The sequence below is a fragment of the Papio anubis genome, chromosome 9, assembly GCF_008728515.1.
Source record: "Papio anubis isolate 15944 chromosome 9, Panubis1.0, whole genome shotgun sequence".
Lineage (NCBI taxonomy): Eukaryota > Metazoa > Chordata > Mammalia > Primates > Cercopithecidae > Papio > Papio anubis.
This window is the reverse complement of record NC_044984.1, coordinates 44743799-44800482: the sequence shown is the minus strand read 5'-3', so window position 1 is coordinate 44800482 and position 56684 is coordinate 44743799. Positions and strand designations below refer to the sequence as shown.

The following is a 56684-nucleotide window of genomic DNA, read 5'->3' as shown; positions in this document are numbered from 1 at the left end:
GGCTGGTGGAAGAGCCCAGCCTCCTGGTCATGGCTGTGTCTGTACCTTAGTCTCCTGAAGACTGAGCGGGGAAGGGCCCCCCTCTCTTCTGCGCCTCACCCGGATAGTGAGGCGGGGGTGCATTGGGATAGGCTGCCTCAAGGTGGCTCCAGGGGACTCAAGCATGAGGGACTCCCTGTGTCCTCCACCCCACCCCCATCTGGCTAGAACCCAGACCCAGGACTTGTGGACGAGGAAGCGCCACCCTGTGGATTCGGTGGACGACGTCTCCCCCTACTGGCCAGAGCTGGCTCTTGCAGCCCGGCTCCCCCAGCCTGGGGCAGGTTGGAAGAAGTGGGAAGGGACACGGTGGGTGGGGGGCTGCTCCTTCCCTGGGCTCTCGGGGTTCTCATGCACTACCACGTGGTGTTTACTGTAAGCCTATGGGGCGGGCATGAGTGGCTGACCTCTCACTTGTAGATGCTTAGACTTTAAGTGTGGAGGAGGTTGGGTGTCTGCCGCTCCTCACCCCAGCGCCTGGGACTGCCTCTCAATGGCCAAGATCTACGGTTTCCCCCATTCCTTCTCAGTCCATCTCCTGGCCCCGCTGGACAGGTGCTTAGGCCCAGACACCCCCAGGAGGGCAGAAGTATGTGGCTGGGGCCCCAGACTAGGCAGGTACGTGTGGGTGTCTATTCACACCACTTTACTGAGCACTCACTCCAAGGCGCCTGACCGTTTGTACAAGCGTTTTACCTCCAGGCATGGTCTCATTCTCATTTTCTCCTCACGACAGCACGTGAGGTCGGGAAAAGCACCCCTGTTTTGCAGAGAAGGTCCTTAAAGCTCAGAGAGCTTATTTTGCCCCAAGTTCCACGGCCAGATTGGAATTCGGGTAGTTACTGACTCCGGGCTGGGCTCTGTGCGGAGCTGTTCACTGCATGACCTCCGCCTTTTCCTCACAGAAAGCTGACCGGTCCCGGGCATCTCATGCCCTCATCCAGTCCCCACAACTATCTTGTGAGGAAAGTGATATTTTATCCCCATTTTACAGATGAAGAGATGGAGGCTCTGAGAGTTTAAGGAGATTACCCAAGGAGTGTCAGTGACAGTGGGACAACAGCAGGCTAAGGCAGAGCTCAGGCCCAGAGGAGAGGATGGTGGGGACACTGGTGGGCCGAGGCATGAGAGAGAAGCCCTGGAAAAGGGGGCTGGGCCACATGTGGCTTTTGGGGGGATCGGGGAGCTGCTCCCTCTGGGCACAGGCTCCCAGGAGGGCACCTTTTTGAAACGTCAAGGTGCAGAGAAAGGAGCCCAGGGCTGTGATGGAACCTGGCTGGTCACCCCCTTGCCATCTCGAGGGGCTGCGGTTGGCTCACTCCTCCTCCACCCTGCCTGTCACACCCTGGCACTCCCCTCAAGTGCCAGCCAAACCCTCCTCAAGTGGCAGGGACTTGACATGGCTGAGGGGGAGGGGTGGAGGGTGACTGCAGTGAGGACCCCTCCTTCCTGGCCTCTAGCTCTATTTTGATATTCGGTCTTCTCTCTCTCGGTCTCTCCCTGCTCTGTTCCCATCTCTCTGATTCTCTGGGCCTCCCATGGCCTCAGCCTCCCTTTCTTCCCACAGAGCACTTGTCCTGGGGTCCCCTGGTACCCCATGGAGATCGTGGTGGAGCATGTGGGATGACAAAGAGGAGAAGCAATGGGCCAGAGTGTCTCAAGGCACTCTGGGGACAGACAGAGGCGGAACGTGAGTTATCAGAGATTTATTGGGTAGCCCCCACTCCAAACACCAGCAGCCCCACGCATGCATCCTCACTAGAAATAAATAAGGCAGCATTCAATGAACCAGTCTGTCTTCTTCCTAAGGAGCTCTAGGGAGGGTCTGCCGCTGCCCACCTAGGGGCTGGGATCCCTTCGGCTCTTGAGCGGGGGTGGGGGATGCAGGCTGCAGGCTCACTCTTTTCTAGCTTGGCCCTTGCAGCCTGTGAGCTTGGCACTGTGTTCACAATCTCTGAGGTCTGTCCCAGAGAGACCCATCCCCAGCAGACCCTAGCCCCTGGCCCCTACCCCAGGAGTTCCTTCTCCCCTCTCTAACTGTGTAGCCAGGGGGACCGGCACCTCCTCCTCAGCCAAGAGGACCGGTTGTGCAAAAAGGAAGCTTGTGTTAGGTACTTTTTCTTTTTTCCCCCCTTGGCTCAGGGGCTGAGGAGCTGGCCCCTGCCTGACACTGGTCAGCGGGCAGTCAGCTCCATGGTCTTCTTCCGCTCCTCCCGCTGCTCCTCCCAGTCCTCGTCAGGCTCATACGTGCCTTTGATGATGTCCACACGCTCACTCAGGCTCAGGGAGTTGGGGAAGAGCAGGTAGAAGTAGAGGATGGCAGCGAGGACCGCCCCCACGATGGGCCCTACCCAGAAGACCTGGTGGAGACAGGGCAGGAGTCAGGGCGTTGAGCCCTAGACCTCGAAGACCAGATGCCCCCCACCCCACAGAGGACAGACCCATGGACCCTGAGAGGGGACAGACACACAGACTTTCAGACCTTCAGGAAGAAAGACTTCCTCCCACCACGGGGACGGATATATTGACACACCACTCCCAGGGAAAGAGGCATGGACCACAGACACCCAGACCCTCAAAGAAGGCAAACAGATTCCCAGAGGGACAGGCCCCCTCCAACCACACCCGAAAGAGAAACAAATAAACCTTCAGAGGGGACACGTGGGTCCTCAGAGAGAGAGATGAACAGAGCACCTCTCCCCTCCACACAGGGATAGAAACAGACCCTGGAGAGAGTGACCATGAGCTCTCAAAGGAGGGGGCAGACAGACTGTCCACAGGGACAGACCCACAGGAAGACTCTCCCAACCCCCTCAACAGGGACAGATAAATAAAACATCAGAGAGGACCAGCACACAGACACCCAGAGCGACAGACACCAAATCCTCAAGGGAATTGACACAGAGCCCCCCCCTGCACCTCCAGCCTCTTCCCTAAGGGGACAGATACTTATACTCCCTGTCCCCAGGGGTTCAGGCCATACAAAGCCATCTCTGCCCCTGTGGCTGAATCCCATCCCCTTTCTCTCTCAGCCACCGCTCCCTGGCCCACCCCCAAGCTCTGGACCCACAGAATCCAGAAGATTCTGTGGTGAGCTCTGAGCTGCCACTGCTGGGTCTCCAGGCCCTCATCTCCAGGGAGCCAGGGGAGGGGACAGACTCACCCAGTGAGCGGGGCTGAACCGATTCATGACCACTGCAGGGCCAAAAGAACGTGCTGGGTTCATGGAGCAGCCAGTGAAGTAGATCTGGATAGAGACAGGGCGGTGGAGAGAAAGGCAACATCCCAGTCCACTCCCACAGAACCTGGACTCTCCCAAGGTTACACTGCAGTCCAGGGGCTCAGCCAGGTCTCAAACTCAGGTCTCCTGATTGCTGGCCTGGCAACCCCTCCCTCCAAGGATCCCAGCTGCCTGGTTAACCATGGACCCTTAACTATGCCCTCTTCTCTTCTCTGCTCTGAGGTTGGGTTTGATTCCTGTCCCATCCCACCTCCTACTTACTCCCATCTTTCCTCAGCCCAGAGGTTCTCGGGGGATCAATTCTGGGGCCCAGTAGGGCCAGAGTCCAGCAGCCCTAAATCCAGGCCTTAAACTCTGCTAGACTCATCAATCTGAAGTGGGCTCCGCTCTGGGGCTCCATTATTTGCCTTGAGTGCCTGCCCCACCCTCACCACAGCCCAGTGTCAGTACTGCTCACCCCGACAAGGTGGCCCAGGGTGACAGACAGGCCAATGGACAGGGCTGGGGAGCCCACAGGGCTGGTGCGACGGGAGTCAGTGGAGGCGAAGATGCAGAGTGCCAGCTGGAAGGTCAGAATCAGCTCCACCACCATGGCCTGGCCCTGCGTTGTGTTGTTGTTGAGCTGCAAGGGGATGGCGGGTTAGGACCCTGGCCACCTTCTGGCAGTATAGCCAGGGGCTCTGGGAGCAGGGCTTTTTGGCATTCAGGGACACTTAGAGCAGCTTGACACCTGGAAGCCAAGCCCCGTGGACATCACCCCAGCGAAATCATTTGTTAAAGACACTACATTTCACAGTTTGCACAGGCTTGAAGCTCAGGCCTGTAGCCAAAGGGCAGAGTGTCAGGGGAGCTTTTCCTGGACATGGTCCTATCAATGGCTCTGCCCAACCCCCAGCCCCCATAAGCTGGCATTTACCCTCCATCCTGTGGGCAGCTGCCCAGTTTGCCTGCTTCACACCCCATTCCCACCTCCTGCCCGTGTCTGGCCCCATGCCAGTGCCAACCTTAAACCCGTCTCTCCAGTGCGGCTGACTCACGGCTTGACAATGGCCGAGCAAATCCTTCTCTGTGTTTGATTAATGAACCCAGTTTGCATGGGGTTGGGGGCTGACTCTGGGGCTGCAGGAGGTGGGAGGGAGGCAGGGATGTGGGGTTGCGGGGAGGAGCACAGGTTGGGGAAAGCGGAAACCAATACTCAACGGAGACTGCTCTGCACTGGCACCACGTTAGGGGGTTCCTATCTATGGTTTCTAAATGTGAGCCCCTTGACACCTGCTGTGGCAGGCACTACCATCCCCATGGAGGGGCTGAGAACAATGAAGCACAGACAGGCCAGGGTCACCCAAAGCCGGGATGACAGCCCGCTTCTCTCTGGTGGTTCTACTCAAACGCTCCCCTGAGGAGATGGGAGAGGTGAGGGGCCCAGGAGGAAGGTGGCGCTCAAAGGTGAGACAGGAGGCGGCAGAAGTTTCTGGCAGGAAAGGAGGGGCAGCAGGCATTGGAGAGAGACGAGGGTGGGCCAGCATGTGGTGAGGGGCAGAGGAGGTGGGCAGGAAGGGGGCGCACATCAGCCTGGAGAGTCGCCTTCCTGGCCTCTGGAGGCTCTTGCCTTCCTGGTGAAGGGTGTGGGCTGGACCACTCTATGACACCCCTTTTTCCAGGTGAGGTAAGAGGCCTGGTCCTGAGCCCACCCCAGGGTCGCGACTCCCACCCCCCCAGGGCACTCACCGCGTTGATGGCCAGATTGCCCCGGGCATTGAGCGGTGCCACACCGTAGAGGATGCCGGCCCCGGCAATGGCGCCCACCAGCTGGGCCGCCACGTAGAAGAAAGCCCGGAGCAGCGAGATCTGGTTGCCCACCAAGAGGGCCAGGGTGATGGCAGGGTTGATGTGGCCGCCGCTCACGGGTCCCAGGGCCTGGGCCAGCGTGCCTATGGCCAGGCCAAAGGCCAGCGCGATCTGCAGGATGGTGGGCAGCGCCGACGGCCACTTGAGGGCCGAGCCCAGGCCGAAGAAGACGAAGATGAGGGTGGCCAAGAACTCGGCGAACACAGCCTTGAGGAAGGCCACGGAGCACACCTCCTTCTTCATGGTGGCCGCGGGGGCCCGGCGGCGGCGGCCGCGGCGGGGGGCGCCCGTTGGGTCGCAGGCGGCTGACGAGGTGGAGGCGGCGGGGACGGGGGCCTGGCTGGGTGGCGCCGCGCTCTGTCCCGCGCCCACTGCGAGGCTGGCGGCCTGGCGCGGGCCCTGCTGGGGCGCGCTATATGGGGGGGGGGGGGGCGGGGGGGGGGGCGGGGGGGGGGGGGGAGGGGGCGGCTCCCACGCTCAGGGGCCAGCGCTGCGCACGGGTTGGGAGGCTCCTGGCCGCCGCGGGCCCGCCGCTCCCCGCCGCCCAGCGCAACCTCGGCGCGACCCCCGCCCCCCGGGCCGGGCAGCCGCCTGCCCGTCCGGGCCACGTGACCCAGGCGGCGGTGTAGACGGGCCCCGCGTCCCGGACCCCGCGCATGATGCGCCCAGGTTGGCTCCCGCGCTGTCCTCGGTGCAGTGCGCCCCGGACTCCCTGGGAGACGGGGCTCGGTCCCGGCGCTTAGCTCCTACCTCCGGGCGTCTAGCTCCTCCGGCCTTTACCGCGCTCCGCGCGCGGGCTTCCCCTTTTCTTCTCTTCGGGCTTTTGGTCCAGCTCCTCCTTTTCCTCCTGCGACCGGAGCATCCTGACCCGCCTCACCCCCGGCTGGGTCGGAGTGATGCTCGTCCCGCAGGTCGGCGCCGCTCACCTCCCTCACCGCCGGCGGCGGGGGCGGGCGGCCGGGCTGGGTCCTGCAAGGCGGTCCGGCCGGCCGTCGTGGGCCGCTCCCGGCCTGGGCCGGGCGAGCTTCTGGGCTTGGAAGGCTGGCGTTTTGGGAAAAGTGGGCACCGTGCCAGCCTGCCCCGATGCTTTGCAATCCTCGACGCCCTGTAGCTGGGCAGTACCTGCACTAGGCAATGGACCCCTGGAGGCGCCCTCTCCCAGGCCGGGTTCCCCTTGTCGACTTGACGGGAGGGGGGTGTGAGGCGAGGCCTTGAGACTATGGGAGTGGGAGAGCAGGGAGGGTAGAGGCACACCACTGACCTCCCAAGCGCGGTCTTGGCGTCTCCCCTCTTCCTGCTAGAAGCCCCTCACCCCGGATCTAAGACTCTCCTTCTCTTCCTCCACCTCCCCTCAGTCTCCTTCAAACCCTCACTTGGTCTTGGTCTCTCTCCCCTCGAAATCTGTTTCTGCCAGTCAGTCTTTGCAAAATCCTGTTTCTCTTTTTGTCTCTGTCTTTAGTCTCTGTCCCTCTACCTCTGCCAGCCTCTTCCTCTCGGTCTCTCTCCGTAGGTCTCTTTCTCATTTCAGTCTCTCTGTTTTCCACCTCTCCCTCTCTCTGTGTCTCTCACACCTTCTCATTTTCTGTTTTTCCTTCCTGCCTTTTGCTGTCTTAGTGTCTCTGTCTCTTTCTCTCTATTCATTTATCTCATCCTGCAGTTTCTGTCTCCTGGCTATTTTCACCTTTCCTCTGCCTCTTAGTTTCTATGCCTTTTTTTGTTTCTGTCTGTTTCTACCTCATTTTCCATGTCTCTGTCTTACATGTGGTCTTTTTCAGTTTCCCCAAAGTCAAGTTTTTCTACCCCTGGTCTGGGTGACACTTTCTTCCAGTTCCCATCTCCCTTCCCTCTGAGCTTATAGCCCCTCTGTGACCTGCTACCTCCTTCCATACCACCCCCTCCCTCTTCCCACCCACTCCAGGTCGGGCATGTGGGAATGAGGCTGGAGGGCTCTCCAGGGCTTAGAGGAGGGGGAAGACCCCTAGGATCCCGGGAGAGGAGCTGCATTAAAGACCTCCATCCCCATGTGTGTTAGAGAAGCCCTTAGCACAGTGCTTGGCACAGAATAGGCTTAGTAAAGTCTCCTTACATTGTGACTGTTAATTTTAAAAGCCCCTTGAGGGTTTAGTGTGGTGCTAAGCTTGGGGGAAGAGTCCAGTGGGAGGGTACAGAGGGAGTAGAGAACAGGTGCCTCCCCTGTCAGTCAGGCAGGGCTGAGGGGAGGAGCCTGCAGGAATGCTAAGGACTTGGAAGAGTGGGCTCTGGGCTCCGTGGCAGCTAAGATGCCAAAGAAAACAAGGGCCAAAGAAACCCCGCTATTGTTCCTGCCCAGTTCTGGCATTTCCTGCTGGAGCAGCTCCTCCCCCAAGTCTCTCCTCTTAAGGCCAGAGGTCCGTTCGTCCTTTCTTCCATGAGTCCCAGCGCTCTGTCCCCAGCCAATCATGCCAGCTGTATGCAGGATTTTCTTCTGGGTCTGAGGGTTGGGCTGGACAATGACCCTGATGACCCCAGAGATCACTGGGGGCCAGGCTCCTTCGCTGCTGAACTTGCCTCCAGTTTGCACCCTTCCACTTGCTTTCTCATCATCTCTCAAGTGCTCACAAGTGCTCACAAGAGGCTAGGTTACCAGGGGAAGCTCCAACCTGAAGATTTGAGCTAATGAGGGACTGTAAAGGCCAAGACCTTGTTATTGCCATTTTAGAGATTCAGCATATGATCTACAAAGTTAGAGATTATAATTGGCCTCCACTGTGTGATTTCATTCCAAGCTACCCACGAAGAAACCCAGACTCAGAGGTCACTTGCCTAGGGTCACACAGTGACCTGAGATAGGAACTACAGGTCACCACGCAGACTTGGTCACCAGAAGTGGGCCTGGTGAGGCCAAAGAAGGAGACTTCATCTGTCAAGGTTACTCACATTGGGCAGCTGATTCTGTTTCCCAGGCCTGCGTCTGAGGCCCCTCCATCTCTCTAACCACTAGAGTCCCTCTGTCCCCAAGTCATCACAATAAACTCCTATTATGGCTTGGAATTATCTTTGCTCAAGCACTCAGGCCCTGCCCTGTCACCTCCAGAGGAATGCCCGGGACCTTTCTTAGTTGAGAGATGGGTCTCCCCATTGGTGGCAGGGGGAATTTGAATGTCTCAGGGAGAGCCCTTCCCCTCCTCTCCTGATATGGGGACCTCTGAGCTCCCTGGGAGAACTTGAGGGCTGGGGTAGAAATGGTAGGGAGTTCTACCTGTCTTCTGGTACCTTGGACTGTATTTGTATTGACCACTGCCACGTTGTGGAAGAACACTACTTATTGGCAAATGAGCATTTATTGAGTGCTTATTATATGCAGAGCAGTTGAAGGAAGGTAGATAGGAGAATGCCATCTAAGAACTGAAAGCAGCCCTGTCCCCAAAGGGCTTACAGTCTAGCTAGGAGGCATCGTATATATACAACATCACAGCTTAAAGATACAAAACAACATTGAAGCACCATTTGCAGGTGCAACGTCATTTGGCACAAAGTGGGAGTATGGGACAGCTCACAACCTTCTCTGTGCCCAGCTTGGGGACCTGGAGGTCTGTCCACCTGTCTCCACACTGCCCTGCCTGTATGGTTTGGTGTGAGTGATCTCTGTTCTCTGACTAACCAGGTGCTCTTCAAGGGCAGAAACCAGCCCCACGTTCTTTGTCCTGTCTACCTTGCTGCCCTCGCCAAGGTTCTCTGTCCACTGCAAGACAGTGGGTTGGGCTGGAAAGGTCCAGCCATGTGTTCTGGCTTCTGCAAGGGCCTCCCAGGAGGAGCCTAGGATTTGCCTCAGTGGAAAAATCATGGGATTTTGCATAAAAAGCTCTGAGTTCAAGTCTTGGCTCCACTATACACTACCTGTGAGACTTTAGACCAGTGTCTTAGCCTTGGTTTCTGAACCTGTAAAATGGGAAGAACAATATTTGCTCTACCTTTGTCACAGGGTTGGGAGATAATCACAGGGGACGATAAGGGGAAGCTTTGGAAATAGCAAAACCCTTTATGGCTGGGGGCCTTTGTCCTTCCCTAACCTATCAGAAGTTTGAGGAAGATTAGATGAACCCTTCCATGCAAGGCACCCAGCACAGCAGCTGGTACACAAGAGATGCCAGGAACTGCCAATTTCCCTTCACTCCTGGAGTTCCATCACTTGGAATCCTTTTTTGACCTCTGACCCCAATGGGCAATAGAAGCTGGAAGTGGTAGGGATTTCATATTTAGTTTTGGGGGAGATGCAATCCAAGAAGTGAAACAGACATAGAGATAAATTCTTGGCTTCTTCTAGAGGAGTTTGTTGGGGTAGGTGGGGTGGGGACGAGGTGCCTGAGACACATCCATGATGGGCTCATAGCTCACTGCCTTGCTGCCTTTGAACCTCTAGAGCAAGGACACTCAGGTGCCAGGAGGACAGCTGTGGAGGTCACTTCGGTTTCTGACTCCCCCACTCTTCTGGTAGTGAGGCCAAGTGGCTGTCACTAGCTATTGGGGGTTTGGGAGAGTCCTCTCCATAGCACCTATGGCCTGGGGCAGCCTTTTTTGGACCTCAAAGAGAGCTTTGGTCAAGGAAGACAGTAAAGAGCATAGATCAGACACAATTACAGAGATGTTCCTTATACACTGTCTTTCTTGGATGGAAGCAGAAAGGAGAAAGAGGCTAGAGACTCAGTGCCTGGTGCACAGTGGGTGCTTGGTGCAGTGTGAGCTAGATATAGACAGAAGTCTTGAAGGCATGGAGGCCACAGAGAGCATGAGGGTGGGGGATTCAAGGTATGACCCACATATTACTTACACAGCAGGCTGGAGAGGGAAGGAGAGAATGGATGGGGCTGGGTGGTGGGAGGAAGGAGGTGGGAGAAAAGATAGGGCACACATGCAGGGTAAGGAGAGGTTAAGAGGCTGGACCAGGATGGGGCCAGCCCCAAACCCATCTCCTTCTGCCTGGATCTTGCAGGCTCCCAGGACTCTCCTTTGCTTTGGCCATCAGTGAAAGGAGGTAAGGGATGTTGAGCTTCCCCCAGGAAGCAGAAATAATGAAAATGATTCTAGTAATGCGTGTTAATGGTATTAAGAATTACAGTTTACACAGCATCTTTACATGCGTCATCTCACTTAATCCCGGTTAATCTCATTTGAGAACAGTCATACTGGCCTAGAAATTTAGAAGCCTGGGTTCTAGACTCAGATCTGCCTCTGCCTGGAGAAGTCATTTCCCTTCCCTGGTCCTGAGCGCAACAGGCTGCTCTATCCACAATGACTGTTCAGTGGTAGGAGCCAGAAGCAGAGAATCACAGGCTGTGGAGAGGCAGAGAGAGAAGGAACAGAGGTTCCTGGGGCAGAGGAGCTGCTGCCCGAGGACTGGGGAGAATGAGATGGGTGATGAAGGGGTGTTGCCTGGTGCCCATGGTTGCATGCCTGAGTGCCTTGCCCAGCCAGCCACAGGTGTGTGCTGGGCAAGAGGGCTGACTTGGGAAACTGAGTGTCTCCTTTCAAGAAGTGTCTAGTTGCAAATCTCCCCCTCTCCCAAGACAAAGGCCCGGGTCCCACAAAGGGCTTTTGTTTTCTCTGCCGAAGTGGGAGGCTAATCTCTGGATCTGGGGCACCCCTGGAGACGGGGGTCCTGGGCACACACAGCATACACACACGTGAAGGTGTGCACACTCATATGCCTGCTTCCTCTTTGGAGAGGTTCTCCCTCACCACAGAAAGGAAATCTTTGGTCACCAAAGCGCTGGGGCCCAGCGCTGCAGGTAGGGGACATTTTCCAGGAGGAGCCAGATTGCAGCTGGAAATCAAGGCCCTCCCTTCAGCCCTCTCAAAGTGGCCTCCTTCCCTTCCCCTGAGGATGACTGGCACCCACACTTATCCACTGCAGAAGTGGATTTATTGCAGGTTGGGGAGGAAGGGGTGCAAGGGGAAGTGAGAATTCCCCAGCCATGCACACTTGCACCAACGTAGGCAAACCTGTTCACACTCAGGGGCATGCACAACCCTGCATGTGAGGACAAAGGAGAACTCGGGGATGAACACACTTGCACACTAATAAAACCAGTTGCACTCTTTCCAGAACCCCCAAGGCAGGGGTCTGTACACTCCCCACCCGGTACCTGGGTGCAGGCTCTCAAGAGTTTCGCTCTTACCACCCACCTGCCTCCCTCCGCAGCTCAGTCCCCCAAGTTCCCAGTTCCCTGCAAAAGGCTGGAGGATCCACTACTGGCTGCTCACAACCTCGGGGCAGGGGGCCTGCCAGGCTCAGGGCTCCCTCCGGCAGCCTCCTCTACGCTTGCTCACAGCACTGGCCTCGGCGCGCACGTACAGGAAGCAGCTACTCTGCGCTGGGGGCCAACTTCAGACCTGGGGGAGAGGAGGGACGGGGTGGGCCCTTCTGCTTCGGGCCTCACACGCGTCCATCGGGGCCGTAGAGGCCGCTGACGGCCCTCAGGCCTTGGTGCCCCGTGGGAGGCTCTGCGGCGAGTGCAGCTCCACCGACTGCCGCCGCCGCACCTCGCGCTCCTCCCAGTCTGTGTCCGGCTCCAGGCCCTTCAGCACTGCCAGGCGCTCCGACAGGCTCTTGGCTGGCGGGAACAGCACGTAGTTGTAGAGGAGGGAGCCCAGGATGGCGCCCACCAGGGGTCCGATCCAGAAGACCTGGGGGCGAGCGGAGAGAGTGGCTTGGCACCCGAGCCTACACCGGCACGCGGAGCCCGCAGGCCCCGGTGGCACACTCTGCGGCCGCACCCCTCCTCCCCGCCATTAATCTAGTGAAATGCTTATTTATGTAATTAGCAACGACAACGCCAGCTGCTGGGGAAGCCTTATCAGTGCGAGGTTAAGGGTGCGAATTTTGAAGCCACTGCCTGTGTGTGAATCCTGATTCCACCACTTAGATGCTGTGTGTACTTCAACAAGTTACTTACCATCTCTGTGCCTTTCACTATAAGAATGCCTATCTCCTAGGGTGGTTGTGAAAATTGAATGAGTTAATGTTTGCAAGGCACTCAGAACAAGGCTCACCACATTCTAAGCACTAGATAAGTGCTAAATACTACCACCTGTAGAGTTCTAAGTGCCAGACACTGCATTATCTGGGTTACACCGGTAGCCTCACTTACTGTTCCCAAGAAGCCAGTGAGGTAAGCTGTTGTCATCCTCATTCACAGTTGTGGAAACTGAGTCTTTGGCATCAGATCTGAGGGGTGAAACCCAAGGCTCCCCAGGACCAGGAGGAGTGTGGTGGGTTTGAGGTACCGCTGCTGAGCCCCAATCCCATGCTATTCCAGCTCTTGTTCTCCCTCTAAAATGGGCTTTTAGGGAAGGGGAGGGCAGTGGGTTTCAGCCATTACCCAGTGGTCATCAAATTTGCCAGTGACGACAGCTGGAGCCAGGGAGCGGGCGGGATTCATAGAGCAGCCGGTGTAGTGGATCTGCAGTGGGAGGAGGGTATCACAGAGAGAAGGCAGGTGAGGACAGGGCAGAAAGTCCTTGTCCCGCACTGCAGTGCTTGACCTCAGCCTAAAGGGAACCCACGTGATGGACAATTAACTTCACGTTTTATTTAAAGAGCTCTGTATTCTTTGGGGGCTGGAGTGATATCTGTCCCTCTGGGGTATCTGGGAGTCAAACCTCTGGGGTGTCTGTTCCTCTTGAGAGTTCTGTGTATGTGTCCCTCTTGGGGTCTCTGTGTCTGTCTCTGGAGTGGTCTGTGTGTCTGTTCCTCCAGGGAGGCTGGAACCTATGGCCATGACCTACCCCCAGGAGGTGGCCCAGGGCCACGGAGAAGCCTATGGAGAGAGCAGGGGTGCCCGGGTTCTCTCCACGGCGCTCATCGGTGGAGGCAAAGATGCAGAGCACCAGCTGCAGCGTCAGGAAGAGCTCCACAGTCACCGCCTGGCCAGCTGTCGTGCTGTTGCTGAGCTGGGGACAAAGAGGCAGGTAGGGGAACACTGAGCACACTTTCCTCTCTGGCTCCATCTTCCTGTCCACCTGCAGTCAAGGCACCAGGGGGGCCTCTGGGCTGGGAACCAGAACACCTGGGCTTGCCAGACACCTTAGCTGGAACAACTGATCCCTTCTTGTTGGGCCCTGGCCCAAAGGCAGCCCATGATCCCCCAGGATGCCCGTGGTTTCCCTGCCAGAGGTAGGAAAACTGACTCTGTAGCCCATTAGATTGGGGGTGAGGTTGGGATCCTTCAGTGTGAGAGAAAAAGGATGCTGAGATCCAGAATTTCTGTTTCCTGAAGAACAAGAACGGAAGAGGTTTCAACGGCCTCAGGAAGCTTTGGACTGGTTAGCAGGAAGACCTTCCCCTCTCTCTAGACCATCAGGCCCTGGTGCAATGAGAGGCCCGTGGTCTGTCTTCCTGAGGTCAAATGGCTCCCAGGGACAGGACTTGGGTCTAGGGGATGGTCCTAGTGTGCCCCTTTCTGCTATGAGTCCACTATACACCTTTTTCCCTAACCCTTGTCTATTCTCCACTGCCTTTCAGGCCTCAGCTTTGCCCTGTTGGTTTGCTCCCTGCACATCCTATGGAGGTTGGGGTGAGGGCCCTGGAGCTGTGTCGGACAATGCCTCCACACCCATGTAGGTTGCCCATGGTCTCAGCAGACCCTGCCTTGGGTAAGGAGAGAACTCGGGGCTGAGTAAAGAGGTGATTTCATAACTGGGCCACACCCAGCACTGGATTTCTCCTTGGGTTTTGTCACCCTGTGCCCTACGCCCTGCCTTCTGGGACTGGGCACCGTGCTGGGTGGAACAGTGACAGCTCTCAGCTCCCACGCTCTTTCTCCAGGCCCTGAACCCCCACCCCTGGGTCCGAGACATCAGGTCAGAACCCTTGGGTCTCTCTAGGGTCTAACCTCAATCCCTCCTGTTGTTGTCCAATGCAGAGTCTCTAGAGGACAGTGAAAAGAGCTTTGGAAGCAGACACTTTAGAGGCCTCTGACTTGCCATGAGACTATTTAATTTGGCCTCAGTTTCTCCTTCTGCGAAATGGGATAACAAAATGGATTCTGGAGGATGGTGGGAGGACTGGAAATGACTTATTGGTTCTGTGACTTGGATCAATTCACTATTGAGCCTCAATTTGCCACTCACAATAGGGGGGAACCACAGAATTTCCCTTATAGCATTGTACCAATGATGAGATGATAGCTGGCCTGGCACAGGGCAGGTGCATGTCAATGATTAAATTCCTGGTGGCCAGGCTGGCTCTTAGTGTCCTCAAAGGACACATGGGATGGTCTTGAGGATCATCTGGCTCTCTTTAGCCTCAGGGCAAATTGGTCCCACCACTGCCCCATTACATCCAGGCAGGGTTCTCCCCAGGTCCTCAAGGTGGTAAATGCTGAGAAGTGGCATGGAGGAGTCCTCCCAGACCTTTCTCTTCTGAGGGCCCCAGTCAGTTGTGAAATGATGGAGGAGGAGGACTGCATGTTTCCCATGGCCTCTCACTCCCAGTGCCCTGCTATTACAGAAGAACTTCCTGGTCATGCTCTCAGGAAGTTCCTTTTTCAGTCTAACTAGACCTCTTCTTGCTGTAAACTGAACTAATTTTGTTCTCAGAGGAAAAGAGCCCGCTCCTCTGCTTGCCCACCTAGCCTGTCCTTGGCCCCTGGCCCCCAACCTTGTCACATTTTCCTCTTTAAAGAACAGAGCCTTGGTGTGGTGGCTCATACCTGTAATCCTAGCACTTTGGGAGGTGGAGACGGGTGGATCACTTGAGGTTAGGAGTTCGAAACCAGCCTTACCAACATGGTGAACCCTGTCTCTACTAAAAATACAAAAATTAGCTGGGTATGGTGGCACATGCCTGTAATCCCAGCTACTCGGGAGGCTGAGGCAAGCGAATGACTTGAGGTGGAGGTTGCAGTGAGCTGAGATTGTACCATTGCACTCCAGCCTGGGCAACAGAATGAGACTCCATCTCAAAAACAAAACAAAACAAAACAGAGAAGTTCCCTAACTGGGATACCCCTGTCCCACAAATGAGGAAGGGCTACCTGTGCAGAGACGCGGGTGGCCACAGAGATTGTGCAGGACTTGTCAGAGACATCAGGACTCTTGTCCAGTGGCCCAGGGATGGAACAGGCCAGGAAATACTGGAGACTGAGGCACAAAAGAGGCACTTGCTGTCCTGGCTTAGGATGGGGGTATAGAATGAGAGTTGGTCTGTTGGGAGCACAGGTCGTTCCTCCACACTCATGTCTCTTGGATTCACAGGGCCCACACAGACCTAAGAGGGGAAGGGGGTGGGACATGGGGGAAGGGACTGTGGCACCACCCTCAGCTCCCGAAGGGCCCACGGGGCCCAGTTAGCACCTGTATCGTGTAATCAGCAGCCAGCTTATGGGCTCCAGGGACCTTGTCAGGGTTTGGAGAAGGAAGTATGCCCATTGCTGCTTGTAGGGCTATGGTGTGTCTGAGCCTGACCTGTAAGGAGCACCTGCCATAGGGCCTGCAAACCCTCAAAGCAGAAGAAAGGCTGGGCCCCTCTTCTCTCTTGAGGACCCTGTCATGAGCACTCCAAGGCTCCCCGCAGCTTGGAAAGCATGTCTGCTTGGGACACTAACCCCTGCTGAGTTACAGCCTGGTCCTCACTATAACAGAGGCATTGAGTCCAACAGAAACCCAGATGAGGCTTTTCCTGCACGACGGTCAGGGTGGAAGAAGCCTGCAGTCTGTCTGCATCCTGCCTTTGCTCTGGTACCATTGCTCCTTTCATCCTGACCCTCCTATGGTGGCTATGTTCCTGACTCCAGGCTCTGCCTCTCTCTGTCTCTCTGCCTCTGTCTCCATCTCTCTCCCCACCTCACCCAGAGCCCATCCCTCCCATCTCATCCCTTACAAGGGATTCCCCAGGATCTGCCCCTTGTGGATGGCAAAGTAGTGGCTACTCACAGCATTGACAGCCAGGTCCCCGCGGATGTCTGCTGGCGTGATCTCATGGAGCAGAGCGGCTCCGGCCACAGCCCCCAGCAGCTGGGCAGCCACGTAGAAGGTGGCTCGGAGAAAGGAGACATGGCAGCCCACCAGGCAGGCCACAGTCACGGCTGGGTTGATGTGGGCCCCGCTTATGTGGCCCAGAGCCTGTACCAGGGTGCCAATACCCAAGCCGAATGCCATGGCGATCTGTAGCACAGAGGGCAGGGCCTGTGGCCAGTTGAGGGCCGAGCCGAGGCCAAAGAAGACGAAGAGGAGTGTGGCCAGGAACTCTGCGAACACGGCCCTGGAGAAGGCTATGGAGCGGAGCTCCCACATGCTGCGGAGTCCTGCGTGGCTGGCCGGGCTGTCTCAGGGCCAGGAGGCTCTGGGCACTCTCTTTCGCTCTCTACCGCTCTCTTTCTCAAGGCCTCTGGGGAGGCTGGGTTGTGGGCATTTATAGGGTACTTCCATCCCAGATCTGGGCACGTGGTGGGGAGGTGGAGTCGTTGAGGCCAATACCTCTTCTCCATGGCGGCCTCTGCCCCCATGCCCCATCCCAGCCCACCCACGTGCCTATCACCCTATCTTAGCCTTCACAGCTGACTGATGTTCCCCATTTAATGAGCTCCAGATAAGGACTGACGTCCCTGGTTTTCCGTGTTTGTTCCCTTGGTTACCCCAGGGCTGCTGCCCCAGGGCCTCTCCCAGCCTCCACGGGGTCTTGTGAATGGGAACTTCTGGTGGGGATTGTGCCCAGTGCCCCTCTCTCTGACTCGAACTGTTGACCAAGGCAGGGGCAATACCTCACACAAAACTAAGAGTGCGTGAGTGCTGCTCCTTCTGGTAACTGGGAAGTTCTTCTGTCAGACCTCCAATTACTCCTGCTTCACAGGGATGGAAAACAACTGGTTGGCTTGTGACAGATTTCCAGGGCATAAAGGTTTGTGTCTTCTGCGTTTGCATTCTTGCAGCTAATCACCCATAAATCATTAAGCTTCACCTTCTCCTGGGAGCCCCAGCCAAATAGCAGCTCCTAGAGCCTGGGGGCACTGGGACCCTGGCCCTCGGTGATGGAATCAACCTGGGGGCGGCTGAGGAAGCTGAGGGTGTCCATTCTGGCATCAGCCTGTTCCATCTATGTGACTTAACCTTTCTTGTCTTTCTCTGTAAAATGGGAAGAATAAAACTGACCTAGTGGATTGGGGTTTGGATTGAATGAAACAATGTATGTCAAGTGCTCAGAGCAGCGCCTGGTCCACAGTAGGTGGTCAATGAATATCAGCCCTTCCTTACAGTATTATTTACACTTTGAGGAGAACAGGTCTTTGTACACTCACGTGTTGGGGGTCCCAGAAGCTGTGACAGGTCCTAGGAACCCCGAGGAGCTTAGGGCCACTCTGGCCACAGGAGAAAGACATTTCTGTGGGGCAGTGAGCTGTGCAGGCTCGGGGCGGCTATGATGGCTGATAAGCAGCTCTCTGGCCTTGGTGCCCACTCAGCCCAGCATCTGGGCAGTGCTGCCTCCTGCTATCAGTGCCGCTGTGGCTACTGGGGTCCTGGAGGTGTTCAACTCTAGAAGTTTCCCCAGCCCCACACACTGGCCCTTCCCTAATCCCTCCAGCCTCGCTCCCCCTCCTGGGGATTCACAGCAGGGTTGGGCTCAGAGTGGGGACAGAAGGATGGGCTTCTGCACCCTGCCCTAGCTCCTGTCCAGCAGGTCCCCGGGCAAGTCACAGTCCCAGCAACAGAAATCTGGGAGAGATTGGAGACTGGAGTGGACCGCTTTATGTTGTATCATGGGGATGTGGGGTGAGTGTAGGCCCAGGGAGGGGAGTGACTCATCTAGGGTGCTCCAGCAGGTTAGTGGCTGAGCTGGGACTGAGCCTGGTCTGGAGCTTTCTGCCACACCCCACATTACCGAGCCACACTCTGTGCCTCAGTTTCCTTGTCTGGACAATGGGAGTGTAGATGCCTACCCCATAAAGTTGTTTTGAGAATGCAGTAAGATAATGAACGGGAAAGTATTTTGCAACTGAGAATGTATCATACACATATGTATGGGGACTCATGACTCCTGCTATTGTGAAGGAGGAGGAGGAGAAAGGCGAAGAGGAAGGGGAGGAAGAAAGAATAAAAATTACCCATACAGAAGGGATGCTCCAAAAGAGCAGGGATTCCTGTGGGGTTTGTTCTCCAGTGTATTTCCAGTGCCTAGCGCCTGGCCTGACACATAGACACCTGGCACCCTAGCACTCTTCCCTCAGCCATCCCTCCCAACTTCAGGCATTCTGGGTCCTCTGGGAGAAGATCGAGGGAGAGGGGGACCCCTATCCCTGTCATATAAAGGGCATCTGGGACCCACCTCCAGACTCTGCACATGGGAAGAGACAAGGACTCAGAGGGGTCTGGCTTGGGTGTGCCTCTGCCCCCACCCAGGGAATATTCCTTCCCCACTGCTGCTACAATCTCCACCTTCCAGTTTCAAGCAATTCTCTTGCCTCAGCCTCCTGAGTAGCTGGGATTACAGGCACACGCCACCATGCCCGGCTAATTTTTATATTTCTTTTGGTAGAGATGGGGTTTCACCATATCGGCCAGGCTGGTCTCCAACTCCTGACCTTGGGATCCACCCGCCTCGACCTCCCAAAGTGCTGGGATTACAGGCATGAGCCACCGCGCCCGGCCTACTCCTTTCTTTTGTGGCTTCATGTATCACTTCTCCTGACCTTCGGACATACTGTCCACCCCAACTGGCCAAGTTCAGGACTGAGTCTCAGGGTCCCTGGAAAACCTTCTCTTTGGGCCTCATGTGAACTGAAGCTGTGACAGTGGCTTCTAAATCCACACCCAACCATTTAGTTGCTGTGTGCTCTGGGATGGGACGCACACCCTTTCTGGTCTCTCCTTTTGTCAAGGTATTCACGATCTTGAGGAGTGGCCCACTGACCCTTGATTCTGGGAAGAACCGCCGCTAACCCAGTCGGGTGAAAATCTCTTGCTTCCCAATACACCAGGATAGGTATGACAGCTTCTCCTTGGAGCCCACAAAGCCCCAACCCGAATTTGCATATGTTTGTGGTGTGTGTGTTGTGTGGTTGTTCAGCCACACAATCATACGTTTAGAACCTGATGGGATCTTGGAGATCATCTTGCCCATGGATTTTAGTTGCCGTGATAAGAACATGAATTCCAGAGAGAGTGTGACCTGCCGCACAGCTTACAATAGTAGTCAGGACTCACATTCTGATCTGGCCCCTAGTCTGGGAGGACAGGAAGGGGCCAACAGTGACCCAGCTCATGCCTGTGTTTGCATTTGCCCTTCATGCCAGGGAGGAAGAAGGTGTTCCCATCAAAGCTGGTGGGGCTTGGCTGTGCTTCTGGCTGGCAGTTCTGCTCCCCTGAAGGGATGGCTGCATTTTTTCTAAAATGGCCACTATGCTGTCTCTTAGGAAATCTATTCATCTATCATGCACTATTAATTAGAACATGACAAAAATTGCTGATGAATTCACAGCAATGTGAATGTGCTTAATGCCACTGAACTGTGCACTTAAAAATGGTTAAGATGAGGGCCAGGCGCAGTGGCTCATGCCTATAATCCCAGCACTTTGGGAGGCTGAGGTGGGCAGATCACCTGAGGTCGGAAGTTTGAGACCAGCCTGACTAACATGGAGAAACCCCATCTCTACTAAAAATACAAAATTAGCCGGCTGTGGTGGCACATGCCTGTAATCCCAGCTACTCAGGAGGCTGAGGCAGGAGAATCACTTGAACCCAGGAGGCAGGAGTTGCAGTGATCCGAGGTTGTGCCATTGCACTCCGGCCTGGGCAACAAGAGTGAAAATTAGTGTCAAAAAAAAAAAGGTTAAGATGGTAAATTTTATGTTATGCTTATTTTATAGGCTGGGCTTGGTGGCTCATGCCTGTAATCCCAGCACTTTGGAAGGCCAAGGTGGGCAGATCACTTGAGCCCAGGAGTTTGAGACCAGCCTGGCAACGTGGTGAAACCCTGTCTTTACAAAAAAATACTCACAAAAAGTTAGCTAGACATGGTGGTGTGCACCTGTAGTCCCAGCTGAGGTGGGAAGATTGCTTGAGCCTGGGAGGCAGAAATTGCAGTGAGCTGAGATTGCGCCACTGCACTCCAGCCTGGGCGGAAGGGTGAGACACTGTATCACACACACACACACACACACACACACACACAAAAGCTATTTTAGATTTATTTAGATATCAGTCTTTAAAGTCAAAATTGCTCTTTTGCATGCATAAAAGGAAATTATAGGTAAAACAAATTGAGCTAAAATAGTCTCCAAATTTCTTCACATTCAGAGTCCAATTTTCCTGAAACCCTCTTTGACTCAGAGTCCTTGATTTTCTGCATGGTATCACCTTCTGTGCCATCAGGAGCATTGGCAATGTGCCATTCTTTAAAAGATTGTCCACTATTGTTTCCAGCATTTATTTTCAAGCTTCAGCTACTCATTCCGCAAGCTTTATTGCTGGTATTTTCTAGCTTCATGTGTGACTAGCAATCATTTTGCCCTTTTCTCAGTAATAAAACAACACAACAGTTCCATTTATTTACGGGGCTCTTCCTTTCTTAGGTCTCATAAAACACTTGGCTGCTGTTTTGCAAGAAAATATGAAATTGTGGTCATTCTTCAATGATAACTGCTTCACTAATATCAAATTCTTGCTACACTCTTCTGTTTGCCCGCCTTTCTGCATACACAATAACTGTGTTTAAATGCTAAACCACAGTGTAACCTTTTTGAAGACATTTTAAACAGCAATTAAGCTGAAGGCACGGAACTCACCTGACCAAGTTTAGGTATGCGCAAGCAATGACGGCCACTCCCAGCTGCCACACGAGCAGAAGAGCTCTTATGATGAGAAACGAGATACACCTTAGAATTGGTGAAACATGGCAGTTACAAGATTAAACCCATATGCAATGCCCATTCTGCCATGCATTGTTCTAGACATTCTTGGATATATCAGCTCACTTAAACCCTCACAACCATCTTAGGAGCTAAATATTGTCATCCTGTTTTTTAAAGATGAGGAAAATGAGGCAGAGAGAGGTCAAGTAACTTTCCTGAGATTTCACAGCTAGTAAGTGGGAAGGCAGAATTAGAACTCCAGTAACCTGGCTTTGAGAGAACTTTTTTGATTGTAAAGGTGAGTCCCTAATTCACTCCCTGAAATAATCAAGATGGGAACTCGGTGGGAAAGAGTGCTTAAGTTCTTTGAATAATAAAGACACGGATTAGGGTGTTGTTTGCTGGTGGCTTGAAAGAGGAGACGGGGGCGGTGGAAAAGAGGAGGTGGAAGGAGGGTGTCTGGGAGCTGGGCCTGGTTGAGCCGTGGCTGTGGCCGTGGCCGGTGAGGACGCCCCCTGCTGGAGCACTGTGATGGAATTCGGAGCAGCCCTGTCTGACAGTTGACATGAGGTGTGTTTCCTGCTCTGAGCTGAGTCACAAATGCCCTCTACTCTCCCTGAAAGGTCGGTAAAAGTGGGTCACACAGCAGGCCTGTGAGTCTGGTGCTTTGGGGACTGAGGGAGAAGGGAACGGGTAGATCCACAGTCGGGACAAAGCGGGATGGAGTGAAGAGAGCAGCCCCTGGCTGCGGCTGGCAGGAGAGGAGGGTGGGAGTCGTGGCTGGGGCCTCAGACAGCCTCCGAAGGATGGAGGGCATTGGATCCTTGCAGCTCTGAGACACAGCGTGAGCCGTTTGATTTCTGTGTAGGGTTTCCAGATAAAATACAGGACATCCAGGTAAATTTGAATTTCAGATAAAAAACAAATGATTTTGTTAGTATAAGCATATTCCAAGCGATGTTTGGGACATACATACTAATACTAAAAACATATTATTTCACTGGAGGTCTGCAGACATCTGGGTTACAAACTAAATCTTCACAAGGACTTTTGGGAATCAGTTCTATGAGACCTATTTTACACAGGAGGAAACTGAGGAACAAAGGGATTAGACAAGTTGCCCATCATTACAAGGCTAGTACGTGACAGAAACAAGCTATGAATATAGAAATTCATGCCTTGTCTTGACAATAGGCTGACTTCCTCCTCCAAACCCTACCTCGAAGCCCAGGTGGTCGTGACGGTTGAGGCCCAGGGGGAGGCAGGGAAGGTCACAGGTCCAGGCTCCTGGGGAGACACAAAGACAGCTTCCTGCCATTTCCCTCCTGCCCATGGGGTGAGACCCAGGGATGAAGAAGATGGGATCTTGCTAACCTCCCATGGCTACCCATTGCCCTCGAGACAAGCCAGACCTTGAACTTGGCATGTCCTCCTTCTAGCCCTTTCATCTCTGAGCCTGATACCTATTGTTTCTTCTCTTTGGAATCCGTGTCACCACCATTTCTCATGGCTAACTCTTCCTCAAACTCCAGGCCAGTGGCTTTGAGACCTTTGTGATTGAGACCTGCAGTGAGAAATACATTTAATATCCTAACTAATAAACATGATCTCTCAGACAGACAGATAGTTAGATAACTGAAACTAACATTTCACAAAACAGTATTTCCTAAATGTGATGTTGTAAATTCCTCTCTATTTCACTAACAAGTAATTCAGGTCACAACTACTAAACTGATTGTAAGACCCACGAATGGGTTGCCACTCACAGTTTGAAAGACGCTGGTGGAGGTTCTGGCTGAAAACTTGCTTTTCTATTGGGAGAGGCTTCCTATAGCCCGTAACACACAGTCCCAGGGGCATCTGCCCAGGGTTTGCCTTTTGTGTTGCTCACAGATGTGACCCTCTGCTCAGCGTCAGGCTTCTCCTCTGGACTGTGAACCCCTAGAGGGCAGGGTCCATTTCTGGATTTGCTTACTATGGCACCGCAGTGCCTAGCACAGGCCCTGGCCCTTTAGAGGTGCTCAGTATATGTTTGTCGAGTGAATCAATGAGCAAACTGCCAGCCCTTATGCCCCCCTAAGCCCACTTGCACCCTGCCCCACACCTGCTGTGTTGCAGCCACGTGGTGGTCCTCAGGGACCTGGTTCAGGGGAGAGGTTGATTCTTGGAGCTTGGATGGAGAGAGGGAGCGTGTGCATGTGTGAATCGGTGGGATAAGGGGCCAGGAACAAGTCTGCCCACATTTGACAAAGATTAGATGTGGGCAGCTAGGGTCAGGGAAGCCTTTCTAATTACACTGCTTTGTGAAATAGTGAATTCCTACCTGCTTGGAGGGTCCAAGCAGGCTGAGCAAAATGCCAGAAAAGCTTGGCAAGGGTTTGTGCACCAGGGGAAGGGTTGAATAAGCTGACTAATGGGGGTCCTGTCAGCTCTGCTGTGTGGAAGAGTACAGGCTGCAGGCTAATAAAGCTTCCTTATAGGAGGCAGCTGGGAGCCATTGTGGGCACTAGCAGGAGGGGAGAGCAGCTGGGAGGAGGAGTTGCAGGAGGGCGTATCTCCTGACACAGCTCCTCCTCTGACCTCTGAATTCCTCCCAGTCCCTGGCTTCCTCCCCCATTACATCTGGAGGGGGCTGTCTGGGCTGCAGGCCCCAGAGCAATGGTGCCTCTGTAGCTTCCCAGCTCCCTGGGCTTCCATGCACACTGTGGGACTCCTTCTCTCAGGGCTGGGGGGCAGTGGAGAAGCTCTTACCAGCTGGTCCTGGAGAGCCGATGTCTGTTTCAGCCCTATAGGGAGAGGGAGGAGCTGTGACTGCCAGGGCCAGGCTGTACTGGGGTCATTACCAGAGAAGGGGGTGGAAATTAGTGATGCCCCGGGACCTTGCTCACAAGGGTCACCCAAACCTGTTTGACTCCCTGCTCAGAGGAGCTGCGGCTGAACCGCCCTGGCTCTCCAGTGCCTGCCTCCAGCATTCAGGGACTCAAGTGACTGGGTGACCTGCAGGACCTGGCTCAGCATCTGCACAGGGCCGTGCTCTCTCCCACCCTGCCTCACACCCCCTCCTGCCCCTCCCTAGCCTCAGCCTCTGACAGCCCTGTGCCTCTCCTTAAAGCCTGCCCTGCCCTTCCTTTGCCACAGCTCTGAGTCAGGCTCACCTTTTTCTCTCAACGATGTGAGAAGTGGTTACAAACCCCATCACGTGAATTAGGGATAGGGAGGCTTAACGAGGTTAAGCTGCCCACCAAGTCCTGTGGCCCCGCCCTGCAGCCCCGTATTTCACCTCCATCATAGCACGGGTCACGCCACCCCAGATGATTTGCTGAAGCTCCGAGGACGAGAGCCAGATCGAATTCGCCTTTGTTGTCCCAACATTTCACACATGATTGGCATGGAGTAGACACTCCAAAAAATGTAAAATGAACGAAAGGTTTGTCCAAGATCAAACAGCTAGGAAGCAGCCAAGCTATAATTCAAACCCAGATCTTCCTGTATCTCAGCCTCACACCCTTCACCCTCCTCCAGGTAAGCCTCTCTGACTTACTCAGTCAAGGCAGCTTTCCCTTCCCCCAACCCCCTCAGAATCCTGGGCATTTGGATGTGTTCCTATCCCCCTCTCCCCTGCACTATCTGAAGGCAGAAACTTGGGATAGGGTCTCAGCTTGGCTCTGATCCTGCTCCGCCCCCAGAACCAGGAGGAGCTCTATGAGTGTGGGATGCCTGGGCTGAGGGTGGAGGGCCCAGGAAGGAGGGCCTCAGCCAAACCAGTGGTGTCTTCCTGCCTGGGATCACCCACCCTGCCTCATCGTCCCTGCTCATTGGGCCAGGGGCCAGGCTTCCACCTGGGACTGGGCCTGCCAGCTTCTCACAAGGGCCAGCCCAGGCCTTGGTATTCTCTGGGGTGGGTCCAGGTGGGGCATCTAATCCTCTGCTCATTTTGCTGCAATTCAATATCAGCCTCCAATTTGCACGCTCTGCTGCCATCCTTCCTTCCTCCTCTGGCTGCACTGTGTATTTTCCACGGCTCTTCTGAAGGCCTCTTGGGTACCCTTGGGCTGACCTCACCCCCAGGCCTTCTCAAGGCTGGGCGTTGGCCTTGGGATGGAGGGACCACCATCCCCACGGCGGGAGCAAGGCCTGCGTGACCAGCAGCCTGGGGGTGGATTCAGGTTCCACTGTCTAGGCTGCCTGGCTGTGGAATCCACAGCCATCCAGCCTCTCAGAGCTTCCGTATAAACATATGTAAAATTACCTGCACATGGCAGGTGTTAAAAGAATAGAAGTTGAGGCTTCCCCAAGGGCTGAGGGCCCCATAGCTCTGGGAAGTCCTTTACCATGTCTAACCATGCACCTCTGGCTACAAAATCGGCCCATTCTCCTCTGGTTCTACTTGATGGATGTCTGTTTTCTTGAGATTTTAGCACACTTGAGGCAGTTCATTGTATTTATTTATTCATGCAACAAATATTTATTGAGCACCAGCCATGTGCTGACTGCCAACCATATGCCATTCACTGTTCTAAAGTTGAAATATGTCAGGAATTGAAACTGACAAAGATCCCTGGCCTGGTGGGGCTTACAGTACAAAGGAGTTTATTCAGTCTATGGGGCAGTTTACTGGATGATGGCCCGTCTCAGCTTGTTCTCCTCCACTTTAAAGAACCTGAAGAAAAAAAGATGAAAAGAAATTGTAAATATTGAAAAATAACAGTGTGAACTCTCAGACGTCATCTTTACCCCTGTCTTACCACCGCTGCTTGAATTTAAGTAATGCAATTAGAAGTATGGGCTATTACTTAAAAAGTTAAACACAGATTTAACATGTGATCCCACAATCCCACTCCTAGAATCAAAATCAGGTGTTCAAACAGTAACTTGTACACACATGTTCGTAGCAACATTATTCACAATAGCCAAAATGTAGAAATGATTTAAATGTCCATCAATACATAAATGGATAAACAAATTGTACTATAGCCACACCGTGAAATATTATTCGTTCATAAAAAGGAAGGAAATACTGATGCTTGCTACAACACGAATGAACCTGAAAAACATTATATGGGGTTTTTTTTGTTTTTTGTGGTTTTTTTGAGACGGAGTTTCGCTCTTGTTGCCCAGGCTGGAGTGCAATGGTATGATCAGGGTAGGGGTCACCACTCTTCACCCTTATTTTCTAGAGCTCCACCAGCCCAGAGCACATGCTCAATAACCGTTTCCTATAACCAAACCCTCTGTCGCACCTGTCACATTGTTCCAAAATTGTTGCTCTTTCAAGAAGCCTACCCAGATGGACTAGCGGGCAAAAATTTCTTCCTACCAAGGTGACACCACTGGCCTCACCCCTCAATCCACTTTACATCTCACTGTGCAAAGACCCACCACCTGCCTTGAAGACAGCGAAAATGGATCAGATGCTGGATTGATGGGCTGTTCGTCTTTGGACATTCAGTTATCTGCCCCGGGCATGTGTAAATATCCAACTGAGGCTTCTGGGTGTCTTGATATCAAGTTCCAAATTCTCAGCAGGCTCATTGCATGCCCCCCCTGCCCACCTCATCACTCTAGGGAATTTCTGGCCACTTCATTCCTCCAGAGGTGACCTCTTGGGTCCCCTGCACACCCTCATACTGCCCAGAATGCTGCATGGAGACTGTCCCAGCTGCGACATCCCTGCCTGGGACACCCTCATTCCATAGAGCTCTGGCCCCTTCCTCTGCATCCATCCATGAGTTCCCTTCTCCAAGAAGCAATCTTTTTTTTTTTTTTTTTTTTTCTTTTGAGATAGAGTCTCGCTCTGTTGTCCAGATTGGAGTACAGTGGGGTGATCTCAGCTCACTGCAACCTCTGCCTCCTGGGTTCAAGTGATTCTCCTGCCTCAGCCTCCTGAGTAGCTGGAATTACAGACGCATGCCACCATGCCCGGCTAATTTTTGTATTTTTAGTAGAGATGGGGTTTCGCCATGTTGGTCAAGCAGGTCTCGAACTCCTGACCTTAGGTGATCTGCCTGCCTCGGCCTCCCAAAATGCTGGGATTACAAGTGTGAGCCACCGCGCCTGGCCGAGAAGCTCTCCTTGACCAAGTCCTTTCCCCCTAAGCTTTCTCCCTCCCTGTTCTCAGCTCTAGTCAGATTCTGACTTATTCTGGGTGTGGTTCTGGCTCCCAATCGGGGGTTTAACGTCCTCAAGCAGACTTCACCCTATCCTAGGATCATGGACAGAAATGGAAACAGGACTAGAAAGCAGAGAACTCTCGGGGGTGCACAGAGGGGAGTGAGGCCCTGGAGCCTGAACTCTGGGCAGCCAGGACTGCAGGAGGAGGAGTCCCTGGGGGCCAGGTCACATTCCTATAGAGCCCCCCGAGGTTCTCTCCCTGGACTGGAGGGAGCTTCATGGAGCTGTAGGGAGCAGTGGTCAAGTGTTCTACTGACTCAAGTTCCATCAGCAGTTTCCCAATAGTCCCCCGGAGCAACACGAGATAGCCCTGGGTCCTCTAGGACTCCAGCAATGGGCTGGGCAGAGGGCCTGCTGGGGTGAAGGGCATAGGATGGGGTTGAGGGTCTAGATTAAGGGAGGGGTTTCACACCCCACAACTCTGCAGTCAATTTATTGTTACCCCGCACCTTTGACGATTGAACCCGAAAGAAAAGATTGTCTGTCTTTCGGTGGTTCCTGGCCCAGGGTCTGGCTGCATTGTTGCTTCGGCGGTACAAATTTATCGACACTGCATCTAGGCTTCCAATACTTCCTGATATGAGTTTTCATAGTGAAGTAATCCCCAGCCAGAAAGAGCCTCTGCTTTTGACTGAATTCCCGTCCACGAAGTACCCGCCAACGTTATCTGGCGTAATCCAGTCTGTTCCATATCTTCCTCCATAAGAAATGGAACAATTGACCTTTCGACTTATTCCACTAGAAACTTTTCTTTTCCCTTCTCTTCTCTCTCTTCTTTCTTTCTTTCTTTCTTTTCTTTTCTTCTTTCTTTCTTTCTTCTTCTTTTCTTTCTTTCTTCTTTCTTTTCCTTCCTTTTCTTTATGACGGTTCGAGCCTCTATTCTGCTGAGGAGCGCGATCTTTGTTCTTTACCGGTGCCCGCCTCTGGTCTTTATCTGCCTCAGTTCGGTGAAGATCTTTAGGGCGCCACCACCTCGCTTCAAGATTTCGGATGAGATTTGGTTTTGACCAGCTGGATCTCGATCTCCTGACCTCGATCCGCCTGCCTCACCGGTGTTGATTGTTTATTTACCGCACCGGCGAATCTGAACAATTACAACCTCTGCCTCCCAGGTTAAAACGATTCTCCTGCCTCAGTCTCCTGAGTAGCTGGGATTACAGGCATGCACCACCATGCCTGGCTGAGTTTTGTAGTTTTAGTAGAGACAGGGTTTGACCATGTTGGCCAGGCTGGTCTCGAACTACTGACCTCATGATCTGCCCATCTTGGCCTCCCAAAGTGCTGGGGTTACAGGCGTGAGCCACCGCGCCTGGCCTAGAAACATTTTTCAAAGCATGACATCCACAGCAGCAATGGAGGTGGGGATAGATAAAAGACAGTGTCTCTTGTGGTGAAAAGGTAGCAACTGACTCACCCCAACCCTGCAGGGGATGTACCCGGGGTCCAGAGAGGAAAAGAGGTTTTCCCAAGACTGCACAGCAAACCATGGATACATATCAAATGTGAGCACAAGTCCCTGACTCCTGGACCAGAGCACTTTCTACCAGGCCACCTGCCTTCCCCACTCTCCCGGGGACCACAGAGACTCTCATACATGTGATTTACTCCATTCTACATTTGTAGTTTCCTATTCCTCATGAGAGCGGTCTTTCAATATCCCCTTGCCTTCTCTCTCCAGAGTCTTTGACCACCTGTTTGTTCAAGAGTAAGTGCCAAAAGAGTCCATACTATATGATTCCATTTGTATAAAGTACAAAACCAGAAGAAATTGATCTATGCTGTTACAAGCCAGGGCAGTGGTCACCCTTGGAGAAGGTGGCACCCAGGCCGGGCGCGGTGGCTCAAGCCTGTAATCCCAGCACTTTGGGAGGCCGAGACGGGCGGATCACGAGGTCAGGAGATCGAGACCATCCTGGCTAACACGGTGAAACCCCGTCTCTATTAAGAAATACAAAAAACTAGCCGGGCGAGGTGGCAGGCGCCTGTAGTCCCAGCTACTCGGGAGGCTGAGGCCGGAGAATGGCGTGAACCCGGGAGGCAGAGCTTGCAGTGAGCTGAGATCCGGCCACTGCACTCCAGCCTGGGTGACAGAGTGAGACTCCGTCTCAAAAAAAAAAAAAAAAAAAAAAAGAGAAGGTGGCACCAGGACGGGGAAGGAGAGTGTGGGTGTTGGCCATGCTCTGTTTCTGGACCAGGGTTCTGGTTACACAGATGTGTTCAGTGGGTGGAAATGCATCAGGTTGCACACTAATGACATGTGCATTTTAAAGTACGTTTGTATACTGCAATTAAAATTTTTAAAAAGTTAAATTTAAATGATCAATAAATATTCATCTTAAATGATGGAAGACAGCAGCTTGGGCCTGTTTCTAAGCAATGTGTTGACTTTTGGACAGAATTACACCACCATCAGCCATCCTCAGTGCCGTGGAGGCCCTCCCTCCCCACAGCTGCAGCTTGGCCAGTCAGTCAAAGGCCCCAGCACAGGGAGGTGGAAAATTCTGCATCTTGCAATACCCAAGCCTTATCAGGACCAGTAATCTCTGGCCCAGTCACACGGAGCCTCCTGGGATTTGAGCCCCAGTTGCAGTGAGTAAGGACCCTGAGGGGAATGTCCAACCTGGTGACAGGGAGAAGGCCTGCACTGGTAGTAAGGCAGGCAAGAGACAGCAGATATTAAATGCCCTCCTGGGCAAAGGACAGCTGCAACCCAGGGCCTGGTGGACCTTGGAACTGTGAGCTGACTCAGGTGGACACAATGACATCTTTCAGACAGTTTCGTCCTGGCCCAGTTCTTGGGTGAAGAATGCAGCTGAGTGTATGAGTGTGTATTGGTATATGTGCCTGTGAACATGCCTTCATTCTAGCTGTTCCTTCTGCCTGGAACACTTTATCCAACTGCCTGAAACCCTCCAGCCTTGTCTCTACCTGGTCAAATCCTAGGCATGCTTCAAGGCTCAGTTCAAATGTGTGATGTGGCCTGAGGCCTGACACCTCCTTGCCTCCCAGGCAGAATGAATCCTTTACTCCTTCTCTGGACCCACCATATGACCTAGCACTCGCCCCACCAATCAGAATAGTAGGGTGTGCTGCCTCCAATTCTGGACTGTGCCGTCCCTGAGGACAGGGGTTATGACACTCCAGCTCTCTTGTCGGGTTTGTTTAAGGGAATATATAAGTGCATATATCTCTGGGAGCATATATTAGAATCAATTAGGACTATCCCTCTAAACAAAGAAAATCATTAGCAGATTAATTAAGAGTCCTGTTCAGAGTGCTAATTCAAAGGCTAAATATCTTTTAACTTAAGCAGGATCCAATGTTTGATAAGACCTGTTACTGGGTTACAGTATTGATTGAGGCTGAGCCTTGGCTGTGGAATGCCTGAGTATGCAATTCACACATAATTCCTCAAGTGATTTGGGCACATTTTTCTCTTATTGACGAGCATTATAATGACTATAATAAACCAAAGAAACCTCCGGTGAAACAACACATGACTATGCTTGTCAATAAAGGTGTAACCATTAGTTTAATGAATGCATTTCCCAAGTGCTTCTTTGTTAAGGATGTTTGCCTAGGTTCTGACCAGAATAGAAATGGTGTGAATGACGCAATAGCATTCATTTAGTTATCCACTCATTCATTCATTTACCAAATCCTCAGCCCCACCATAGTCCTAGGCTCCATGCCAGGGGCCATAGGAAATTCTTTCTTTCTTTCTTTCTCTTTCTTTCTTTCTTTCTTTCTTTCTTTCTTTCTTTCTTTCTTTCTTTCTTTCTTTCTTTCTTTCTTTCTTTCTTTCCTTCTTTCTTTCTTTCTTTCTCTTTCTTTCTTTCTCTTTCTTTCTTTCTCTTTCTTTCTTCCTTCCTTCCTTCCTTCCTTCCTTTCTCTCTCTTTCTTTCTTTCTTTCTTTCTTTCTTTCTTTCTTTCTTTCTTTCTTTCTTTCTTTCTTTCTTTCTTTCTTTCTTTTCTTTCTTTCTTTCTTCTCCTTCCCTCCCTCCCTCCCTTCCTTCCTTCCTTCCTTCCTTCCTTCCTTCCTTCCTTCCTTCCTTCCTTCCTTTCTTTCTTTCTTTGGTGGGGTTTCGCTCTTGTCGCTCAGGCTGTCCCCCAGAGTAGAGTGCAATGGTGTGATCTTGGCTCACTGCAACCTCCACCTCCCGGGTTCAGGTGATTCTCCTGCCTCAGCCTCCTGAGTAGCTGGGACTACAGGTATGCACCACCATGCCTGGCTAATTTTGTATTTTTAGTAGAGATGGGGTTTCACCATGTTGGCCAGGCTAGTCTCGAACCCCTGACCTCAGGTGATCCGCCCACTTCAGCCTCCCAAAGTGCTGGGGTTACAGGTGTGAGCCACCGCACCTGGCCTGGGGAATACTTTCAAGTGAACAAGACCCCTGCCCTCAACGAACTTACTTTCCAATAAGATTGGAGATCCCAGCAGCCTCATTTGAATACAAGACACTATAAGAGGAATACTAACAAAATGTCCAGAGGAAGGCATATTCCAAATGGTGAGCCTGGGGAAAGTTCCCTAGAGGACATAGCAATTGGCTTGGAATGACTTGAATATGCAGGATTTTGTTAATAGCAACATATTTTTTCCCTTCTATGAAAGGAATTCATGCTTTAGAATGGCCAAACCAATCTTGAAAAAGGAGAATGAAGTTGTAGGAATCACACTTTTTGATTTTAAAACTTTTTTTATAGCAGGGTCCTGGGGTCACACCTGGTTCTGCCACTTTCCAACTATGTGAATTTATTTTTATTTTTAATTTAATTTTTTTGAGACAGGGTCTTGCTATGTTGCTCAGGCTGGTCTCAAACTCCTGGGCTCAAGAGATCCTCCCACCTCAGCCTCCTAAGTAGCTGAGATTAGAGATGTGCACCACTACACCGGCTCCTGATTTTAAAACTTACTACAAAGCTACATTTGTACTCTGTATCAAGCATCAAGACTGTGTGTAACTGGCATAAGGATAGATATCATAGATCAATGGAATAGAATTGATAGTCTAGAAATAAACCCATATATTTATGGGCAATTGATTTTCAACAAAGGTGCTAGGGCAATGGGAGAAAAGAGAAATAGTAGTCTTTTCAACAAATGATCCTGGAAAACTGCATATCTACATGACAGTGAATCTGGACCCCTAAACAAAAATTAACTAAAAATGATCAAAGACCTAAATGTAAGAGGCAAAACTTAAAACTCTCTGACAACACAGCCAAACTTGCTGACTCATGCCTGTAATCCCTACGCTTTGGGAGGCTGAGCCAGGAGGATCACTTGAGGCCAGGAGTTCAGGACCAACCTGGGCAACATAGTGAGATGCTATCTCTACAAAAATTAAATAAATAAAAATAATAAAACTCTCAGAAAACATAGAGGTAAGTCTATTTTACCTTTAATTAGGCAAATTAGGCAATTCAGACATCCAAAGCACAAGTTAAAAAAGATAAATTGGACTTCGTCAAAATTTAAAACTTTTGTGCTTCAGAAGACACCATCAAGAAAATGAAAAAACAACTGATAGAATGGGAGACAATATTAGCAAATCATATGTCTGATAAAGATCTAGTTTCCAAAATATCTAAGGAACTCATACAACTCAAAAATAAAAGGCAACTCAATTTAAAAATGGGCAAAAGATGTGAATAGACATTTTTCCAAAATATAGATACAAACAGCTAATAATAATAAGCATGTAAAAATATGTTCAACATCATTAGTCATTAGGAAAATACAAATAAGAACCACAATAGGATACTACTTCACACCCACTATCATGGCTATAACAAAAACAGACACTAACAAATGTTGACAGGGATGTGAAGAAATCGCAACCCTCATATATTGCTGGTGGAGATGTAAAATTGTGCAGCTGCTGTGGAAAGCAATGTGGTATTTTCTCAAAAAGCTAAATATAGAATTGCTGTACTGTACTTCCAGTACTAGGGTACGCACCCCGAAGAACTGAAAACAGATGCCCAAGCAGATCACTGTATGCCAGTTTTCATAGCAGCACTATTCACAGTGGCCAAAAGGGAGAAACAACTCAAGTGTCCACCAACAGAAAAATGGATAAACACTGTGGTATGTCCATACAATGGAATATTATTTAGCTTTAAGAAGGAGGAAATTCTGACACATGTTATAACGTAGAAGAACCTTGAAGACATTATGCTAAGTGAAATAAGCCAATCACAAAAGGTCACATATTTCATGTTTCCGTTTATATGAAATATCCTGAGTAAGGCAAATACACAGAGATAGTAAGTAGAGTTATGGTTGCAGGGGCCAGGGAGAAGAACAACAGGAAATAATTGCTAATGGGTGTGGGGTTTGTTTTGGAGGTGATGAAAATATTCTGGAATTAGGTAGTGGTGATGGTTGCACAATTTTGTGAATATACTAAAGACCACTGAATTACATTTTAAAAGGGTACATTTGTGGTCGGGCGTGGTGGCTCATGCCTGTAATCCCAGCACTTTGGGAGACTGAGGTGGGTGGATCACCTGAGGTCAGGAGTTCGAGACCAGCCTGGCCAACACGGTGAAACCCCGTCCCTATCAAAAATACAAAAATTAGCCAGGCGTGGTGACACACACCTGTAAATCCCAGCTACTCAGGAGGCTGAGGCAGGAAAATCACTTGAACCCAGGAGGCGGAGGTTGCAGTGAGCCAAGATCGTGCCACTGCACTTCAGCCTGGGTGACAAGAGTAAGACTGTCTCAAAAAAAAAAAAAAGAAAAAGGAGTAAATTTTACATTATATGAATCTTGTCCCAGTGCGATGGTTTGGATATTTGACCCTTCCAAATCTCATGCTGAAATTCGATCCCCTCTGGTCTGAAGAAAAGATACTAAAAAGAAAAAAAAAATTTTTTTTTTAAATAAATTTGATCTCCAGTGTTGGAGGTGAGGCCTAATGGGAGATGTTTGAGTCATGGTGGCAGATCCCTCATGAATGGCTTGGTGCGGTAAAGCGGGGAGTTCTTCCTCTATCAGTTCCTCGGAGAGCTGCTTGTTAAAAAGGGCCTGGTTCTCTCCTCTCAGTTGCTCTCTCCCCATGCGATCTCCAGATACACCAGCTCCCGTTTGCCTTCCCACATGACTGGAAGCAGGCTGAGGCCCTCACCAGAAGTAGATGCTGGCGCCATGATTCTTGTTACACCTGCAGAACCATGAGCCAGATTAACCTCTTTTCTTTATAAATTACCCAGCCTCAGGTATTCGTTTATAGCAACACAAAATGGACTAAGACAGTCAATAAAAAAGTAATTCATGGTTACCATGGTAAATTTGGAAACAAATATTTTTAAAAAGAAGAGAAATTGGCTGGGCGCGGTGGCTCACACCTGTAATTGCAGCACTTTGGGAGGCTGAGGCAGCTGGTACACTCGAACTCAGGAGTTCAAGACCATCCTGGGCAACATGGCGAAAGCCCTGTCTCTACCAAACAAAAAAAAATTAGAAAAATTAGCTGGGCATGGTGGTGTGGGCCGATAGTCCCAGCTACTCAGGAGGCTGAGGCTGGAGGATCACTTGAGCTCGGGGGGCAGAAGTTGCAGGGAGCCAAGATAGTGCCACTGCACTCCAGCCTGGGCAACAGAGCAGGACTCTGTTTCAAAAAAAAAAAACGAAGTTGGGCAAGACAGTCCTTGCCCTTGCCATTGCCCTTGCCATGGCCAAGTTAGGAGGAGGTGATTTATAATAAATCTGTCTGTCCAAAAGTGAAGTTGCCTGCCTAGTAAGTAATAGTTATCATGTGTTAAATACTTTCTATCTGTCATGTGTTAGGTGCTTTAGGTAGATTACCTATTGCATCCTCCGAACAGTCTTAGGAGGTAGTTACCAACATTATTACTCCCTTATACATGTTAGCAACTTACCCAGGTTTCTAGATTTGGAAATGGTAGAGATTCTGACCCCAGAAGAAAAGACCTTCAAGCTCATACTACTAAGCTGCCAGCCTCCAAAGTGCACATAATGACTGCCTTTGTCAGCACGGCCATGAGGCACTTGCATACCTCCTCGACATCACTTAGTTGTGGGCCAGACGCTGGGCTGGGCGATGGGGACACAGTGGTGACTAAGGCAGGGCCCACCCTCAGGTCATGCACAGAACTGAGGTGGGAAATACACATGGATGCTGTTCTTTTCATTGCACAAAAGAGAAAACTGACACTTTGAGAGGTTGAGAGGCATTTCTGAATTTTACACGCAATGAAGCATGCAAAAGCTTAGCACAGTGCCTGACATGTAGTAAAGCTTGATAAATGTCAGCTGTTGTTATTATTTCCAAAGTCACACAGCTAGTCTGTACAAAGCTGTGGCTCAAATCCAGCTCTTCTGGTTCAAAACTCAATGTTCCTTCAAGAGAAGTGCCCGGCAAGGAAGAGCCTGGCTATGCAGAGGTGAGTTCTGGTTGTGTGGTTCCTGAAGCTTACACAACTTGTGGCAAGCTCTTTAAGAAAAATAAAAATTATAAAATATACAAAAATATATAGCCATATGAATGCATGGCTAGGGCCTGTTCCAAAGTCCTAGAAGAGCCCATACAAGCCGGGCCCTGAAGCTTAAGCTTTCTTACCTCCGTGGCAAGACCACTTCTGCTACCACATGTGGAAGATTTGCTACCTGCGTGGCGGGCTGCTGGCTGGCCACCGAGGTCCCTTTGGAGACTGAGATTTTGTGATTCTGTGTCCTAAAGTCTATGCAGGAGCACTGCACTCAGAAGCAGGCCAGGGGGCTCCTGCTCTGGCCCAGTGCTTTAGAGGGTTCTGCCATATCACGTATATCCACAGCAGGGACATCTGAAGGACCAGTGACTCTCAGGACACAGCACTGCCTGGAACCCAAACATCCACTCTCATGACCGACACCAGTCAGGCCCCAGGGAAATGCTTCTTCACACCTTTTACCTCATGTTCTCGAAGCCAAAAGTTCTGGAACCCTAATGCTGGGGAGGTTTGTAGGTTGTACAACTGCCACATGGGAGACAACTCTGCTTTCAGGGCAGGGCACAGGAAGCATTCAGAATTAGCTCATCCAAGCTTTCTTCTCAAATCCAATGAATGTAATAGACTCCTACCTAACAAAGTATCCTTTCCCAGAAATGCTGAGTGTCCCTATTCTTGTATGTCTTCCTGTTCCAATTCATGGTCCTGGACATACTCATGAGTTAGTTGCAGTATTCACAAAACTTACATGTGGCATTTGAGGAATGCTTTGTAAGACTGATTCTCATAACTCTTACATATTTGCACATTTATAGGTCTAGACATAACATGTAGCAGCATGCTACCAATTCTTTCCATCACTCTATAGCAGCAGTGCTCAAAGTATGGTCTAAGGATTCCTGGGAGTTCTTGAGCTCTTCTAAGGAGTCTGTGGGGGTCAAAATCATTTTCCTAATACAGGTTGTGCAGCCTTCACCGGAGAATCCAAAATCTGAAATGCTCCAAATTCTGAAACTGTTTGAGACTCAACATGACCCTATAAGTAGAAAATTCTACACAGGACCCCCTGTGACAGGTCATAGTCACAATCCAGACAAAACTGTTTCATGCTCAAAATTATCAAAAATATTTTATAAAATTACCTTTGGGCCATGTGTATAAGGTGTATAAGAAGCCTAAGTGAATTCTGTGTTTAGACTTGGGTCCCATCCCAAGATATCTCATGATATATATGCAAATATTTTTAAAAAATCCGAAAACCAAAACATTTCTGGTCCCAAGCATTTTGGATAAGGGATACTTAATCTGTAATGCTAAGATATCATTTGCCCTTTTAAGGCTAATTCTTTCATGAGTATACAGTGGAGTTTTCCAGAAGCTACTCAGTGTGTGATGTCATCGTCACTCTGATGACTAATGGGATGTGTGCTTGTGTGCTGGGTTTTAAAAGTTATCAGTTTTAATTTCTAATTTGGCAAAAATTGATAATTATAATTTATATAAACAAAAGGGGTCCTCAACAGGGTCTTTGGGGTCCTCAATTACTTTTAAGAGCATAAAGGAGTTCCAACCTCAGAAAACTCGAGACTTGCTTGATATTGCTTTAAGAAATTTTCATGATGTACAGGATAGCAATTTGTAAGATGAAATAAAAACGTTTTTGTAATTTTGTTGTGACAGTGATAATTTAACATACATCATCCCATTATTTAGTTTGTACGTGGCATATAAAATCCATGGTTTAGTTCTGTATCCAAGTATTGCTTTGAGAATTATATTGATAATTTCCAGCCTTAGAAGAGTGTAATTCACAATTTTTCCAGTGTGAAATTGATAAAAAACTAAAAATGATAATGACTCAAGAAAAGTTATCTAATTCAGTATGACTCTCAACAGAACACAAATTATATAAAATTGTGTTTATAACTGCATAATTGGTGGCTTTGCTATGACAAAGGCAAGAAAAATAAATTTTGTTAAATAAACATGTACAAATTTATGAGGTATGTATATATGTATTACTCTACCAAACATAGCCCGCCCATCATGTGCAAAAAAACTAAATTTAGTCTTCTGATGTTTTGTCAATTTTCAGCTATATAAAAACCATAGCTTTATATATTTTTAAGTTTTGTCATTATGAAAGTATGTTGTCAAAGTACAGTCAGGGCATATTTTATTTAACACTTTATTAGCCCAGTGGATCATTTTTCAATATTTAGTCACATGGTATGACAACCTGCCTGGGTCCTATGAAAGTTAAGGTGTGCCTACTACTATGGATCGGGTCATTTCTCCCAGAAGTGGGCAAGAGTTTCCAGAATGTTCAGATCCTGGATCAACCACTTCTTACTCTAGCTGGTAGTTCTGCCACTGAGAAAGAGACAAGAAGGTGTGAATCCACACTGATTAGCTTGAATCATGGTGCTTGCTGCCTTTTCTGTAGCTCTGGAATTCCCATCTATATACATGGAACCTCTTGAGTGTGCAGCGTAAGGCAAACATTTGGCATATGCAGAAGCCCAGATAGGGAGACCACACTGGGACCACGCCTCCTATCCAACAGTGTCCCCACATGGATTGCAAGGGTGAATGTGAAGTCCTGGATGAGAAGGAAGAGCAAGGCGAGTCACTTGGGCAGGATTGTCCTTCAGGGTGGCTGACCCAACACCTTCCAGAGGGCTGAAGTCTAGGGTTGTAACTGGCTCCGGGATGCTCCAAGCCTGAGGCACCCTGTGGCTTGGCAGGTTCGGCCAACAAAGCTCGACTTGCCCAGTCATGGTTTTCAGCACAGGCTGCCTGTCAGGCCAGGATATCTGGTCCTTCTCCCTCCCACCATTCATCCCCTGCCCCAACTCCCCTGCCCAAGAAAACCTGTCAGCAGGCTTTGCCCAGACCTCAGCTGTCTTTCTAGAGGCTGCTCAGGTGAAGAGCAACCTAGAGAGCCGTGGGTAGAGGATGCAGGGTGGCAGCCAATAGGAAGGCGGCGCAGGGTTGCCTTTGCAGAAGGAGATGTGGCAGAGGAAGCCCGGTTCCCTGCACCTCATCTGTGTGGTGGAGCTTGACCTCCCTGTCTATGTCATATGCTTTTCTCTCCCAGCACAGAAGGAAGGATGGAAAACTGAGGGAAATGTGACCTGTCAACCTCTGCTTTCCCCTCTGCCCAACCAGGAGTATGGGACATACATCAGTTGAGGGTTATAAGGACAGAAAGAGCCATGGCCATGGGTCCTCCTTTTCCTGTTCTTCCTCTCCAGTTCCCACTGATCAGCTCACACTGGGTGCTGCACAGGGTTAGAAAGGTGATGCCATTCTCCACTCTGCAGGCATCTCATGGCAGGATACCTCAAGGATATAGGTGCCTGCCGGTCTTCACCCGGGTGAAATCAGAAATATTTGGAAACTCGGCTGGGCACGGTGGCTCACACTTCTAATCCCAGCACTTTCAGAGGCCAAGGCGGGCAGATCACGAGGTCAGGAGATCGAGACCATCCTGGTTAACACGGTGAAACCCCCCTCTACTAAAAATACCAAAAAAATTAGCCGGGCGTGGTGGCGGGTGCCTGTAGTCCCAGCTACTCAGGAGGCTGAGGCAGGAGAATGGCGTGAACCCGGGAGGCGGAGCTTGCAGTGAGCCGAGATCGCGCCACTGTACTCCAGCCTGGGCGATAGAGCGAGACTCCATCTCAAAAAAAAAAAAAAAAAAAAGAAAGAAAAGAAAAGGAAAGAGAAATATTTGGAAACTCACTGGACAAGGCAAGAGGGCCAAGGTGGAATAGTGGAGGCAAAGGCAGAGGTAAGGGTGCAGGGCAGATGGGTTGCACAAGGCCCAGCCCTGAGAGTCCTGGGTGGTGGAGATACTAGGGTGTGGTGGGGTGAGGTCAGAGGCTCAGGCCATGCCCTGTTGTGAGTTCTCATGAGCACCTACTACGACCTTATTCCCTGCAAAAATGTCCCTTTCCTCACAGCACTTACAATTTTTTCAACCAATATATATGCATTGACAATTTACCATGTACTTGGCTCAAAGCTGGCCACCAGAGTCTCAGAGATAAATATAATTCTAAGACACTTACAGTAAAGTGAGAGTCACGTGTGCACACAGATACGAACTGATTAACACTGGAATAAGTCATTTAACTTCCAAAGAACTTGAGTTTTCTCATCTATAAACTAAGGGAGTTTGACTATTTGTAACATATCCTATCTACTTCCAAAAGATTTTGAAATAGCTTCCAAAAACACACATTTATAATAATTTTGTTAAACTAGAATTAGAAAACTAAACAGCAAGTGGAAGAAGAGATACCAATGGAAGGGGAGAGGAGACAAAAGAAAAAAGCTAATATGAGGTCAGGTTGGGTTGAGAAGTCAGATGCCAACCGCCCTGGCTACGTTGTCACTATAGTGGATCATCAGATGTGATTTTTGAGCTTCTTGGCAGCCAAGGAGAAAAGAGAAACAGAGGGTTTATATGATTACCATCGTATGGCAAAATAAAACATCAGGTCTTCAGGAGAAAATAAATCTTTCCTGGTAGTAAACACTGAAGATAATTTACTGTGTGGGCCTTTCCTTATATATTTAATGTAGATTATTATGCTTTTAGTGGTGGTTTATCCAGGACAAAAAAATGCAGGTTTTCATGTGGTCATTTCTTCTGCCAACCATCAAGAGATGCCAAGCATATAACATTAAAATGAAACTTGGCTGAAGGCATTTTTCCTGGGCAGCTAAGCTAAGGTGGTTCTAATGTGTAGTTTTTTAGTGACATGAACTGTTACTAGGATAGAACTCAGAATCTACAGAGGAACAGTTATATAAGTAGTTTTTCTCACACCATCACCATCCCTGAGTATTGGCAAATGTTTTCATTTTTGCCAAGCAGAAAGGTGAAAAGTAATGTTTAATTTTAGTTTTATTTTGCATTTCTTGAATTATGAGTGGTATTAAACATCTTTCTATATGTTTATGGGCCATTGATATTTCTCTTTTCGTAAACTACTTGTATTGGCAAAAACACTTTTGCACCAACCTAATATATATTCTTTGACTTTTTTTTTTGAGGGGGGTGAAGTCTTGCTCTGTCACTCAGGCTGGAGTGCAGTGGTGCAATCGCAATCTTGGCTCACTGCAACCTATGCCTCCCAGGTTCAAGCGATTCTTCTGCCTCAGCCCCTCAAGTAGCTGGGATTACAGGTGTCCACAACCATGCCTGGCTAATTTTTGTATCCTTTTCCCCCCTGAGATGGAGTCTTGCTCTGTTGCTCAGGCTGGAGTGCAGTAGCATGCTCCTGACTCACTGCAACCTCTGCCTCTGGGTTCAAGCAATTCTCCTGCCTCAGCCTCCTGAGTAGTTGGGATTACAGGTGTGTGCCACCATGCCCAGCTAATTTTTGTATTTTTAGTAGGGATGGGGTTTTACCATGTTGGCCATGCTGGTCTTGAACCCTTGGCCTCAAGTGATCCTCCTGCCTTGGCCTCCCAAAGTTCTGGGACTACAGATGTACGCCACCGCGCCCGGCAGCTATTTTTTTAAAAACTGCTTAGGTGTCCTCATCTATAAAATGGAGATGGTAATAATAGCACCTACCTTATAGGGTTACCTACTGTAAGAATTAAATGAAATAATCCATATACTTAAAATAGTGTCTAGCACATAGTAAATGATCATTAAGTATTAGCAATTAAAACAATTTTTTTTTGTATTCATTAGTATGAGTTTCTTTGTAAATTAAGGAAATATCCCCATGTCATATTTTTCTCAGTTATTGGAAAAACATTTCTATGGTGGTTTTCCATACAGAAGTTAAAAATTTTTTTATGTGGTTGAATGTATCAGTCTTTTCCTGTATGACTCTGGGTTTTCCATTCTGATTAGAAAAGCCTTCCCACTATGCTATGTGGGTGATAGGTTTGATAGTACCCCAAACCTCAGCATCCTGCAATATATCCTTATAACAAATCTGCACATATACCCCCCAAATCTAAAGTAAAAGTTGGGAAAAAAGAAAGGCTTTCCTATTCCAAAATGTAAATCAATTTACCCATACTTCCTTATAGAATTTACAAGGCTTTATGACACTTAAATCTTTGATCCAAATGGAATTGTTTTGGTTCCATTTTTATGATTCCTCTCCAACAATAATCCAGGCATCCCAACACCATCGATTGAATATTCTATTTTCTCCATTGAGTTGAATGGACATGTTTGAATCTTTCACTAAAGTTCCGGAGCACTTTCCCTAGCTTAAGGTTCCTTTTGGCTATAATGTGTCAGGATGGATGCCGACCCATGGGAAGAGACAGGCATGGATGTGGAGTAAGGGAAAGAGGTAGAGCAGGGAGCAGAGGCTCCAACCCTTCTGTACCATCAGCTTGATGAGTGATCTTAACACATCATTTCTGCTTCCTAGGCCTCTGTTTCTCTCTCTGTAGAATGAGGAGAGAAGACTGGTTGTTTTCTAAGGCCTCTTCCAGTTTGAATACTGTTTGATTCTAGAGATTGCAGAGAGCAAGTGTGCGGGAGTGAGAGAGCAGGAACTGAAAATCAAGGCATCCGTGGTATTTGTCAGTCTCTTCTTTGCCGGTCCTACCCTCTCCCACCATCCACCATCCCTCACCCCCCAGCTCCCCTGTCCAAGGCCCAGGGGCCTGGGAACCAACCAGACCTTAGCCCTGGCAGGGGAGGGCAAGACCTAAGAGAAGCTACTGATTGGGGGACAGCAGGCAGAGGACACAGGCCCCTGAAAAAGGCTGAGAAAGCCAGCGCTGTACCAGCACCACTAGGGTCTAACCACCTCCAAGGCCCTAGACCCATCCCAAGAGAGGAAGGGCTGGGTAGGACCAGAAAGCGCCACTCTCAAGGTGGGATGTGACTGTAGGAACATACACATGCATGCACACATGCACACACACACACGCACGCATACACACACATGCACGCATACACACACGCATGCATACACGCACATGCACACACATGCATGCATGCACACACATGCATGCATACATGCACACAAACACACACGGACACATGCATACACACACACACACACACATGCACACATCATCCCAGGATGCATACACACAAAGGGGGGCAAAATTAGTTAGGCTTTGTGGTGAGACAGACCTCAGTTCAAATCCCTGCTCCACCACTTAATCTGTGTGACCCTGGCAAGGTATTTAACTTCCAGAGCGTCCTTGCGAATGAACTTCGCAGGATTTTTGTGACAACTCAATGAATCCTAACAGTGCCTGGGACACAGTAGGAGGCCACTTCAGGATACCCCACGTCCACTTCTGCTCCCTCTTTCTATGTCTTAGATGCTTACGTCTTTGATCAGGCCATAGCATGGTCCAATAGAAAGAGATCTTGGCTTTGGGGTCAGACCACCCTGCATTCGAATCCCACCCATGCAGCTTCATTAGCTCACATCCATAGAGCAATCGGGCCGGGCCCACAGTGGGCACACAATAAGTGGTGTAAATACTGCTGCTAGGTTCATTTTCAAATGATGAGGCCAGCATCCAGGCAGGATCAGGTAGGACAGGGTGTTCAGGCCTGGAGGGAGGAAGGCCTGAGTCTGAGGGATTCACTAACAAATAAAGGCTTAAGACGATCACGCAGTAATGATCCGACGGCCTCACTGGGAGCCTTGACACTGACTCATCCTCATGTTCAATTCAGTTCTAGGCAGCCTTCACAGAGCCATTTCCTGGCCTACACCCCTGTCATTCCCAGCCAGTCGATAAGCCGCCATCAATAAAGCCGCCAGATAAAATCTAGGACACACAGTTACATTTGAATTTCAGATAAATATCAAATGTTTTTTTAGTATAAAATGTGTCCCAAATATTGCATAGGGCATACTTATACTAAGAAATTCTTATCTGAAATTCAAATTTAACTGTGTGTCCTGTATTTTTATTTGCTAAAGATGGCACCCCAGCCACTCGATCATCCACTACTTATAATAGTAGCGACTTACATTTGTGAACACTTAAGCGACCATTACATCAGCTGCATGCCGCCCTTTGCAGTCAAGGTTACATTCACCAGCTGGTACATCCCTCCTTTGAAGAGGTGGCACATGACATTGTGGCCAGGGGACAGCAGGCGCTGCTGAGGAGGGCGGGGGGCAGCGGGCTCACTGGGAGTGGATGGGAGCTCTTACAGCAATATCATTATTATTACCTGCATTCAACAAGCAAAAAAACTGAAGTGCATTCATTTAACAAACATGTACTAAGACTGGTGCTTTTCAAGGTCTGAGAGGAGAGGTTAACTGATGTGCCCAGAGTCCCCTGGCTGGTGGATGGTGGCCAGCCCAACTCTGCAATCCTAGGGGGAGGCAGTCAAATGCTTCTCTGCCCTCTCCATCATGCCAATGCTGGAGAATCCCCAACAATACATTGCAAGTGTGTCTGAATCTTCTGTGTATGTGTTCGTCTCCCTCTGCAGTTGGCTCCACTCCTCTCACCTCACTCCAGGCTGGGAGCCCCAATGGCTAGAGACAGTCTTATTAACCTTTGGATTCCACTGAGGAGCTCAGAGTGGGTGTCCAGTAATCACAAGGAGTTACTGACGGGGGTCCCATCTTTACTAAGCCACTACTTCCTTGGGAACAGGGGCGTGACACTGGTTACATATTTTCCACAGCCCTGCTCTTCTTCCTTCAGGTCACAAATGCCAAGGGCCTCTGGAAGGAGTCAAGAAGGGAAGGGCAGATACTTGGGTGGGACAGAAGAGGAGAGGTTGAAGACAGGATTAAGGCGGTAAAATACAAAACGCATACCTACACAAATAACATGGTTTTGGCATCAGCAGTGCTGGCATTTACTGTGATGGGTGGATCCCTAAAATTAAAGTTGATTGGGGAAGGGGTCAGGGCAGGGACAGGTTCAGAGTCAAGATACTCAGGGCAGTACTGAATGAGTCTTAGAACACTAGCACGTAGGAGCAGCATTCCACAGCTGGCCCCTGTCCCTCACCCCACCCCAGCCCTTGGCCACTCCACTCCAGTCACACTGGCCACCTTGTCTGTGTGCTCCCCATCAGGGCCTTTGCTCTTGCCGTTAACTGCTTGGAACGCTCTTCCCCCAGATGTCGCTCAGTTGGCTCCCTTGCTCTTTCCAGTCCCCTTCTCAACAAAGACATCCTGCTGAGTCCTGGAACTGCCCCATCCCTGCCCTCCTCACCCCCTTGCCTAGCACTGCTTTCCCCTGTCCATAGCATCTCTAACTTCTAGAAGTTATTTGTTATTTTGCTCACTGATGTATCCTGACACTGCAGAATGGCACCTGGATGGTGGGTGCTCAGTAAACATGTGTTGTGTTAAATTTGTTGAACTGAATCGGGAAGGACCTTGATCATCTAGTTATTTCTAACCAGGTGTGCTTTCCGAGCTGCCGGTGGAACTTCTCAAAACACCCCAACCAGAGTTCCTACCCCAGACCTCCCAAGTCAGCTTGAGGAGCTCCCCAAGGTTTCAGATATTAAAGATCCCTTCTCTGGTGCAGTCTCCCCCCTTAGCAACTGGCTTGCCGAGGCTCCCAGAGGGCCCGTTCTCTCCAAGGCCACTGCGCAGTTGGGGGCTGAGCCAGCAATCCCACAGTTCTCTCCACTTGGAGCCCATTCCAGCTCTTCAGGCGGATTGGACAGCACCTCCTAGGCCAGTCTGGGGGACCCTCAGTCCAGAACACTCATTGTCAGAGACAGTGCCTGGTGCTATTGTTCTGTGTCTAGTTTTCTCCCAGCCCAGTGCCTAGCACATAGCTGCAGCTCCTGGAATGTTTGCTTTTATTGTTTTCTGTCTTACTCTTGGTGAGCAGATATGCTTGGGCCTCAGTCCAGTTGATCTTCATCTCACGTTCTCCAGTGAGCTGAGTAGGCACAGGGCTGGAGAAGTGAGGAATGGAAGGATGCCCCTGCCTCTCTCACTATGACCTGAGTTTCGAAGCAAGGTCCTGTGACAGTGAGAGAACTGGCTTGGGGCCAGTTGTCTATTGCTGTGTGGCCTGAGCCGGTCTCATAACCATTCTGTTTCCCAGACTGTAAAATGGGGCTGGCACCCGGGGTGGACATGAGGATCCCACCTGCTAAGGTATTGCTGGAGGCTCATCATACAAACCCAAGGTTGCACTCTTGGTCAATGCCTCCTGTGGCATCCCCACTCCCCACCCAAGGACAAAGTTCATTTCCTTGGCCTGGAACCTGAAGTTCTTTCACCTTGGCCCCAGTCCCCAGCCCCTTGCCTCATCTGCTGCCACTCCTCTCTACACACCCTTCACTCCGGCCACAGTTAGTCACCACCCTGAACAGGCCACACCGTATCACACCTCCACACCTTTACACAAACCGTTCCTTCTGCTGGGAAGGTCCCCTCCCTTTGCTACCCAGAGAATCACAGCATCACCAACCTCTGCAACACCTTCTTCCTGGTCTGTCTGTATCTGATGTGGAGGCCCGCAGCCTGGGTTACACCCCTGGCTCCACCACCTACCTGCTGAGTGACCTCAGGCAAAGTTCTCTACCCTCTTAGCCTCAGTTTCCTCATCTGCAAAATGGAGAAGATAACAAGACCATCCTTCAGGACGTTGTAAGGATGAACTGAGATCATGTGGGACCTGGCCCCTTCCTGGCACACACGAGGTGTAAATGATAACTGTTAGTGCTGCCCTGTTCCTATCAGTACCTCACTCTGCCCAGCTGCACTCAGGATCTCTGCCCTCTAAGATGACCCAAAGACCACCCAGGCTAGCTGCATGATTGGAGCTTTCCTGCAGTCAGCCCTTTCTCTCTCTTCTCCTCCCTTTCTTTTTCCTTCTTCCTTCCTTCCTTCCTTCCTTCCTTCCTTTCTTCCTTTTTCCTTCCTTTTCCTTCCTTCCTTCCTTCCTTCTCTTCTTTTCCTCTTCGCATCCCACCCCTCTCTGCCCCACCCCCAAATCACATACACAGGATTTTGCTCTGTCACCCAGGCTGGAGTGCAGTGGTGTGAATACAGCTCACTGCAGCTCTGACCTCCTGGGCTCAAACAATCCTCCCACCTCAGCATCCTGGGTAGCTGGAACCATAGGCACGTGCCACCATGCCCAGCTAATTGTATTTATTTAATTTTTTGTAGAGGCGGGGAGAGGAGTGAGGTGTCTCACTATGTTGCCCAGGCTGAACTCCTGGCCTCAAGCGATCCTCCCACCTTGGCCTCCCAGCATCAATCAGCCCTTTCTGATTAATGAAACAATTAGGAGGAGAACCATAATGGCAACGGAAACAGAACTCACCAAGAACAGCTGTGTTCTTATGCAAGGGTGTGGGTCACAGCAGGTGAGGGGGGAGTCTGGGGAAGGGGAGAGACTGCAGCTGCAATAGGGGTTGCACCCTCCACACGCGAGGCTTGACTGTACTCCATTCCTGAGAGGAGGTGCCAGGGAGGGCCCTGCTCGCCTTCTGGCATGGTCTTCCCATCTGTCAGGGCCTGCAGGAGGGCATCATCATCACCCTCTCTCTTCTCCACAACAACCGCTAGAGGACAGTGGGCTGCGGAGTCAGACGCCCCTGGTTCAGGTCCCTGCCGCGCCCCTTTCTAGGTGTGTGACCTTGGACAAATTGCTCAACCGCCTGTGCTTCAGTTTCTTCCTCATCTCTAAAGTGGGGACAATAGTAACAACTCCCGCTTCACTGAACTGATAGGAGGATTAAATTGCCATCATGTCTTTAAGACGCTGAGCACAATGCCTGGAAGATAGTAAGCACTCAGGAAATGTTAGCTAGTATTAATCATTTCCCTATTTGGGGGGTGGGGAAATAGAAGGAAACAGAAGTTAAGTAACTTGACCAAAGCCATCCAGCTTGTAAGTGGTGGAGCCAGGATTCCACCCACGGCTTGTTTGCCTCCAAAGTCAGAGTTCTGTCCATTTTTCTATGTTGTCCCTTGAAATCACCCTCACTCCCTAAATTTAAGCTGGAAAAGCAATTTTTAAAAAATGCCCTAACTGGCTGGGCGCAGTGGCTCACACCTGTAATCCCAGCACTCCAGGAGGCCGAGGCGGACAGATTATGAGGTCAGGAGTTCGAGACTAGCCTGGGCAACATGGTGAAACCCCGTCTTTACTAAAAATACAAAAAGTTAGCCGGGCGTGGTGGCAGGCGCCTGTAATCTCAGCTACTCAGGAGGCTGAGGCAGGAGAATCGCTTGAACCCAGGAGGCGGAGGTTGCAGTGAGCCAAGATCACACCATCGCCATCCAGCCTGGATGACAGAGCAAGACACCATCTAGAGAAAAAAGAAAAACAAAATACCCTAACTATAATGGCAATGGGTTGAAACATTTCAAATATATGTAAATCCATGAGTTCATGATAAAAATTAATGATCACTTTCAGAGATGCTAGGGAACTCGCTCATTATTTTGAAAACTACAGGATTTTCAAGCCTCTAGATCTAGGGATGCAATCAAACTCCAGACTGTGGGAAATTCTACAGCAGAAATGACCTGGTTTCCTCAACAAATAAATTGTAAGGATGGAAAAAGAGAAAAAGGGAGACTTAAGGCCATGCGTGGTGGCTCACGCCTGTGATCCCAGCACTTTGGGAGCCTGAGGCAGGCAGATCACATGATGTCAGGAGTTTGAGACCAACCTGGCAAACATGATGAAACCCCGTCTCTACTAAATATACAAAAATTAGCTGGACTTGGTGGTGCGCATCCGTGATCCCAGCTACTCAGGAGGCTGAGGCGCAAGAATTGCTTGAACCTGGGAGGCAGAGGTTGCAGTGAGCCAAGATTACGCCACTGCACTCCAGCCTAGGTGACAGAGTGAGATCCTATCTCAAAAATAAATAAATAAATAAATAAATAAATAAATAAATATGACTTAAGGCACAGTGGCTCGTGCCTGTAATCCCAGTGCTTTGGGAGGCCAAGGTGGGAGGATCGCTTGAGGCCAGGGGTTTGAGACCAGCCTGGGCAACATAGCAAGACCTCGTCTCTATAAAAAATTAAAAAATTTAGCTAGGCATGAAAAGAAATAAAAGAGAGAGAGAGACACTGAAGAAACATTAATCATTTGCAATACAGTGTATGGACTTTATCTGGATCCTAATTTGAACAATTTTTTAAATGAGAAAACTGGACAATTGGAACAGTGACTAAGTATTTAATATTAAATTATTGTTAGTTTTTTAGGCATAATAATAGTAGTGTAGCTATTTGTTAAAGTCCTCTTCTCTTAGAGACACATCTGAAATAGTTACAGATGAGATGGTGCGATGTCTGAGATTTGCTTCAAAAGAACCCGGGGGTATGGCTGGGCTAGAGATGAAGCTCAACTGGCCGTGAGTTGGTAATCATTGAAGTGGGGTGATGAGCGCATGGGGTTATTATATTACTCTCTCCACTTTTGTATATGTTGGAAAACTTCCATAATAAAAAGTTAAAGAAAAATCTGAATGATGTAAAGCCGTTTTGTCGTTGTAACTCCTTCTAGGAATTGATCCTCTTGGAGCCTCGTTTCCCCAACTGCAAAGGGAACTAAACTGTCTCATGGTGATCGCCAATGCCCAATGCTCACTGGGTGCCAGGCACTGTTTCAAGAACTTGATTTGCTTTCAGTCAATCTCTGAACCACACTATGGGCAGGGGACTTGTATTGTGCCCATTTTTGAGGAAACCAAGGTCTAAAGAAGTTAGTGGCGGGCTGGGTGTGGTGGCTCACACCTGTAATCCTAGCACTTTGGGAGGCCCAGATGGGAAGATCCCTTGAACCGATGAGTTTGAGACCAGCCTGGCCCATGTAGAGAGACCTGCTCTTTACAAAAAATTAAAATAAAAATAACTAGCCAGGTGTAGTGGTGCATACTGTGGTCCCAGCTACTTGGGAAGCTGAGGTGGGAGGATTGTTTGAGGCCGGTTGGTCAAGACTGCAGTGAGTCATGATCATGCCACTGCATTCCAGCCTGGGCAACAAAGCAAGACCCCATCTCTTAAAAAAAAAAAAAAAAAGAAGCTGATTAACTTGCCCAGGGTCACACATAGCAGGTGGAGGAACTCCAGAGCCCTGGTGCTTATGTTGTACAATAGGCTGCCTCTTGGAGTGCAGAGCTAACCGTGCATCCATATGAGCCACTGTGGTGTCTTTTTTGCATTCACAGGTCCTCTCCCTCCTGCCACATCCCTACCTTGCCCACTGCTGGGCCAGAAGAGGCTTGCTAAGGGTGAGGACTGTGGGAGCTTGCTTGTAGTACCTTACCTTGAGTCAACGTGTGTGAGGAAGGTTTCCTGAGAGTTGCTGACCCATGACTTAGGCAAGGGTAGGGCCCCAGCTTGACGTGCGGGCAGAACCGGGCCAGGTGGAGGCAGCTGCATGTTTTACCTCCTTCCCGGGGCTGCCTGGGCAGCCTTTACCATCCTGGCCCGAGTATGGAGAGACCCACTGAACTTTCTCCTCGGGGGTGTGTGTGTGCTGGGGAAGGAGCAGGCTGAAGCTCCAAGGCTGCTTGTAGGAGGGAGAAGAATCTACTCCTTTGAAGGGGCTCAGAGGGGCAGGAGCCTGGATGTGATGACCCCAGGTGTCCTCACTGCCTGTTCCCAGCTGTCTCTAGCTACTGGGAAGTGCACATGTGGGTAAAGAGTGTGGCCACCCTGCTCTCTGGGAGATTATAGCCTAAAGGATTTAAGGATTAAAATCTCCAGCCGGGTGTGGTGGCTTATGCCTGTAATCCCAGCACTTTGGGAGGCCAAGGCGGGCAGATCACAGGTCAGGAGATCGAGACCATCCTGGCTAACACGGTGAAACCCCATCTCTACTAAAAAAAAAAAAAAATACAAAAAATTAGCCGAGTATGGTGGCAGGCGCCTGTAGTCCCAGCTACTTGGGAGGCTGAGGCACGAGAATGGGAGGTGGAGCTTGCAGTGAGCCGAGATCGTGCCACTGCACTCCAGCCTGGGCGACAGAGTGCAGTGTGCAGACTTTTTGTTGCTGTCTCAACAACAGCAACAAAAAGTCTCCAAACCCCCTGCGCCCTGGAACCATCCAGGCAGGCCTGGCACCATCTCAGCAGTTCTTTGCTGTCTGGATTCTGTCCCCTTTCTATCCCTCACTCACTCATTAATTCAGTGCATGTTCGCAAGCACTCGCTCTATGGCAGGCCCTGCGCTTGGCCCTGAGGGCGTGGCAATGAATAAAGCACAGTCTCATTTCCCTCACGTTGCTCACAGTGGATTAACAGGGAAATATGAGGGTAAAGGAGAAAATATCTGCTTCACGCGCCCCTCTTCCCAGGAGCCTGGTCAGGCTTAGTTGTGCAGCCCCCTCACATTCCTTCTGTCTGCAGCCTGGTCTGGATCGATCCTTCTCCCACATGTCACAATCCCTCCCCATCTGAGTCTCCCCATAACATCTTCCTGTGGGTTTGCCCTCTGGAGAGTGGGGAATGGTTCAGTCTAGATCAGCATAGTTCAACAGAAAGAAAAATAACATGAGACATAAATGTGAGTTACACACATAATTTAAATTGTTCTGGGCTGGGCGTGGTGGCTGAGGCCTGTAATCCTAGTAATTTGGGAGGCTGAGGTGGGCAGGTCACTTGAGCCCAGGAGTTCGAGACCAGCCTGGGCAACATGGAGAGATCCTGCTTCTACAAAAAATACAAAAAAAAAAATTAGCTGGACATGGTGGCATATGCCTGTAGTCCCAACTACTCACTCGGGAGACTGTAGTAGGAGGATCACTGGAGCCAGAGAGGTCAAGGCTGCAGTGAGCCGTGACCATGCCAGTGCACTCCAGCGTAGGTGACAGAGCAAGGCCATCTCCATAAATAAAAAAATAAATAAATAATTTTAATTGTCACATAAGAAAATACATAAAGAACAGGTAAAGTTAATTTTAATAACATTTTATTTAACCCGATATACCTAAAATGTGATCACTTCAACATGTAATCAATATAAAAATTATAAATAAGATATTTCGTGTCTGCTTTTCATACTGTCTTTGAAATCCAGTGTGCATTTCACATTGATAGCACATCTCAACTTGGACTAGCTGAATATTAAGTGCTAACTAACCACACCTGGCTAGTGGCTACCACATTGGACAGAACAGATCTGGATTATCAATTCTGGGATCTGGTCCTCTTTACCTAGTTTCGGAGCTGGAAACGCAACTCCATTATCCAAGCAACAGGCTCCACCTCCCTGGGAGAATTTGCCAGGAGGAAGGGAGGCTGCGGCTTTGTGTCCCTGCCCATAACTCCAGCCTGGGGTGCTAGGCAGGAAAATGGGCTGAGGCTGGGCCAAGGGTGTGGCCCATTTACCAATCAGAGAGCTAAGAGGTGGGGGGTCTGGGAAACTCAAGGGTCCCACCTGAGCTTCGTCCAGAAGTGAGTTCCGTCACTTCTGATTTGGGTGCATAAAGAGCTTGTAGACCCCACACCCTTGCTCTGCTGTCTCCTCCATTCTGAATGCCTTTCCTCCCCTTTCTTCAACTGCATCTGCCAAAATGTTATCCTTCAAAATGCTTAAGCTACAAAATTTAGTGAACAAAGAAAGAAGTGTAACACAGAGAAAAGACCGGAAGAAAACACCTACATTTTCGCCATGGTTTTCTCCGGGTTTTGGAACTAGATAACTATTTTCTTTTTACTTTTTCTTTTCCTTCCTTCCTTCTTTCTTTTCTTTTCTTTTTCTTTTCTTTCTTTCTTTTTTTTTTTTTTGGAGAAAGGATCTCCCTCTGTCACCCAGGCTGGAGTGCAGTGGCACGATAATAGCTCACTGCTGCCTCGAACTTCTGGGCTCAAGCAATCTTCCCACCTCAGCCTCCTGAGTAACTAGGACTAAGGCGTGTACCACCACACCTAGCTAATTTTTTGTTTTATTTTTTGTACAGACAGGGATCTATCTGTGTTGTCTAGGCTGGTCTCAAACTCCTGGGCTCCAGTGATCCTCCTGTCCTGGCCTCCCAAAGTGCTGGGATTACAGGCTTAAGCCACTGTGCCCAGTCCCTCTTCTTTTTACTTTTCTACATTTTCTTAAAAAAAAAATGTTTTTTTTGAGACAGAGTCTTGTTCTGTTGCCCAGGCTGGAGTGCAGTGGTGTGATCTTGGCTCATCACAACCTCTGCCTCCTGGGTTCAAATGATTCTCCTGCCTCAGCCTCCCAAGTAGCTGGGATTACAGGTGCATGCCACCACACCCAGCTAATTTTTGTATTTTTAGTGGTGAGATGGCTCTACTATGTTGGACTAGGCTAATCCTGAACTCCTGACTCAGGATCTGCTCCACCTCAGCCTCCCAAAGTGTTGGGATTACAGGTGAGCCTGCCCCAGGTTTCTGAATTCCTTTTAAAATTATGAATATGTCACTGAAAGGGCTGGCTGGCCTTCAGCCTCGTGGTAATCCCAGCACTTTGGGAGGCCGAGGTGGCACCATGAGGTCAGGATCGACCATCCTGGCTACCACGGTGAAACCCCATCTCTACTAAAAATACAAAAATTAGCCGGGCTACGGTGGCGGGCTTCTGTAGTCCCAGCTACTCCGAGGTGAGTGCAGGAGAATGGCGCAAACCCACAAGCATGCAGCTTCTGCAATGAGTCGGTAGATTGCTTACTGCACCCTGCAGCCAAGGACAGAGCACACTGTCAAAAAATATATACATATGAATACGTTCAACCTTACATGAAAAGAAAAGAAAAAGAAGGAAGGGAAAGGAAGGCAAGAAAAAAGTAAAAAAATAGCTACCTAGTTCCAAACCTAGAAAACTACGGCTTAAAAACATAGGTGTTTTCTCTGGTCTTTCTCCTGCCAAGACTTCTTTCTTGTTCACTCAAATTTTGTAGCTTACATTTCTTTTTTTTTTTTTTGAGACGGAGTCTGGCTCTGTCAGCCTCGAGCTGGAGGTAGTGGCCGGATCTCAGCTCACTGCAAGCCTCTGCCTCCCGGTTTACGCATTCTTCCTGCCTCAGCCTCCCGAGTAGCTGGGACTACAAGCTCACCACCTCTGCCGCTAGTTTTTGTATTTTTTAGTAGAGACGGGTTTCACCTTATGTTAGCCAGGATGGTCCAATCTCCTGACTCCAGTGATCGCCTGCCTCAGGCCTCCCAAAGTGCTGGGATTACAGGCTTGAGCCACCGCGCCCGGCCAGCTTAAGCATTTTGAAGGATAACATTTTGGCAGATGCAGTTGAAGAAAGGGGAGGAAAGGCATTCAGAATGGAGGAGACAGCAGAGCAAGGGTGTGGTGTCTACAAGCTCTTTACCAACCCAAATCAGAAGTGACGGAACTCACTTCTGGACGAAGCTCAGGTGGGACCCTTGAGCTTCCCAGACCCCCCACCTCTTAGCTCTCTGATTGGTTAATGGGCCACACCCTTGGCCCAGCCTCAGCCCATATATAATTGGAAAAATTAATTTGTTTAATACATACTTTTAAAAGCCTTACATGGTCTTCAAAGACCAGTTAAAATGCCAGCTCCCCTGAGGGTTTCTGGGACCTCGGTCTGCATTGCTTTACTCTGCTGTGGTCCTTCTTTACTCCACAGCCTGCCTGGTACTGAGTTTAACCTGGGCCTGTCCTATCTCTTCTCCAGTGTCTTGAGGGTGGGGCCCGGCACAGTGTCAGCAACCCAGTAGGGGCTCTCTCTGTGTTGTGGACTAAATGACTGAGGCCAGCTACAGCCAAAAGGCTCCAACTGGGCCCCTGGGCCGGCTCATGCTCTGGCCTCTCTCCAGAAAAAGTCTGCAAATCTCTCTCACCCCAGAGACTGTCAGCTGCTCAGGGAAAGATCTTTTTGAAAATGCAACTGATCAAACACTTGCAACAGGCGCTGAGACATCTCCCAGATCTCGCTGTCACAAGTGCTGCAGAGGACAGGCTTCACAGCCTCGACTACACAGACACCGCTGAAATATTTACGAGGCTGCTGGCTTGTGAAACAGCTTTGGCTGGGGAGAAAGGGAAGCAATGTGGCGCTTGTTAAGTACCTGGACGTGTCACACCTCACACCGTGCAGGGAGCCTCCCGGCTCAGTGAAGGAGCTGCCATTAACCTCATCTAACCTCACTGGCAGGCTGAGACCCCAAGTCCCTGAAGCCGGACGGCATAGAGGCTGAGAGCTGGGCTCTGGGGGCTGACTGCAGGGCTGGGCAGCTGGCCCCATCACCTGCCAGTTGTGGGCAACCTTGGGCAAGTTACTTAACCTCTCTAAGTCCCAGTTTCCTGTCTATAAAATGGAGATGAGAAAGAGGACCTGCCACTGTTGGGAGGATTAAACAAAACAATCCATGTAGCATTCTTAGCTTGGGACCTAGCACATGTTAAATGCTCCATAAATGTCAGCAATTCTTATCATTATCAGCCCAGTCAAACAAGAGTGAGAGGGCTTGGGAAGGAGCCAAGGCCACTCACTAGCAGTGGCAACCCTCCAGGAATGGGCTGGACCCTCCTCTGTCTTCCTCATGTCCACTCAAGCTGGAAACCTCTTCCTCTCTCTCACCTTCTACCGCCACACAGCCCTTCACCAGATCCCCCCTTAAATAGCCCCTGAATCTGTGAATTTTCTCCACCTTCACTGCCCAGCGTAAGCCCAGGCCACCGTCACCTCTCCCTCAATGGCAGCGATAGCTTCCTCATGTCTCTTCTCTGTCCTGCAGCCAGGGGAGATTCTAAAATGGCCAATCTGGGCTGGACATGGTGGCTCACACCTGTAATCTCAGCACTTTGGGAGGCTGAGGCAGGTGGATCACTTAAGGTCAGGAGTTCAACACCAGCCTGGGCAACATGGTGAAACTCTGTCTTTACTAAAAATACAAAAATTAGCTGGGCATGGTGGTGAATGCCTGTAATCCTAGGTACTCAGGAGCATGAGGCACAAGAATCGCTTGAACCCAGGAGGCAGAGATTGCACGGAGCTGAGATCATACCACTGCACTCCAGCTCCAGCATGAGTGACAGAGTGAGGCTGTCTCAAAATAAATAAATAATAATTAATTAATTAATTAATTAAATGGCCAATCGGAGTGGGTGCCCACCCTTTCAACCTCCCTTATTCTGTGACTTCCCAAAGCTCTCCCCTGTCCACAAGGCTGGCATGATCTGCCTGATGCCCCAGGTACTTCCCCATCTCACAGCCTTTGCACAGGGGTTCCCTCTGTTTAGAACACTCATCCCCTCACCAACCCCACCTCATCATTCAGGGCTCCTGGAGGCCTCCCCCGGACGTGCTTCTCCACCCATCTACATTACTGCTCTGTTATTCTTCCACAAGGCAGCTTAGGCTTTTGCTTTGAGGGACTCACCATGTGGGATTCTGCATTCCAGCATGTGGCTATTTACTTAAGACCTGCTTCCCCCTCTAGAATGTGAGCTCCTGGAGGGTGGGGAGGGGATCTCTTGCTTGCTTCTGCTCTCCTAGCTCACTGCATGACTCTCAGGCTGGGCTGGAAACACTTTGTTGAATAAATGAATTCTGGTCCCCACCCAAGCACACAAAGAGTGACCCACACTGCTGCTGGGCCTAACTGCACTGAAAAATGGCATTGCTGTGTGGACGTGGCCCTGCCCACCTCCAACAGGCACAGCAGGAAGGGCTGAGGAGCCCTGGCCAGGCAAGGGGAGTTCATGGACACAGCACCGACACCTGCCCACTCCTTCCCAGTGACCCAGTCCTGCCTCCCACAGCCGAGCAGTGCTCCGTCAGTATGGATAGCCTGGACAGCTGGGGTCAAGCAAGAGGCCTGGCATGTCAAGGGCTCTGGCCCCTGGCCCCGCCTGGCTCTCCACTGTTCCCAAGTGTCTTTTCCCCATCACTCCCTTCTTGGCCCAGACCCATCCTTTCATGTTATTCCTCTGGGGATGGTCTGTATCTTACCAGAGGCTTACCCAAGAAAATGAATTTTTAGTGGTGGAATATTGAGCCTGTTATAGTCTCGGCCAAGGGTAGACAGCTGGGAAGGGGGTCCCTCAAACCTCACCTCTTGGGCAGTTGCCTCCTGTCTCTGTGAATACAGCTGCTTTGCCTAGATCAGCCTCCAACCTCCCTCTGGGCTAGGCCACCTTCCTCCTAGGATTCAACTCCAAGTTGGCACCTCAGGTTTTTCTTCCT

General features: G+C 50.3%; 2 protein-coding genes across 4 annotated transcripts; both read right to left on the bottom strand.

Moving 5' to 3' along the window:
- Positions 1 to 1735: 1735 nt before the first annotated feature.
- AQP5 (aquaporin 5) lies at positions 1736 to 5533 on the bottom strand. Its single transcript, XM_003906353.5, has 4 exons — positions 5009 to 5533; positions 3738 to 3902; positions 3203 to 3286; positions 1736 to 2399 (listed from the first exon to the last, which is right to left on the bottom strand). Exons 1-4 carry the CDS (start codon positions 5369 to 5371, stop codon positions 2214 to 2216), a joined length of 798 nt encoding a protein of 265 aa, XP_003906402.2. The 5' UTR covers positions 5372 to 5533; the 3' UTR covers positions 1736 to 2213.
- A 2882-nt stretch (positions 5534 to 8415) lies between these two features.
- Positions 8416 to 17255, bottom strand: AQP2 (aquaporin 2). Of its 3 annotated transcripts, XM_009180698.4 has the most exons (5): positions 16040 to 17255; positions 15142 to 15279; positions 12893 to 13057; positions 12487 to 12567; positions 8416 to 11791 (listed from the first exon to the last, which is right to left on the bottom strand). In XM_009180698.4, exons 1-5 carry the CDS (start codon positions 16397 to 16399, stop codon positions 11582 to 11584), a joined length of 954 nt encoding a protein of 317 aa, XP_009178962.1. In that variant the 5' UTR covers positions 16400 to 17255; the 3' UTR covers positions 8416 to 11581. The 3 variants fall into 3 exon arrangements, with proteins under 3 accessions (XP_009178962.1, XP_009178963.1, XP_003906399.1); XM_009180699.4 differs by lacking the exon at positions 15142 to 15279 and having other exon boundaries at positions 12767 to 13057; XM_003906350.5 differs by lacking the exon at positions 15142 to 15279.
- Between the last annotated feature and the right edge of the window lie 39429 nt (positions 17256 to 56684).

Bases quoted from the DNA above. Each gene is read 5' to 3' on its own strand.
- AQP2 (XM_009180698.4), bottom strand. From the start codon at position 16,399: ATGTGGGAGCTCCGCTCCATAGCCTTCTCCAGGGCCGTGTTCGCAGAG. The intron at 12,568-12,892 runs GTAGGTCATGGC...CTCCCACTGCAG, and splicing joins CCCTGGGCCACCTCCTGGGG to ATCCACTACACCGGCTGCTC. The intron at 11,792-12,486 runs GTAATGGCTGAA...GCTCGCCCCCAG, and splicing joins GCAAATTTGATGACCACTGG to GTCTTCTGGATCGGACCCCT.
- AQP5 (XM_003906353.5), bottom strand. From the start codon at position 5,371: ATGAAGAAGGAGGTGTGCTCCGTGGCCTTCCTCAAGGCTGTGTTCGCC. The intron at 3,287-3,737 runs GTGAGCAGTACT...GTCTCTATCCAG, and splicing joins CCCTGGGCCACCTTGTCGGG to ATCTACTTCACTGGCTGCTC. The intron at 2,400-3,202 runs GTGAGTCTGTCC...TGTCTCCACCAG, and splicing joins GGTTCAGCCCCGCTCACTGG to GTCTTCTGGGTAGGGCCCAT.